General features: G+C 36.2%; 2 protein-coding genes across 2 annotated transcripts in view; both read right to left on the reverse strand.

Moving 5' to 3' along the window:
• Nucleotides 1-9,072: 9,072 nt before the first annotated feature.
• Nucleotides 9,073-44,386, reverse strand: LOC148948863 (uncharacterized). The gene is made up of 4 exons (XM_089094111.1): nucleotides 44,354-44,386; nucleotides 23,422-23,881; nucleotides 18,068-19,526; nucleotides 9,073-9,143 (listed from the first exon to the last, which is right to left on the reverse strand). Exons 2-4 carry the CDS (start codon nucleotides 23,870-23,872, stop codon nucleotides 9,134-9,136), a joined length of 1,920 nt encoding a protein of 639 aa, XP_088950237.1. The 5' UTR covers nucleotides 23,873-23,881; nucleotides 44,354-44,386; the 3' UTR covers nucleotides 9,073-9,133.
• A 27,110-nt stretch (nucleotides 44,387-71,496) lies between these two features.
• The window catches only part of LOC148948864 (acyl-CoA-binding domain-containing protein 6-like), a 958-nt gene continuing 365 nt past the window's right edge, over nucleotides 71,497-72,089 (reverse strand). The window contains exon 1 of the mRNA XM_089094112.1: nucleotides 71,497-72,089. This exon is cut by the window's right edge and continues 365 nt beyond it. Coding sequence (XP_088950238.1) covers nucleotides 71,750-72,089 — 340 coding nt within the window. The 3' untranslated portion in view covers nucleotides 71,497-71,749.

Below are 72,089 nucleotides of genomic sequence, written 5' to 3' on the forward strand. Positions count from 1 at the left end.
AAAAGCGGGGGGAGTCAGACATAGACACGCTCTATTGACCTATGACATGTATTTATTCTCCTAATGTATTTGACTTTTAGGTTTAAAATCTTCCAATATTTCTAGTTTTACATATCCTCTTTTATTCTAATATATTTACATTCATAGAAAAAAGGAAGCTTTTTGCTACTTTCAATAGGCGAGGCAAAATTATGTAGAAAAATATTGTTTTAAGGTAACACCCTTTTTTCTCAACATAAATTCGTTTGCGGCTTCTTTTAAATTTTACATTTTAGTTTTTCCTTCCTCCCATCACAGCTGTAATATCTTGAAGTCAGTTTTGAATCTATTCCTACACTCCGTTCGTCAATCTGAAATGGCACCGGAACTTCAAAATTGTTCTAAAAGAGATCTTTTTTCAAGAGTTTGGTAATGTTAAAGGTTCAGAAGAAGTTTTTTTTATATATGTTGATTCTATTTTGTTTGTTTTGTGCATGCCGTGTTCTAGAAGAATTATGTGGTGCTGTTTACGAAAAAGTAGGGGGAGGTTTTTTCTTCAATTTTTTATTGAAAATTCAAAAAAACATAACAACGCTTAGCAAATATACCTAAAACAGAGAGTAGCAGCAACTTCACTACTTGGAGAATCGTCAAGTAATCGATCAGAATTCAGTTCCTTACCTTCTCTTTTTTCAATGGCCATGAGCATGTAATCACGGAGCCTGTCATTTCTCATCCTCGATTACAGATAACCCTTATCATGTTCTAATACTGAGAAGAATCGTCCATCTTTGACAGTGATCACAGGCAAAGTAGCAACTAACTTAATCAGGTTTAGCATTGCAGAATAGGCAATTGGGAGGTCGGATAAAACTTTGATAGCTCGGAGAAAATCTATTGCTGAAATATCCCTTTTTAGAAATAAAATATTTAAAGAGAGGTTGGGATTCTATTGCATAGTCGTTGATGCTGATAATCTCTTGATAATAACAAAAAAACCCTTGCCACTGTAGAAAATTTGAGAATATTGGAGCTTAAGGGACCGAAGGCAGACAAAGTGACGATGAGAGGCATAAACATTTTGTATGGAACGTCTTTCCATCTCACTCGTCAAACGGTCTAATACTTCAAAGCACAAAATTTTAACTGAGTCTGATTAAACTAGCAGACTGATATTACGTTTACCGGTTGTTTGGTATGAAAGAAAGTTTTGGGTATGAACCAAAATGGCTGGCCATCTCTTGCTTCAAGCAATTTTTTTAGATTGTGGAGATTTTGATTCCTGACCGTGTAGATCCAAGAATACGGATATATCCAAGTTGTTCCATTCTATATTATTTCTCTCCTTTTGCATTGTGTCGTATATCCCCGAGACCAGTGCAATTGCTTTATAAATTGGCAAACATTCTGACTGAAATTACATTAATAAACAACTTACAATGACTGACACTTTTTCTGTTATGTGTGATGTTGAGACAAGAAAGGCTAAATTGATATTCTTCAGTAGTTTATTTACTTCACACACTCTCTCGACACTAGAACTATCAGAGACTGCTTCTAGCACAGCAATCAATGCAGTTTAATCAAGCCTTTATTCTTGAAAATAGGATGAACTGCCTAAAACCAGTGAATCTGGATGATACTCTCAAGCTCCTAGACTTTTTGTCCGCTGATAATCCTATTTGAAAAATTAACGCTCAAACGCCTTAGGAAGCACCAAAACCTGCAAATATGACCAATGGTCACTCTATAGCTCACTATATACCACACAAAATCAGTGTTGCCAGATAAAAAGGAGAAGATTATGTTTTCTTGATCCCAAATTATACTTTTTTTGACTGAATTATGCTACGTTTTTGTTCTTTTCCCCAGATTTCATGAACAAGTCAATCAGATGTATATTGGGATTCACGCTGTTGAAAGAGAAGTCAAATTCTGCCTTATCTTAATAAAAGCTCTGAATAGAGTATAATCTGATAATTATAATATTTTTATTTCTAGCTTACTAAGGGAGCAAAAGCATTGTATAAACAAATTAAATAAAAATACAAGTTTCGAAAACATATTGCCTTACCTCATCACCAAATTTTACTTCTTAAGCAAAAACAGAGAAAAAATACGGTTCAATCAAATGAACAATATATATTTAATATTTGCTTTCGGACAAGAGGCAAAGCTTTGCTTTGCAAGCTTTGCGTCTTGTTGACCAAGAGGCGAAGGGGCTACACAATTACGGAGTTGTGAAGCCTCATCTAATTCTTTGTAGGGACATGTTTACAGCAAACAGAGTCTTTTGTTCTTAGTCGCGATTTTATTACATGGAAAGCTTCAATACTTTTTTCTTCAGCCTATTCCGTTTTTTTTTTTTTGGCATCACTCATCCAAGAAATTTTTTTCTGAGTCTGTTCTCAAATGTGATGGGGAGAGCACCCTCTTAGTAATTTCTGCTAGATTTGGAAAAGCTCTTTCGTCAGGAAGTTTCTCGTTTCGAGTATTTTTCTCCATATAAAATGTGTCGTCATTTCGCTCAAATTTTTGTTTTCGGAATCTTCCTTCCTTCCTTCCCAATGGCAGCTTACGCCACTGGGAGTAAGTTTCGGTGAGTTTTGGCATAAGACTCGGAAATAAGCTCACTACAATTCCTAGTTACAGAATACTTGTTCTTCCAGTTCCTAGAGAGATCTAGGCATTTACAAACTGAAGGGACTTAAAAAAAGGATCACCGTGCAGGATTTGTTTCAGCGTCTTGTCGCTGCGGTAATATAGAAACTCAAATACCTTTTTCGGAAAGTGCTCACGTTCTCAGGTGTTATTTCACCTGTCTGTATTGAAGTCAAAAATTATTGCGAACACTCATTTCCTAAGAAGTCGTCTTTTAATAATCGGAAACACACTGGTTTGAAGAATTGATCTTTGGACAGTAGCTGAGAAACCTTTCTTGGGTGAAGTTGCGCCACAGATTTTGATGAACTTTTCACAAATTAATACTAGCTAAGACTATTTTCTAATAAAAAAGCAACACAACAAAAAGTTTTCACTGTTCATTAAAAACAACAATAATATGAACTCCCTCAATACAAAAATATGTAATCCTCATTCCGTGCCTTTGAATTCAAATATCTTGCGCGAGTTTTTCCCACATACCAAAGGATCATAATAACAAAAACTGACGGTCCGTAGACTATTGGTGCACCAATAATTTTACTTTAGAATGATCGATAAACTATCTTAGCTGCTTGTTTTATTTTTAGATTTGATGTTATAGGTTGTTCTACATGTTCTCAGATTATGCTATCTTAGGGAAGATTATATTTGGATGGTTTTGCTTCCCAGTTATGCTACATTCTTCATAATTACGCTATGCCTGGCAACATTGCATAGAATAGGAACGAGTCGAGAGGATATAAGATAAATGTTGAGACCATTATGTATACAATGGACCTCTTCAAGAATTTTAATTCAAGTTTTCAAATAAAATGATTCTTCATTTCAATGAAGACTAGTGGATTTCCAAATAAATTTTTCGGTAAATTTAATAGTTGCATCTAAATCTGATTTTGATACGGAAGTTTATGTTTGAAATTTTCAATAAAGTTCAAAAAATTTTTGTTATATATAACAAAAGATTTGTTAATAATTAACTTTAAGAAAAGTTAAAATCACAGTCAAAACAGGATTTCAAAAGCAAAAAAGTAGTTAAAATTTTGGTACAGACAGCCATGGCCATAAATTCCATCGTTGCGCAAATTGTCGAATCTCTTTTTTGGAGTTTATTTCATACTTCTTAAATTATTCTAATTTTTGACGTGCTGGTCATTTATCAAAAATGAAATATAGTTCACGATCATCTTTGACCAGCTTGATCATGATTACCCTGCTTGAATATATATTTTGTGCATTTTTTATTTGATGCTTTTTTTGTTCTCTTTCCATTTATTGCTCCGCTAGGGAAATAGAGTCGATTCATTCAAATTGAGGTGGATAAGCTTTCGGTATCTAGTTTTTGCATGTAATGGTAGCCGAATGGTTACTTCACTAATTTTCCATTAGAAATGTACCTGAATAGAATCGTTAACTGATTTTTTCTAGCAACATCTTTTGTCCCGTCGGCAAGCATAGCAAAGTAATTATTTTACATCTGAAATAATATATTGGCGCAAAGCATCTCCTATCAGTGTAACTGCGTTGTTTGGGTATTGATGATTGTAATACTGACTGTAACAACACTGTAACCTGGCCTTTGGCTTTTTATCGCCGTTTTCTTCCGCCAGTTCCACGAAATTACTTCAGTTTGTGGTTGTTTCTGATTCGTCATTACCCCTCAAGGTTAGACCCTGGTGGCCAAGAAACCAAATCGTACGAGAAATGTACCTCATGTGCAGAAGTAGTTTTAGGAGGGGGGGGGGCACTTGCCACAGGCTTAAAAATTTTAGGGCCGCAAAATTTCAAATAAATTTTGTTTTTATTAAAATAAAGTAGAGGGCTCAGTTGGCAAAATTTTGTTGAGGGATGAAAATTTGGTTACATTGGTTCTTTGGAACCGGGGGTGTCGCTAATCAAGATTGTGCCCCGGGCGTACGAGAAGCCAGAACCGCCACTGTTCCCAACCTTTACTTTCAGCAAACATTTAATAGCAGTATATTAAACACAGCAACTCCTCTCCCCGTCTCTTGAATTATCAATTTAGAATAAACTAATAATTAAGACTGATAATAACTATTTCTAAATATAATAACAATAATTAAACAAAAAATTTAATTATTGTCATTTAAATATTGATTTACTTTATATTTAAAGGAGCTGATTTTTTCTGTTGTTTTGGATATTTCTATCATTTTTTTTTCTTTATATTCCAGGGTTATTTTTGTTCAGTGGAGTATAGTGCCTCATCCAGCTCTGTAGTCAGTACTCGCAATTTATAAGGATGTTTCCATTAGCTTTTAGTTAGAGATGGCTAGAAGTGTATATAGTTAGAAATTTCGAGTAGCAAATACGCTCTCAAGACAGTTAAAAATTTCTATCTTTCCCTTAATAAATCCGTCGTCTGTTTTTATCAATTACTGGAAAAGTTGGAGAAAGGGCTTTTTCAATCTAAACTTATTTTTACCATACCTTAGATGCACCAAAATGGATTTTGCTAGCATAAGTACATATTTTTTAATAAAAATAAAAATCTTAAATTAAATTTCATCTTTTCAACTGTCATAAACTTTTTCCATTCTCACACAAGTAAAACGTTAGATGGCACTGTGGTTAAATTTTAGTCCAAATAACAAGAAATTATAGACCTAAAACACATAAATTATAAGCAAGTAAATTGTGATCAAAACATAAAAAGTTTAAAAACTGCAAAAAATTAGACATAGCCTTTAAAAATAGAGCCTTATCCTGTTCGGGGGTAAAAATGCATTTTTGTGAGATATAGAGATTGTGCCACAATAAAGTGCCATTTTCAAAAATTTTCTACCAAAAAAAGTGACAAAATGCCATAATACATACTTATTAAGACCCTGCTGCTAGAATTTAAAGCAGAAATATACAATAACAACTGGTTCTAAAAGATTTAGAACCAGTGAATTATATTTTAATTGAACCAGCTTCTAATACATTAATGCAATTAAGAATGAAAAAAAGAAAATCATTCGCAGTCCTATACAGAATTTGCAAAAGGCCATAATACATACTTATTATGGCCCTGCTGCTAGAATTTAAAACAGAAAAATACAATAACAACTGGTTCTAAAAGATTTACAAACAGTGAACTAGATTCTAATAGAACCAGCTTCTAATAGATTAATGCAATTAAGAATGAAAAAAAGAAAATAACTCGCAGTCCTATACAGAATTTACAGAAAGCTGAACTTACGGTTTACTTAATTTCATTAGATTCTAATGAAATTACCAACATTCTGTTGTTAATTGCAAGTATTATATTTAATTAATGATTTCCTGCACAATTGATTTAAATTTGATTTATTGAAATTAGGAATTACTTTAAGTCCAATGTGCTGCTTGAAATACATGTAACTAAGCCCGCTCAATCTCTCAGGATTTTATTTAAAAAAAAAAACACTTGTAAAATTGTGAATCAGCTCCTGTATACTGCTGGTTAAGTGCAGGTGTAAAGAGTGAAGCTGGTGCTGTAATGTGCTGCCTCAAGGCTGCCAGGGTAAGCACCATTATAAAGAGGAGCCGTCCCTATATTTAGTGCTTATTTTAAGTCTTAAGGCTTTTCTTTACGTCCATATAAATTTGATTTTTCCTTGTTGTTAGTTTCTTTACGCAAAGAAAACGTGGTGCTGTAATGCAAAGAAAACGTGGTGCTGAAGCTGGTGCTGTAATGTGCTGCCTCAAGGCTGCCAGGGTAAGCACCATTATAAAGAGGAGCCGTCCCTATATTTAGTGCTTATTTTAAGTCTTAAGGCTTTTCTTTACGTCCATATAAATTTGATTTTTCCTTGTTGTTAGTTTCTTTACGCAAAGAAAACGTGGTGCTGTAATGCAAAGAAAACGTGGTGCTGAAGCTGGTGCTGTAATGTGCTGCCTCAAGGCTGCCAGGGTAAGCACCATTATAAAGAGGAGCCGTCCCTATATTTAGTGCTTATTTTAAGTCTTAAGGCTTTTCTTTACGTCCATATAAATTTGATTTTTCCTTGTTGTTAGTTTCTTTACGCAAAGAAAACGTGGTGCTGTAATGCAAAGAAAACGTGGTGCTGAAGCTGGTGCTGTAATGTGCTGCCTCAAGGCTGCCAGGGTAAGCACCATTATAAAGAGGAGCCGTCCCTATATTTAGTGCTTATTTTAAGTCTTAAGGCTTTTCTTTACGTCCATATAAATTTGATTTTTCCTTGTTGTTAGTTTCTTTACGCAAAGAAAACGTAATGTTCCCTTTTGCTAGGGTGTTTGCGGTCTTCCTCTACCTTTAGAATTAAATTTAATATACCTCTAATACATAATATACCTTTGAGAGACAATAAACCTATGTTTTTAGAATGAACTTTAATATCATCTAAAATGATCAGTGCCAAAATGAGTTGTATTATTTTGGATTTGAAGTTTTGATTACAAATTAATTTGTTTATCATTTTATTTATGTAGAATTTTCTACAAAATAATTTTAACTTAAATTCTAAGGGGGAGGAGCTATCTTTTCCACTATTTATGTTGGAACACAGTAGATATTCAGCACTTTCACATTTAGTAAACGCTTTGAAATCCAACGGTCAATAGAACTAATATTACGTAAGGAGCTTTGGTTTGACTGATTAGCACATTCTTCTCCCGAAATGGGGGACATTACTATTCTCTTATATATCATGCCAACGTCTTATTTTTTCTTCAAGCTTAATAAAATGGCACAGTTTAAAATGTTGCAATGTCTTTCTTTTTTTTAACTTATTTCCGAATTTTATTTCATTTATGTTCTAGCTGAATCTATACATGTTACATTTTTTTTTTAATTGCTTGTCATCCTTTGAAATTCAGGTTTTTCCAGGAACTTATTTTTGCTGGGGGAGGTAGGAAGGGTTACCCGGCCAGAACCTTGATTGCCACTTTATTCCTTCTTTATGTGCGACAGGTTTATAGCCTAAAGTTTTGACGGCCGTTTCTTCTTAATTTGATTTAATTCCCCTCTCTTTCAAAATAAATATTGATACTACATATTCATTTTAGGTTTCTACTTTTTCAGCATAGCTCTGACAAGACCTCTTAGAATATTTTTTTTTTCGATTTTATTTTTGTTAACTTTATTTAATGTACATTCTAGTTGAACGTATTGTAAATTTTCATTCTTTTTTTAAAGTAAGTCAATCAGTATTTTCTGAGGGACGGCACCAGGAACGTTTGTTTCTGTGTGTCTGGGGGGAGGGAGGATTATCTACGTAAGAATTTCACAGCCTAATTTAGGCAAAAAAATCAGATATTGTTTTTTGAAAGCTTACCAGGCAAGGACGTTTTTTTTGTGGAAAAAAGAAATTATGTACCGTCTCGCATTGTTATATTCTAGGACTGGACTTGCCCAAACCATTCTTATCAATGAAAGAAGAGAAGATTGGATCTTGGTTGCTCTCAAGCATTTACTGCCCCCCCCCTCCATCTAAAAAAAAAATCGTCATCGAATAATATCAAAGTATTAAATGTATTAAATATTTTCATAAGAAAATATTACTTTCATGTGCCAGAAAATTACACAAAGCTGGGAACTTGCTTTGACCTTTCTTTTACGGCTTAGCATGCACGCAAGGCTGTCTTACCCAAAAGGCTGATAAAGACTGCAGAATAAGGGACCTCAAACGTGAGGGGCAAATTCATAGTCATAAAGTAATTTATTTTTAGATATGACTAAAATGTTTTCAAATTTTGTCTGCTATATACCGTATTTTGCATAAAATTAAAATCTTACTTTCAGCAGTAGAGCCCAGGAATTTAAAATTCAATAGAAAAAATGGCCTCAAGTTAAACCCCTTTTATAAGACATTTCAATCTTGAGCCCCTTATATATACTTAATTATTTTCGAAAATCCTACTGTATTTAAAGGGGTCCCAATCTGGAGTTCCTTTTATGTTTACCTTACTATATTTGAAAAACCTACTCTATTTACAGGGATTAATATTCATTAGCCCGGGGTCCCCACTTTGCCTTAATCTGGCCCTGCTTGGACGCACACCTCTTATGAACATATCAACCAAGGCCGTACCCAGGATTTTTTTCAGGGGATATAAGGATTTTTTTTGAGGGGGGGGGTTTCACAAAAAAAACAAGAAAATACCTAAAAAATTTGTTTATATCCATTTTTTATGTTTTTACAAGTCAAACAAAGACTTTGGGGGGGGGGTCAAAACCCCTTAACCCCCCCCCCCCCCTCCTGGGTATAGCCTTGATACCAGCGAAAATTGGGAGAAACAAAGACAAATTCTATCAAGGATTTTCTGTTACAAACTCCCCTGATACCAAATCCCGTGTTGCCTTGTAACCGCCTACTTATACTAGCCAGTAGCTTGGCCTACGGACTGAAAAAATATAGAACTAGTCACAAAATATTTAAATGATATAGAACTATATTATACTCTTGATTCAAATTATCAAAAAGCACAGTTTATATCCAACGCATTGACTGTCCAATTCTGGGTTGTTTCTCATTTCTTCTACCACCTATGAAATTCTGCCTGCAAAAAAAAGAAGAAAAATCAAATTTGGCAAGCAATCGCAAAGGCATAGTAACCATAGACGTAACAAAGAGTATTTCACAGGGGGTACAGAATATTTCTATGGGGATGGGGTACAGCATCTCAAGTTTCACTCCTAACAAGATTTGAATTCTGATCCTTGGGGGGGGGGGGGGTCCTCTTCAAAGCTTTGTCTCTGTTTTTCGCTGAATTAGGCAAGCCAGGATGCTTTATATCTCAAAATGTTCCTCTTTTTTTTAACTCTGAAAAGTTTTTATTCTAATATCAAAAACCAGGAATGCAAAATGCTTATTCTGATGGCCTAGGAAAACGAAAAAACTATGTTGATGGCATGAAATTAAATAATTCAGGTGGCCTAGGAAAGCTAAAAAGTAATTTTGATGGCACGACAGTAAATACATTTAAAGTGCTAAATGTGCCAGCAACGAAATAGCAAAATACTTTGTGGGAGGGATAGGGCGAAATTGATGCTCAATTCATCTCACCATGGGCACCATGAGCACCATGGGATCTATTATTATTTAAAATGTTTGAATCCTGAAGATTTTTGTTTTCAGTCTTGGGGTGGGGGGATCCCGCAATGAACTTTTTTTTAGTTAGACCAGCTTTGAAGACTGTATTGCTTGCTGGATTTGCGAAAATTAATGACTTCATTTCCTTACTATGGGGGGCATTGAGGGGCATTTAAAGAAAATTGCCCCTCTTTCTTCACTAGACTAGAAGAAACTTTGCAATCCGTATCGTAAATTATTTTTTTTCTGGCAAGTTTTGAAAATCTGAAGAAAAGATTCTACGGGAAACTGTGTCTCAACTTCTTTCCTGGGTTAGACCAACCCCATGTACTTAAGAATACAAATATTTTGGAGTTCTGATGACTTGTAGTTCTCGACCCTTGGGAAGGTGGGTGGAAGAAGTGCCTCCAGGACTCTTTGTCCTACATTCCGCCAATGTTACTAAATTCAGTTCTCCCAGCTGTTTTCATTTGATGTTTTACGGACATAACTGAAGAACGGTGTTCAATCGATGAATATGAGAGAAAACATTTTTTTTAGCGTAGCACGAAAAAAAAAGGTTTTCAATTGGCTGATTCCTTTGATGTTTTGTCAAATGAAAATAGGCTTTTCAAGAAGGTAACATTATGTCAGTTATATTACTGTACAGTTATTTGTATAACTAGTTATATTATATCATTTTATTTACTTTCCGAGGGTAGTAGAATTAACAAGCTGTATCCTTTTTATTTAAGTAAGCTCGAATTTTCTTTGATACCATAAGTAATAGGCTGCTTCCCAGGTTTTAAACCCCAAAGTGAAACGACCTTACAACGAAGATCTTTACTAGTTAAACGTGATGATTTTTTCCCCCTATTGAATACATTAGGACATGCTTGATACGTCATATCGGATATGGCCAAGCCTCACTGCAGGTGGAGCCACATTCTAGTAACAATAATTCATTTTCAAACCACGTCACATATAAAAATGTCACTTTTGGGGTAAAACAATGAAAATAGAGAGAATGTACTACAAACATACAACAATGAAAATAACTAAACAGATGGACTAAAGGATAATGAGGCGAAAATTGGTAAAAAGCTGAATCTGATAGCTGTTCATGCAGCACTGCCAGCTTTGCTGTTACGTCAGGTACTCTAAATTTACGTGCTATTTTACTATTACTATGCTAGGGGGGGGGGGAGGGATAAAAATTAACAAAAACTGAAATAAAATTACCGGGTTTGCAGTTTTTCGAGAAAGACCGATATCTTCCGTTACGAAAGCCAACATCAAAATCAAATATCAAAAACATCAGTTGTTATGGACATCAGTTGTATTTGTATTTCCTTTAGTAAGTCTTCAAACAAATAAAATCCATATATTAAATTTTTTACATGACAGCTATTGTTTGCTGGTAGATGGCATGCGTTTCTGTAACTAGACAGTGAATTTTCTGAAATTAAGTCACAGTTCGCTAGCGCGGCACGAATTAATTCCATTAAATGCTGATTTGTAAGATGTGAACAGTGCTCTGATTTTAATAACTTCGTTGTCAAAAGTGACTCACTGTAATACGCTGTGCCAAATATAAACAATTATCTGCAGGCAGCTTTTTTTAAACTGGGGTACTACTACTTTGATTGCGCCACTAGTTTCCAAAACTCATTTGCAGATTGTATTGATATATGATGCATTTTAAGGCTGTGATCCTCTGAAGCTCTAAAATTCCATTTCTGTTTCCCTCTTTGGCAATTGTCGCTTAGAATAACTTTTTATTTCAAAGATATTACGATAGTACAGTTGGATATGAACCGTACTCAATTTTTAATAATATTTTCCTTATTTTCATTTTAATGAAAGTAAATTCCATTTAAATCAGTTCTCATTAATTTTTTTCATTTCTTTTCAAGAACTGTATTCATTCTTTCAAATAGCTGCATGGAGCTCGCGAACAATAATCCGGCCATGTGCACATCATATATTAATTAAATAAAAAAAAACAAGTTTTTTTAACTGAAAGTAAGGAGTGACATTAAAACCTAAACGAACAGAAATTATTCCGTATAAGAAAGGGGCTGTCCCCTCCTCAACGCCTCGCTCTTTACGCTAAAGTTTTTTATTATTTTAAAAAATAAAGTTGTGAGACAGAGTCAAACTTTAGCGTAAAGAGCGAGGCATTGAGGAGGGGACAGCCCCTTTCATATACAGAATAATTTCTGTTCGTTTTAAGTTTTGATGTCGCTCCTTACTTTCAGTTAAAAAACTTGTTCAGGCACATACCCAAGAAGGCTTCTTTGGGGAAAGAGGTTAATGATAAAAAAAAATTCAGGCGGGAGGATAATAAAAACAGTTTTTATTTGATATTTCGAATAAGAAATTCTCAGAAATTCAAGAGGTTTAAAAGAGCTGAGATATTCTGTTGTTGTCTGTTGTTTTATTTTCTTCATAGTATCATAAATCCTCGCCTATTTGATCCTCAATACGTTCTAAAACTACACTGGCATTATATGAAGTTTGACCAGCCTGAAGTAATAGCCCATCGCCCATCACCCTGGTCATCGCCCTATGTTCAGTGTTGCCAATTTTTGAAGAAAACATCCTTCGGTGATCGCCCAATCTTTCAAATTGAGTACAGTGTTGTCATATTTTGTCTTCTATAACCTAAAGGACTATTAAAAATACTTTAACACAATTACTTCAGAGCAGAGGAAATTCTAAGGGTTCAGACACTATTTTTAGGGATTAAACAATATATGCTTGACTAGTGGCTCATTTTAAAGCCCTTTTTTCTCTGATTCATAATATATACGTCTTATCGCGTTTAAAAGTCTCAAATTCAATTTAGTTCCCAAATAAAGTTGTTCTAAGAAATTCAAAATCCTTGTCTTACAAAAAAGCTTTCGATAGCATTGCTTTGGCTTATTATGCCTTATACAGTGCTTTTATGAAGTGAAAAATAATAGCCCTTAGAATTGTCATAAAATTCAATATTTTTTTCACTATTAAAATCTTTCAGACTTTTTTATTTAACCAGGGCAATTTTCTTATCGCCCTAGTCTTAAAATTCCATCTGTAAGGTCAAAGAATGAGAAAAAGGTTCCTATTCTTGTCAAAACATGGAGTGCCATCATCAGAAAGATGATATGTTTCAAATGAGCTGTTATTCGCCACAAATCGGAGCACAATCACAATTGGCTCACAGCAGAGGAGATTCTAAGGGGTCAGACACTCTTTTTGAGACTAAACCATATCTGCTTGACTAGTAGCTCATTTTAAAGCCCTTTTTTCTCTGATTCATAATATATACATCTCAACGCGTTTAAAAGTCTCGAATTAAATTTGGTTCTCAAATAAAGTTTTTCTAAGAAATTGAAAATCCTTGTCTTACAAAAAAGCTTTCGATGGCATTGCTGAAAACTTTACTGAAAAAATATAAACTTTTCAGTAAAAACTTTACTGAAAAAATATAAATGTTTTCACTTTTATAACTTTAATAAATCAAATAATATTAACATTTCGATTATTAAATATCAGTATATGTATATTAAACTGACAATGCACATTCATTTGTATTTTTCCAGTAAAGTGCAAATTTTGTTCTGGCCTAAAGAAGGCATAGTGGTTTTGCGCCCAACTTATGTTAATTTTTGCTCGTTTTGAATTTGACTCGGCTATTTATTGTAATTTCTGTTCGTTTTGGGTTTCATTTATTTATCGATGCTGATTTGTGGTAGTTTCACGCTTGGTAGATTATTTGATTTTATGTTTGCTCATTTTTTGTTTAATGGAGTTCTTTACTTTTTTTTGAAAAACTTATTTTGAGGAAAAAGTTTTTTTAATTAATTTCTGTGCGTTTTGCATTGACATAGTCTTTTCAGAGAAAAACAAAATAATACTTTAAATCTTTTCGTTTTTTAAAACTTTATAGTTTGGCCTGCTATTTGTATGCTGGAGAAAAATTTTCAGCGATTTTTAAGAACATACACCCTTTTAAAAATCTGGACACAAATAGTACTGTTTACTTTAGTTTCATACCTCCTCTAGTTGACCTGAAATGGAAAACTTGATACCATTCGCAAAAAAAAACTTTAGTTTCTTTGATAGCTTAGATACACTGAAGCGATTTATATTTTGGTTAAGCTTTAAGAGCAGATATAGCCCCATATAACTAAACGTAGCGCTCTCAGTCGTTCTTGACATGCAGCTACATCACTTTATTCGGAATTAGAATTGTTACAATATATTTTCGTCTAATATTAAGGGAAAATTTGGTTTCTAACCATAATGAGCGATTGGAAGGATGGGCGTGAGAGGGTGGGAGTGGAAGGGGGAATAGTTACCCTCTAATCACTTTCGACTATTAAAAAGGGGATCAGCCCTTTCTATTTTCAATTGAATGAGCCCTATTCGAAATTCCCACGACAACTCTTTCGATACGAACTGTCCTGGTCTAAACAACAACGACAACAAAAAGTAATACATTATACCCACATCGATGTTTGGATGTGTTTGGTTTTGATTGGATGTGTTTGAGAAAATGACGGGCATGTGGGGGGGGGCTAGTTGCCCTCCAATCACTTTCGACTATTAAAAAGGCACTACCCAGTTGAATTTCAAATAGAATGAGCCTGTTTTGAAGTTTCTACGACAACGCCTTGTGTAAAAACCTTAAATGTCCCCTAGGCATAACTTAAAACCCTTGCCCTGAGGGTTGTGGGGGAGTTTCCTCCTCAAAAACATATTTTCTATCTGGAAATGAACTATGCTGAACAAAATGGCTATCTCAAAATTTTGATTGGATGTGTTTGGGGGATTGATGGGCACGTGGGGGGGGGGGGCTTGTTGCCCCCAATCACTTTTGACTATTAAAAAGGGTACTAGCCCTTCAAATTTCCAATCGAATGAGTCTGTTTTGAAGTTTCTACGACAACGCCTTCTATAAAAACCTTATATGCCCCCCGGGGCATAGCTTAAAACCCTTGCCCTGAGGGTTGTGGGGGTGTGTCCTCCTCAAAAACATACTTTCTATCTGGAAATCAACTACGCTGAAAAAAATGGCTATCAAAATTTTGATTAGATGTGTTTGGGGGAATGGGCGTGGGGGGGCTAGTTGCCCTCCAATCACTTTCGAGTAAGGCACTATCCCTTTGAATTTCCCATCGAGTGAGCCTGTTTTGAAGTTTCTACGACAACACCTTATATAAAACCTTATATACCCCCAGGGCATAATTCTAAACCCTTGCCCTGAGGGTTGTGGGGGAGTGTTCTTCTCAAAAACACATTTTCTATCTGGAAATCAACTACGCGGAACAAAATGGCTATCTCAAAATTTTGATTGGATATGTTTGGAGGAATGAATGGGCGTGGGGGGGGGGGCTAGTTGCCCTCCAATCACTTTAGACTATTAAAAAGGGTACTAGCCCTTCGAATTTCCAATCGAATCAGCTTGTTTTGAAGTTTCTACGACAACGCTTTCTATAAGAACCTTATATGCCCCCAGGGCATAACTTAAAACCCTTGCCCTGAGGGTTGTGGGGGAGTGTCCTCCTCAAAAACACATTTGCTATCTGGAAATCAACTACGCTGAACAAAATCGCTATATCAAAATTTTGATTTGATGTGTTTTGGGGAATGATGGGCGTGGGGGGGGGGCTAGTTGCCCTCCAATCACTTTCGACTATTAAGAAGGCCCTAGAACTCTCGATTTCCAATTGAATGAGCCCCTTTTGAAGTCTCTACGACGACCCCTTCCATATTAAATGCCCTGCTCTAAAGTAAAAATAATATATGGTACATTGTGCCAACATTGTCTCTTATATGCTCTCAGGGAATAACTTAAAACCCTTGCCCCGAGGGTTGTGGGGGAGTTTCCTCCTCAAAAAGATATTTTCTCTATTGAAATCAACTAAGTCTAACAAAAAGACTATATAACAATTTTGATGGGTTGGGTTTGGGGAATAAGGGGTGTGGGGGGGGGCTAGTTGCCCTCCCACCACTGTCGTTTATTAACAAGGTCACTAACCACTCCAATTTCCAATCGAATGAGCCCTTTTCGAAGTTTCTACGACAACTCCTTCGATACGATGTGCCTTTCGAAGAAAGAAGAAAAAAAAGAAAACACATTGTGGCCACATCGTTCTTTACTTAGGCAGCGCTAGCGCGCTGCCTAAGATTACTGGAAAAGTTGGAGAAATGACTTTTTCAATATAAACCTATTTCTAGCATATCTTTATGCGTCAAAAAGAACTTGGTTAGCATAAGCGAATACTTTTTGATAATACCAAAAATTTGAAATTAAATTTCCTCTGTTTTGCTCTGACGAAATTTTTTTCTATTCTTATATAACTCAAAATAATAGATGGCACTGTAATTCAAGTTTAGTCAAAATAACAAGAAATTACATAATCTAAAACACGAAAATTATGAACAAGTAAACTGTGAACAATTAAAACATAAGTAAAGAAAAATTACAACAAATTAAACGCGGGCTTTGAAATAGAGCTCTGTTTTGTTCGGGGTTAAAAATGTATTTTTGTGAAATACAGAGATTGTACCCAGGGAAGGATCCAGGATTTTTTTAGGGGGGGGGGGGGGTGCAAAATAGGTTGATCCGAAAAAAAAATTTAGGAAGGGGGGACAAAATAGGTTGATCCGATAAACTTGCGTTAGGAGAAAGTAAAATTAACGTAAACTTAAGTTAATTAAGTAAATTACAGTATTTTAGACTACCCTAGGGGGGGGGGGGGCTCCCCCCTCATCCTCTCTCTGGATCCGCCACTGATTGTACCACAATAAAGTGCCATTTTCAGAAATTTTCTACCCAAAAAGGGGCAGCTTAACCCTAGATAAAATAAAAGGCCGGAGGGTGCGAAATATCATGTAATTTGCAAAGAAATTCAAGAGAATTTAGGATCTTGGGAGGGGTATCGGGGTTAAAATTCCCAATCTGGGTATGTCCCTGACCCGGTTCTGCTCTTCTGACGTAAAAATTTCTTTGACTATCGATGTATATTCAGCTATAATAACTAAAAAACTAAATTATTAGCGGTTGGCAAAATCCTTTGGCGTCAGAAAGGACAAAGTCTAGTATCATAAATCCTCGCCTATTTGGTCCTCAATACGTTCTAAAACTATACTGGCATTATATGAAGTTTGAGAAAAACAAACAAACAAACACAAAAAAAAAAAAAAATATAACAGTTTAGTTTTAAAAAAAATTAAATAATTTTTTAAAAATAAATTTTAAGCAAGGTTTTTTTTTTAATTCAAAAAGAACAACAAGGAAACGAGGGTGATTTTCAGCCAGTGGAAAAAAAAACGAAGCGAAAAGACAAAAACAAATATTTCTGCTAGGACATCCGCCAAGCCTTCCTCGGTGCTCAAGAAAAAAAACGTTTGAAGCAAACATTAACAAAGCAGAAGAAACACTGAAACAAAACAAACAAAAACCGAGCCAAGAAGGAATGAAAGAATATTCACAAATTAGAATGGGCAAGAGATTTTTGTATTAAGCATTTTGAGATTCGATTTTTTTTGTGTATTTTTTATTCGTTTTTCTTTTCACTGACTGAAAAGACGGCTAGTTTTCTTGATTTTCCCTGTTTTTTTTTAATTCTATTTTATTATATTTTCTTGATTTTGATCACGGTTTTTGGTCATCATTGTAAACTTAACTTGTATATGGATAGACTATCTAAATATACTATTAAAATAAAATAAAAGTGCGAATTTTACAGTTTTTTTTTATTTCTGTGTTTAAGCACTGCACCATAAAACACAATTAATTTACACCAGTCAATGGGCCTTGATTTCTAAAATCGGATCCTCAGTACAAATATTAAAAAACACATTAATTTTGAATTGAAAATCAAGTATTTTGCAATAGGCATCAAGAAATGGCTAATTGTAGAAAAAGCCAAGACAGATAGTCCAAGTAATTGAGAGGCAGATGTTTAAATGGCTGCACGGGTAAATGGCGGGAGTAAGTATGACTCTCTTATGTCTAAAGATAGGAATATACGAAAGTAAATAATGAACAAAAATGGCTTGGGAAATTTAGTTTAGTTAACTTAGTCATAGTCAAGAAGTTACAATCGAGTCCCATAGATCCTTGTCTATTCAGCCATCACTATATATTTAATATATCTATAGATATAATATTTAAATATGCTATTAAAATAAAATAAAAGTGCAAATTTTACAGTTTTTGTTTATTTGTGTGTTTAAGCACTGCACCGTAAAGGACAATTAATTTACATCAGACAATGGGCTTTAATTTCTAGAATTGGATTCTCAGTACAAATATTGAAAAAAAAATTGTTTGACGTACTTTTTAGTCTAATCAAATAAATAAATACAAATAATTAATAAAAAAGACAAATACAAACACCTGGAAAATTCACTTGCCTTGCGATCGCCCTATGAAAAGTAATTGCATCTGAGGCTTTTTTGATTTTAGTTTTGAATTTTTCTTTATCTTGTTAATCTTCTTTAAAGTAATAGCTTCATAGCTTGATCTAGTATGAGGATTGTCACTATTTGATGATTTCTGATGATCAGAGTTGGTAGAATCTAAAGAATGATTATGCTCATCAAGCAAACCAGAATCGTTGTAACTGGTCTCTGAGCTTTCTTCTAAAACTCTTTTACTCAAGTCAGAAATATACAAATGCTTGCTGTTCTGGCGATCATAATCTTTGTAAGAACTAAGCGAGTTGATATAGTCTTGAAATAGTACCGTTTTATCCGTTCGTGTTTCATTTTCAGAATCAGACGATAAATTGGCCTGAATATACGGCAGTGTGGTGTTATGCATGACTGGAGAAATCTTATCATGGTTTATAGTATTTTTAAATCCTGGAATGTTTGAAAAGACATGCTTTGTAGCAAGGTTGCGTGTCTTCACATCTTCTGTTTCTTGTGCTTCGTCTTGGAAATCAGAACTGTCGGGATGTTTGGAATTGTACATATTAACTGTAGGTGGAGCCCCCTTTTGCGGTTTTGTATTCTCTGAAAAGGTAAAATAGTCCAACTCGCCAGACATGAGTGGTGGATGATGTGCATAAGATTTATTGGAGTGCGAGGAATATTCCTGTAAATTTTCTCTTAAATTCTGTTCTTCTTTTTCCCCCTTTGGCGAGGATGCAGAGTTTTGAGCTGAGAATTCCAGCAATTTTGAATAAGGAACAGAAATGTATGAATTTATATAATCTTTTTGTCTGTAATTCGAATCTATAAAGTCAAGTTTTTTATTCTGAGTCATCTTTTGATGATAAAGGTATTTTGGTAGTTCTGAGAGATTTTCAGTTGTTTGGCCCGCTCTGTTTTTATCAGAAAACAGCTCCAAATATTCATTTGCTTTAATGCGCTTCCTTATTGAGTCGAAATCCCTAACCCAGTCAATTTGTTGATTTGATTCTGGCTTCTGAATAATCTGAGCCTTGTCAAAAATTTTTGAATAAACACTGCTTGGAATTCTACCATCACCATTTGACTGTAAGAAAAATGGACTATCTTTTTCATCAGAGTTATATTTGGAAATTATTGGAGGTTTAGCTTCTAACTCGGAAGTTGTCCGTATAAAGCTCAAATTTTCTTCTTCAGACATTGTTTGTGGATGCTCATATTGGCCCAATGGGTACTGTACAAAAGACTTATCAGCGGTCTCATGTTCCCTGTAATCATGAAAGTTGAGAAATTTTTTGAGTTCTTCTTGTTTTTCTTTTGCAAGCTTGACCTTGATTGGTGGTAAATGGGATATTCTTTCTGCGTATGCGTCATGCAACTGAGAGATGGCTATAGGAGGTGCCACGGTTTTTGCTTCTATTGTAGAACCAGCGGTGCCGGATTTCTTTTTAGCGCCTGAAATAAAAGAAAGAGGAAAGTTAAGTTCTTAAGTGCTTAAGCGTGCTTTATTTTACATCTTAGATATGTAACTAAAGCTTAATAATTTGACTTTTACATCACACACGCTATTTGAAAATGATATCAGTTAAAAGAAGAAAAGATTGAGCTATTAATGCTAGGGGAACAGAGAGCTATCACGGAATGGCATAATTCTGGCTGTATACTGTGGTCACAACATGGTTACATTTTTAGGTACATAATTTTCGTAGGAAAAGGTCTAGTATTCAAAACTTAGTTTCAATAATTAATATTATTAGTAATGAACAAGCTTAGTTTCATGTCAGCAGTTACCATTAATTTTCATGTCACAACCCTCTATATCGGATACAAAGAATTGCCCCCCCACCCAACTAAAAAGTTAATTTAATCGTCAATTACTGGACCCAAATACCGTCCTACAGTACTGTAGAATAGGCCCAAATGATATACTTTCTACTTAGAAAGAGCGATCCCTAGTGCTCTGCAGACGGAAAAGGGAACCCATCGGTTAAATAAATCCTCACAGATTTATTTATATAATATATGAATTAATATTATTAGTAATGAACAAGCTTAGTTTCATGTCAGTAGTTCCCATCAATTTTCATGTTACAGCCCTCTATATCGGATAAAAAGACTTACCCCCCCCCAACTAAAAAGTTGATTTAATCATCAATTGCTGGACCTAAATACTGTCGTACAGTACTGTAGGATTGGTCCAAATGATATACTTTCTGCTTAGAAAAAGCCATCCCTAGTGCTCTGCCAACAGAGAAGGGGACCCATCGGTTAAATAAATCCTCACAGTACATCTATGTATACCCTATGTGCCATAAATGACCAACGAGGAACTGTTAAATTTCATATTTAACGTTTAAATTTGTTCCAGTGAGATGTTTTTTTTTTGTGTCTGAGAAGATTAGACGGGTCTAGCAAAAAAAAAAAAAAAAAAAATGCTATGGTTTTCACTGATTTCAAAGAATCTTCTCTGGTATTGCAATTCTGAAATAGGGCATTGGTGCCCGAAATTTAATAACTTTTTGTTTAATAAGTTTTTTTTTAAATAGCTTTTTAATTAACGTTTTTTGTTTAATAACTGTTTACCAACTTTATGTTAACTATACAAAGGGGCAAAATATTTTTTTTTTGGTTTTTGCGTTCATTGAAGACTAGTAAGAAGTTTTGCCAGAATTTGAATCTTTGAATTTTGTAGAACTTTGCCAGAATATGAGTGAATTGATTATCCCATAGACTTCCAAAAGAACTTGAATTCCATGTTAGAGTTCCAAATAAACTTGAATTCGATAACATTTTAATAAGTATTTTGCAGCAAATTAAAAACTATAGAACAAACACATTTTTTGTTAACTATACAAAGGGGCAAAATATTTTTTTTGGGGTTTTGCGTTCATTGAAGACTAGTAAGAAGTTTTGCCAGAATTTAGATCTTTGAATTTTGCAGAACTTTGCCAGAATATGAGTGAATTGATTATCCCATTGGCTTCCAAAAGAACTTGAATTCCATGTTAGAGTTCCAAATAAACTTGAATTCGATAACATTTTAACAAGTATTTTGCAGTAAATTAAAAACTATAGAACAAACACATTTTTTGGGTTACACATGGTTCGTGAAAATTTTTGCGTTCTTTGAGCACGCTACGTGATTGCTATTTTTTGTACTAGAATTTAAAGACATATCAAGACATATCAAGACAATATATTAAAGACAATGACATATCAAGAAGTATTTTACAAAAATCGGGTTTTGGGTTATGCCACATAGAGATTACAGTAAATTCACTTCGTGAAAATTGTTGTGTTCTTTGAGCACTTTACATGATTCCTATAGTTAAATAATAGATACACAGGGTTGCATCGTACCTTGAATATTATAAATTGTGCCGAAGTGTTTCCATAAGAACGTGGTTTTGATCACATGTCAACAAATATTTTGCAAGAAAAAGCAAGGGTTTTGGGTTGTACTAAATTTAGATTATAATAAATACACTTTGAGAAGGTTATTGTTCTCTTTGAGCACTTTACATGATTGCTGTTTTCGTTGTACAAGAATTTGGAGGTTAGATGCACAGTGGTACATGGTACCATGAATATTATGAATTGTGCTGAAGTTTTTCCAACAGAAATTGGTTTCTATGACATATCAAGAAGTATTTTGCAAAAATAGGGTTTTAGGTTGTAAATTCACTTCGTGAAAATTGTTGTGTTCTTTGAGCACTTTACATGATTCCTATAGTTAAATAATAGATACACAGGGTTGCATGGTACCTTGGATATTATAAATTGTGCCGAAGGGTTTCCATAAGAACGTGGTTTTGATGACATGTCAACAAATATTTTGCAAGAAAAAGCAAGGGTTTTGGGTTATACTAAATTTAGATTATAATAAATACACTTTGGGAAGGTTATTGTTCTCTTTGAGCACTTTACATGATTGCTGTTTTCATTGTACAAGAATTTGGAGGTTAGATGCACAGTGGTACATGGTACCATGAATATTATGAATTGTGCTGAAGTTTTTCCAACAGAACGTGGTTTCTATGACATATCAAGAAGTATTTTGCAAAAATAGGGTTTTGGGTTATGCCACATGTAGATTACAGTAAATTCACTTCGTGAAAATTGTTGTGTTCTTTGAGCACTTTACATGATTCCTATAGTTAAATAATAGATACACAGGGTTGCATGGTACCTTGAATATTATAAATTGTGCCGAAGTGTTTCCATAAGAACGTGGTTTTGATCACATGTCAATAAATATTTTGCAAGAAAACGGTTTTGGGTTATGCTACATGTATATAATATATATATATATATATATATATATATATATATATATATATATATATATATATATATATATATATATATATATATATATATATATATATATATATATATATATATATATATATATATATATATATATATATATATATATATATATATATATATATATATATATATATATATATATATAAATATATCGGCAAGTACAAACAGCTCCTCTCATTTGATCTGCCATCAGCGGTCCAAATACCCTGGAACACGTATTTTCACAGAAACTTTCTCAAGATGCCTTTGAAACCAACCAGATTTCGAAACCTACATCTAATTCCTAAAAACATCTAATAATAACATTGCACTACTAATTGCCGATTTTCGTATATGTATTGGAATAAATTAATTTAAAATTAGATTCTTTCAAATTTAGTGTTACAACGTTGAAGCCAAGTTTCGCGTTCAAGAGAAATCAGACTTGTCTACCCGAGAAAAAATCGAATGTCGCTTATGTTTATAGTTGTTTATATGTTCTCCGGAGCACTTACATCTCGGTCCGGGTTTTTATAATGGTTAAGATAGGGAAAAATCATATACAGTGGGTAGAATTAAGGTAGATAGCCATAGAACTAAGGGATGATCAAGATTTTTGGTTTGACTCATGATGGACAATGTTGACTGGACTTATTTGCAAAAGGGGGGAAAAGTCAGAAAAAACTCTACAGATATATTAAAGTTAAAAATTTGACTACTTATCATCAGCATCGTTTCTGTAAACCCAAACCATAGATGGCTGGCAGAGATCAAGATTAAGATAAATTTACTAATAGCTTATCTTTTAGGAGCGTCTTCTTTGGGAGTGCGTTTTTGAAGGACAAGTTTCATGGGGGTGAATTTTCAAGGGCCTTTTGGGAAATTTTCTGGTGTAAGTTTTCCTAGAAAGGTTTTCCTCTTCTTGCTATCTTGGTAAAACCCAAACACTTAAAAAACCCGTGTACCACAGGTCTCCTGTGAAAACAGAAATACAGAACATAGTGGGTGACGCAAGTAAATTTGAAACATAAACAAATACCTTTTAAGGTCCTTCTGGTTGATTTTCCAAAGCCTTTAGAAAAGAGAGTGAAAGCCAAATAAACTGAAATTCCAACGACAGCCAGAGAGTAAGCAGATGGTTTTTCACTCAGAGCAGTTAATCCATCCTGTCTCTTAGCTAGCGAAAATCCATTTCCATTACCCTCCAGAAAAAATGGTCTAGCACTGCTAATCGGCCTCTGCCTTTGACCTTGGTAAACATTACCACCTTTGTACGGTAATCGGCCTTTGTCTCTATAGTTTTCTTGGCTAGTGTACTTTCTTACGTCATGGCCTGGATCAAGCCTTTCTTTAAGCAGTCTTTCAAGATACTTTACGTCAAAGGGGTAGTCATCATCTTCGTCATCAAATGAATCTGACTTTGAAATATCGTCGTCCTCGTCAAGGGGAACAATGATAATTGGACGATTGCTGTATCTTATTTTCGGCATGATTTCAATCTAAAAAAGAATCAAGTAAAAATTAAAGAAAAAATATGAAAAAAAAAAAATACGCATGAACTTAATCAATACCATTTAAGCATGGGTATATGGAATATACATATGCTTATTCAGATAGAGTATAACGAGTGACATGTTATCGTCTTGGAAATGGTGCTTAACAATCAGTTTTTAGGCTAATCAAAATTTAAACTCAAAACAGTACACTGATGCACAAATAAAGCACAATGCAAAGCCTGTGCCACATTTTAAGCATTCATTCTGCAATCACCTTGGACCAATAATGTCCATTAGGGGGCAGGGAGCCTTTGCCCCTTAGATTTTTTGCCCACTCGCTCTTTTTCTGGATTTAAGATACACTTTTTTGGGAGTATTTCTATTGAGAAATGCTTTCTTTCCGTATTTTCGTTGAATAAAAGATAAATTCTCACCCCCCTACTTATTGAAAAATATATTTTCTCCATTTCTAAATTTTTGTAAATGGACGCTACTGCCTTTAACCTATTTAGTGAAGTGCCGGAGTAAAAATGTGGCAACAAAACTTGCTAACGACGGATTTTCGGCAATTGAAAACAGTGACCATATATTTGGCCACTTATAGTGCCACTATTTGGCAGTTTAGGGAACTTGTATTTCAAGCTCATTTTTATAAGTGACAACTAAACATTAGAGGGACTGAACGGACATTTAAATTTTCATACTTTCCCCATGATATTTAAAAATAATGCTAAATTTGATACTTGCCTTATCATTTTGTCCATTTTAAGATTTGCTATGTTTGGTGGGAGAATTGGAGAACAAGAAGAGTCCTGGATAAAAAAAAATTCCTGGAAATTTGAGCGGTTTCTTTTGTCTTTTTAAGATTTTCCAATAATAAAAAAATCCAGTAGCTAACAAATGCCGTTTTTACTATTGGAAGAATGAGAGCTTTTTAGGAGTTGCGGTTGTTGGAGTTGCTCTCATAAGATTATTTCGGGTCAAAATAATCGTGGCAGAAGAAGTACTTCTAGGAGTAGTCAGGGTTGCAGTAGTGGTAGTTATACTGCTACTGCAACTACTACTACCCCTAATACTCTTAATACTACTGCTAGTAATACAAAAACTACTACTATGGCTACTATTACACCTATGCCTAAGAGTATGAAGGTGAAATTTTCAAGGATTTTATTTTTTTTTTGGGGGGGGGGGAGAGATCAACGTAATTGAAACATGTATATGCATGTTGTCAAAAGAGCGTAACAATAATATCTTAGGAACAGTTCTGGAGTGAAGTTGAAACTAACAATGCTTGTGAGGGATGTTGAAAAAAAAAAAAAAAAAAAAAAAAAAAAAAAAAAAATGTATCCTATTTATACTCAAGAGCGAGGGGGGGGGGTTACCCGATTTTTTCCCGTGGACTTTGTCTCACATCCTGCGTAAGCTGATCAGAACCGTTTTTTCGACTAATTTTCGACTCGGTTAAACATTTCGGGGGGGAGGGGTTCAAACCGGGTAACCCCCTCCCCATGGATACGGCCTTGTTTATACTGCTTCTATTCATACTACTGTTTCTGCTACTATTATTTATACTTTTACTACTACTATTGCCAGTAAAGCTAAGGCTAATAATATTAATTCTACTGCTACTACTACTGCTGCTGCTACTAAAATTTGGAAATATTGAAATTGTATGGAACTAAATCGAAACAAACTATGCCCATGCAGGTTACTAAGAGGACATATCAGAAATGCTTCAGGAACGGTTTATGGTATTAAGTTTAAACTTTCAGGGTGTTTTGAAGGGGATATTGAAGAAACCAAAGGTACTATACGCATACTGCTACTGATGGTACTACAACTATTGTTACTACGCAAGCTTTCAAGGAATATGTAGTCGGATGTTGAACTAAAGCAAAAAGTTTTAGACTTACAAGAGATTGGAGGTCAAGAAGCCCTCCTCCAAAGGCAATTCATTTTCCAAATACTTCCCAGTCTAAAGTTTGTTCGGCATAGTAGAATGACTCAGTAACTTCGATACCCAATCGATACCCAAACTCCTGTTTGTAGTTATTTTTATTCGATTCAAACTTGATTTGCATATTCAATTTAAGTTTTACTCGTTTTAAGATTTATTTATTCATTTACATTAATATATATTGTATATTTGTTCGCATTGATTGTTTATTTAATTTCTGTTCGTTTTAAGTTAGATTTTCATATTCAATCTAAGCATTACTCGCTTTAAGATCTATTTATTCTTTTATATTATTACTTATTGTAAGTTTTTTGCTATGGTTGTTTATTCAGTTTTTGTTCGTTTTTGGTTTTACTTATTCTTTAATGGTAATATCTGGTCGTGTGTTTTTTGTATTTTAAAGGGTAATAGCATAAACAGATCATATGCTTTAAAATGCCTTTACATTTCTTTGAAAAACATATTTTTAGGACAGAAGTTTATAATTTAATTTTTTTCTTTTTTGTTTTAAAAAAGTTTAAAGTTTTTTTTGCATGGGGGGGGGGTGCTTACTGTCGGATTATTCTTGACCCTAAAAAACGGATCTAGAACTTTCAATTTAAATCGAATGAGGCTTTTATCAAAGTCTATACGATTACCTCTTTGATAAAAACCTTATATATGAACAATAGACAGCTTGCATAACTTGTGGACAGCGATTGACAACAATGAATGGATTGAAAAAATAGTTCCAATAAGGGGGTTTAGACCATTTCACTTGCTGACACAAAGGGATCATGACTGTTTGGAATTGACCTTATTAGGAATTTGTATGCCAAAGCAATTTTGCATCTATCACAGAGTATGTATTTTAACCTTATAATTGAGTAATTATAATAGATTTCCTATGTGTTCTTCCCATACAAAACCCCTTCCCATAAGTTATAAACCCCCCTTAATAAGTTATGCCCCAGAGTATAACTTACAACGCCTACCCCTGGGCCCTGGTGGGCTGTGTCGACACCGAAGTTTTTGTTATCAGAACTTTGAAATATTTTAACAGAATGCCTAGCTCAAAATCTTTATCTGATGCATTTAGGGCGTGAAGGAGGGAGAGGGGCTAGTTGCCCTTCAAACTCTTTTGTCTCTTAAAAATGGAACAAGAACTTTCAATTTCCAATCAAACGAGCCCTCTCTAAAGTTTATACGAGCATCCTTCCATAAAAAATAATATGAAGGATTCGGAGAATCGTTAAATTACAACCCTTACCCTGAGGGCTTTGGGGGAGTTGTAATCCTCAAAGACCTAATTTCCAGAACTTAAAACTACGTTTAATAAAATGGTTGTGTTAAAATTTTGATTGGATGTGCTTGGGGAAAAGGTGGGCGTAAGAGGGGGGTTAGTTGCCCTCAAATCACTTTTGATTATTACACAGGGCACTAGCCCTCGGAATTTCCAATCGAATTAGCCTTTTTTGAAGTTTCTACGACACCATCTTCAACAAAAACCTTAAATGCCCCCAGGGCATAACCTAAGACCCTTGCTCTGAGGGTTGTGGAGAAGTGTTCTTCTCTAAAACATATTTTCCATCTGGAAATCAACTACGCTGAACAAAATGACTATCTCAAAATTTTGATTGGATATGTTTTGGGGAATGATGGGCGTGGGGGCTAGTTGCCCTCAAATCACTTTAGACTATTAAGAGGGACACTAGCTCTTTGACTTTCAGATAGATTGTGTCTTCTTTGAAGTTTCTACGATAACATCTTCTATAAAAACCTTATATGTCTCCAGCGTCTCACTTAAAACTCTTGCCCTGAGGGTTGTGGGGGAGTGTCCTCCTCAAAAAAATTTTTTATATCTGAAAATCAGCTACGCAGAACAAAATGGCTAACTCAAAATTGTGATTGGATGTGTTTGGGGAAATGATGGGTGTAGGGAGGGGGGGGTAGTTGCCCACCAATCACTTTCGACTATTAAAAAGGGCACTAGCCCTTTAATTTCCAATCGAATGAGCCTGTTTTGAAGTTTCTATGACAACGCCTTTTATAAAAACCTTAAATGCCCCCAGGGCATAACTTAAAACCCTTGCCCTGAGGGTTGTGGGAGAGTGTCCTTCTCAAAAATATATTTTCAATCTGAAAATCAACTACGCTGAACAAAAATGGCTATCTCAAAATTTTGATTGGATGTGTTTAGGGGAATGATGGGCGTGGGGGGGGGGCTAGTTACCCTCCAATCACTTTTGACTATTGAAAACGACACTATCCCTTTGAATTTCCAATTGAATGAGCCTTTTTTGAAGTTTCTATGTCACCTTCTTCTATAGAAACCTTATACGCCCCCAAGACATATCTTAAAACCCTTGCCCTGAAGGTTCTAGGGAAGTGTCCTTCTCATAAATATATTTTCTATCAGTAAATCAGCTACACTGCACAAAATGGCTATCTCAAAATTTTGATTGGATGTGTTTGGGGAAATGATGGGCGTGGGGGGGCTAGTTGCACTCCAATCACTTTCGACTATTAAAAAGAGCACTAGCCCTTTAATTTCCAATCGATTGAGCCTGTTTTGAAGTTTCTACGACGACGCCTTCTATAAAAACCTTATATGCCCCCAGGGCATAACTTAAAACCCTTGCCCTGAGGGTTGTGGGGGGGCGTCCTCCTCAAAAGTATATTTTCTATCTTGAAATCAACTACGCTGAACAAAATGGCTATCTGAAAATTTTGATTGGATGTGTTTGGGGAAATGATGGGCGTGGGGGGGAAAGGGGCTAGTTACACTCCAATCACTTTCGCCTATTAAAAAGGCACTAGCCCTTTAATTTCCAGTCGAATGAGCATGTTTTGAAGTTTCTACGACAACGCCTTCTATAAAAACCTTATATGTCCCCAGGGCATAACTAAAACCCTTGCCCTGAGGGTTGTGGGGGAGTATCCTCCTCAAAAATATATTTTTTATCTTGTAATCAACTACGCTGAACAAAATGGATATCTCAAAATTTCGGTTGGATGTGTTTGGGGTAATGATGGGTGTGGGGAGGGCTAGTTGCCCTCCAATCATTTTGGACTATTAAAAAGGGCAATAGCCCTTTAATTTCCAATCGAATGATCCTGTTTCGAAGTTTCTACGACAACACCTTCTATAAAAACCTTATATGCCCCCCAGGGCATAACTTAAAACCCTTGCCCTGAGGGTTGTGGGGGAGTGTCCACCTCAAAAATATATTTTCTATCTGGAAATCAACTACGCTGAAAAAATGGCTATCTGAAAATTTTGATTGGATGTGTTTGGGGAAATGATGGGTGTGGGGGAGAGGGGAGTGGGGCTAGTTACACTCTAATCACTTTCGACTATTAAACAGGGCACTAGCTCTTTAATTTCCAATTGAATGAGGCTGTTTTAAAGTTTCTACGACAACGCCTTCTATAAAAACCTTATATGCCCCCAGGGCATAACTTAAAATCCTTGCCCTGAGGGTTGTGGGGGAGAATCCTCCTCAAAAATATATTTTCTGTACCCAAATCAACTACGCTGAACACAATGAATATCTCAGAATTCCGATTGGATGTGTTTGGGGGAATGATGGGCGTGGGGGGGGCTAGTTGCCCTCCAATCATTTTTGACTATTAAAAAGGGCACAAGAACTCTCGATTTCCAATAGAATGAGCCCCTTTTTAAGCTTCTACGACGACCCCTTCCATATGAAGTGCCTCTGGGAAAAAAAAATAAAAAATAATAAAACATTTGAGCCGTATGGTCTTTACTATAGGCAAAGCTACAGCGTTGCCTCTGAAATCTTTTTTAAGAGAAACTTAACTAAAAGCAACTCCCAAAGCTTCAATGTGCTCTTTGTATTCGTGTTTAATTGTGTTGAGGTAGCAACATCAATTAAATAAAAAAAAAAGTTTTTTCGAACTGAAAGTAAGGTGTAACATTAAAATTTAAAACGGACAGAAATTATTACGTATATCAGGCGGCTGACCCCCCCTCAACACCTCGATCTTCACGCTTAAGTCTTTTAGTACTTTAAAAAAAGCTTCCTATTGGTCTAATTAAACGAACCTTGTGTTTCAAGGGTAGTTCTTAAGGATCACATTCGAACAGGAAAAGATTCGATGCGATGTTGAACACAGTACTGAGACAGGTCCAGCAGGTGATTCCAGAAGATGAGAGAGAAGAGCTTAAGGATTGTACTGGATGGATAGAGGATGTCAAAGATTCATTCAAAATCTGCGATTACTGTGCTACTAAAATGATGAAAAGCCAGGAAAATGTCCGATCTGAAATTAATAATCTCCAAGTACAGAACACCCCAGAATGCATAAATCGTCTGAACAAGTTTGAATTGGCGATGATACGATTTGTGATGCCATGTCTTACTATTATTAGACTCGGGCAAGTAACTACGTTAAAGAGACCTAGAACGGAACTTACCGACGCTCTTAAAGGCGGAATAGTATACTCACCTGTTGATGTGCAAGCCAATGCAGACGGTGAACCCGAAAAACCATTAAACATCGACAGTTTTGTAATTCTTGTTAATGGTCAGCCAATTTACAGTAAGAATGTTTGGAAGGCATGAGTTCAGTATGAGTTTAGTATCTGAACTGAAAGGAACTAACTTATGAACCTAATCGGATTATCTTTGTACTGTACTGTGTTAGATTGCGCAATTAACTTGTGGATTTAATTGTGAGAGATTGTTCACTTCACACAAAGTGAGTTATTATTTATCATAGTGAATAAATTAGTTCCATAACTGAATATTTACTTTTGGTCAAGTAACCTTGAATTAAGACTGATTAACAGTTCGTGAATCTGTAGTGTCTCATCATAATAAATGTCGGGAAAAAAGCAGCCCCCACGGCTACCACCCGAGAAGGATACTCCCACTGAAATCCTTGGCCAGTCGCCCTTCCAACCTACTTTTATAACTCTTTCTAGAACCCCCCCCCCCCCAACTACGCGGTTGAAAAAAGTTAGCCACCTGTCAAGAATTCAGGCCTTAGCCACAACTAACTCTAATGAAAAAGGTGAGACGCCTGGCAAAAAGAGGAAAAAGGATGAAACTCGTTCTCCAGTGATAGTGCAACCCCTCCCTTCAAGTGTCCCAGAAACTAGTAGTACAGATTACCCTAATTATTATACTGTCTCAATCAAGAAAATCAATGGCCAACCCTTTTCAAAAGATCGAATAATGCAAATTAGGAAAGCTGTTTTCTGATCGCCAAGGTAAATTTTGAACTTGTTTTCAAGCAGGACGAGTCTATTGATATTTACTTTACGTCTTCTCAGGCGGCAGACCATGTTCTGTCAAAATCCAAAGAAATAATTCTTGATGGCTCGAAAATTTTAGCCACAAAAAAAAATGTGGAAAAGTTACACAAGTATGTGCTTTATGGTGTTGATACCAGTGTAAAAGTGGAGGAAATAAAAACTGAACTAATAGATTCTTCAGGCCTTCTCATAAATCCTTCAACTGCAATAAGGCTAAGTTTAAACAAAGAAGGAGTCCTTCACCCAAGCCGTTCAATCCTCATTTCCTGCAAAGTTGAGCTAAACAGAGAAATATTCTTGTACGGTATGTCCCTTTTTTTTTATAAGATTTATAAGCCTAAGCCCCTACAATGCTCTACTTGTCTGGCCCACGGCCACAGCAAAAAACTGCAAACAGTCCAATCCGTCTTGCCATAAGTGTGGGAAAACAGGCCACGCTATTAGTGAATGCCCTGAGTCAGACCCTTTCTGCAGAAATTGTAACCGTAAGGGACACACAGCCCTCCAAAAACAATCTTGCCCGGCTCACCAACAGCGAGTTGTAATCCTTAGAACATTGGATAAAATGAACCTACCCTACTCAGTTGTAGCTGCAAGAATCCCTCGGCAACCCACACCCCATCGACCCAGTAGAAGCCAAGCAACAGTTGTTTTAGAAGATGCACATACAGTATCATTTCCTAAAGAGGCAAACAATGTTCATACTCAAGGTATTAGTCAGTCCCCCCTGCCCGTACCTCTGTTTACTTCAACATCCTGCCCCCCAACAGAGTCATCCGAAAGTTACCATGAATGGCGAAGACTCGCAACTTATCTCACAGTCAGTCACTTAATTGAGGTTAGTAATGAACCTGAGGAAAACAAAAATATTCTCAAGAACAAAGCTATCACCAAACTCCTAGGTGATGACATCTTGCAAACTGATATAGCTCAACTATCTTGCATCAAAAAGGACATAGATTTCACATTTAAGCTATTTAAACCTTTTGACTCAACTGCAAATAAACTCACTGACACTGCCCTAGTAAAAAGAATGAAATCTAAGAAAAAACGGCTAACTTTCCATACCAGTCCAAAATTGCCACCAATGATGATTCGTCGGCTGAAGAAGAATTTCAATATTCAAATCAAGCAAATGTTGAAACTTTGACCACAATGGATATTTAAATGTATACTATGCAAGATTTTACGTTTCTCACAAAATTATCACTGTGCAATAATGTTGTTTTAACTATTACGATGACCAAAATAATTTGTGCAACAACCCCTTAGCTAGCCCTGATAGCCCTTTTAGCCATATAAACTGTGAATATCTCGACACTTTTGATTTTGTAAAAAATTTAAACCTAAGCTAATGGAAGAGACAAAACTTAATATAATCTGCTTTAACATCAGAATCATAAGAGATTAGTGGACTAATTTTAAAGATTTAATTTTAATTAACGGTTACTGCCCTTTCGACGTAATTGGAATAACGGAGACGTGGTTTTCAGAAATTGATGATACTAATGAATTTTCCCTCCCTGGCTTTTAAGCTATTCAAATCGAAAGAAGATTAACCGAGTCCTCTGTTGGTATTCCTCTTTCCATCCAGTCTAGTCGAAAATTCACCAGGCTATTACACTGTGAATCCTTATTCTCGCAACCTATAAATAATAGATGCATTTATTCAATAATTGTTGATATATATGAACCGGTTCACGAATCGTTTGAAATCCTTTGACTGGTCCAAGGTTTTGGATTGTCAGGATGTTAATTCAGCCACAAATGGTTTTACACAGGGAATGAGTGATCTTATCAGTTCAATCTTTCCAGTCTGTAAATCAAACCGAAAAAATACCTATATACAGCCCTGGATGTCCAATAGCCTGATAATCTCTTCATATTGTAAAAATGACCTATATAAGTTAGCATGCAAAACCAGTAGCGTTATTGACCTAACTAATTATAAAAAATACAAAAACTATATACCAAACTCATCCTTGAAGCAAAAAAAAAAATTATTATTCAAAAATCTCTCACTGCAAAGGGAACTTGCAAAAAATTTGGTCCACAATAAATTAAATACTTTAAAAAAAAAGGAATTCAAGATCTATACCTATTAACCTTAAGGACATCAGTGGAAGATTAATTGACCCAATTTCAGTACCGGATGCTTTTAATAATTATTTCACCAATATTCTAAATGCTAACTCCTGTTCCCCCTCCGAGTCAATAGACCCTAGCAAGAATCCCAGACCCATGTTTTTCTCTCCAACTGATAGTAATGAGGTGCTTGAAGTTATCGAATCTCTCTCTAATAGTAGTACACCTGACTTCCTTGGGATAAGTAATAAGCTTCTTAGAACTGCATCTTCCCTATGTTTGTGAACCCGTTGTGCATATAGCAAACCTGTCTATGATCAATGGATTCTTCACAGAAATATTTAAATCAGCAATTGTTATCCCGATTCATAAAAAAGGCGATCCATCTGAGATAAGTAATTATCGTCCAATCTCAATTCTCCCAGTTGTATCAAAAGTGCTCGAGAGAATTATCTTCCGACGTCTTTCTTCCTTTTTATTTGGGATTAATCCTTCAGATTCGTTGATTTCTTCTCATCAATATGGCTTCCGTTCCAAATTTTCAACTGCTCATGCACTAATCGACGCCAAACAGTTTATCCGTTCCCAACTTGACCTTAAAAATACTGTAATTGGCTTATTTCTGGATTTTTCTAAGGCCTTTGATATGGTTGATCACAGTGTTTTATTAAGTAAACTCAAGAACAAAAGGATTCATAGAACTTCTCTCTCATGGTTCAGGTCTTATCGCTCTGGTTGAGTACGCAGTGTGAGTCTGAGTGGCGTGACTTCGTGTCCCTTGTCTGTCCAGAGGGGCGTCCCGCAGTGCTCTGTTCTTGGTGCACTACTTTTCCTCCTTAATATTAACTATTTGGTTAAAGGACTGGGTCCATCAGTGCACCCAGTACTTTTTTCTGACGATAGCAACTTTTTCATCACCGGCCCGAATTTACCATCCGTCGTCACCTCTGCTCAAATCCTTCTGAATAAAGTACAGGAATGGTCTCTCGTTAACTGCATGACCATTAACAGCATGAAAAGTCAGGTTGTATTATTCCGAACCCCTTAGAAAAAAAATGAAGCTCAGCAAGCACTTGGCCTAAAATATACCACCAATCTCTTCCCGCAGGTAGAAGTTGCCAAGTTTCTTGGTGTCCACATAGACTCCTCCCAATCATTTGCAACTCAGTCACTCAGTCAAGAAATGATCAGTCACTGTCTTACAAAATAAAATCCATGATTGAGCAAGAAGGTCTACCGACTTTATTCTTGACAGTTTCCATTGCTGAGAGGTCATCTCCTGAATTTACTGATTTATTACAGACTATAAACAGGCATGTGCCAGATGTGGAAAAGATGACACCAGGAGAATTAACGTCTCTAGATCCAGTCTTGGTTTCTATACACTTTCACAAGAAATGGACAACCACGTTCAATGATCTGTTTGGTTCAAAATCAACACCTATATTTGGTAAAGGTAAAGATCATTTCTGGCGCATTGAGTATCAGGCGCAAGGTGCACCTCATGTACACCGCGTCTTGTGGATTGAAGATGCTCCTGTTATTGGGAAATCAACAGCACTGAAGAAGCTATTCAGCATATTGATGGGATTTTAACTTGTGAACTGCCGAATAAATTGACGAGCCCAACACTTTACAAACTAGTCAAAGACCATCAAGTGCACCGTTGTAATAACTACTGTCAAAGAAAGTAAAAAAGAAGAGGAAGATTGGTTACATACTGTAGATTTGGCTTACCTCGTCCCGCAAAGGACCGAACAGAACTGCATGACGTAATTGACTGCTTGGCTCATGGGACAAACTAAAAAAAGCCACGAAAAACAAAGTATGACCTTCTTCGAAGAGATGATGAGCAAAACATAAATGACTACAATCCAGCATTGTTGATGGCTAATCAAGCAAATTTTGATGTTCAGTATATTGTCCACTTAGGTTCCAAATTGCCATATTACATCACCGATTACACGATAAAAGCGGAAAGTGCCGGTGCATGCAAGAGTCTTGGGCAAAGAGCCATGTCTTATTTGTTGGAGTCTGTGAAAACCCGTCAAGTCGGAGCTGTTGAAGCTGCAGACAGGCTTCTAGGCACAAAGCTGTACAGTGTTTCCAGGCAATCTAGATATGTTGATCCTGAAAAAATAACGAAGTTAAGAGGACGCTAAAGAAATATCAAGAGCTTGAAAAGCTACCCAAATAGGATCCTCAAAGTTGTGACTTGTATGTTTCCCACTGGGTTGCTGATGTCTGCCCCAAAAGACCTGAACATATGAAGAACGTTGGTCTTTATCACCTGCTTTCTTGGTATGAGCGAGAACGTAAAAGTGCTGATGAGAACATGCTTTGGAATGACGGCTCTTTTTATCTCAGAAAAAGAAGTGTTAAACCATACATCATTCAGCATAAGAAGATAAACCCCCTCGAGTGTGATGAGAAGAAAGAGATTTTTATGGAATGCTTTTAACGATGTTTAAACCATGGTGAAATAAAAAGATATAGTGATCAGTGGAATGAACAATTACGAGACGTTCTATGTTGAAAGCGCAAGCCATCCAGATATGGTCGCTTACCATGAGAAATTTGTTGCTAAAGCAAAAAGTGATGAAGAATGTGAGAAAAGAATTCGAGAACGGGCGACAGAAATTCACAACATTGAAAAAATTGAAGAAGACATAGCGGACAATGAAGATGACAACCCAGAAAATGCAATTCCGGGAGGAGCTATTGACAGAGCTGCTGATGCTATGGATGATTTGGTAAACGCAAATAGAAAGATATTGGATGGTGACACAGAATATAGATTAAACAATGGCTATGAGTCACTGAACACTGATCAAAAGAGAGTTGTTGACAAAATGGTGGAATCAGTTTTCAAAAAAGATGGTGTTAAATCAATGAAAATGGTTGTATCAGGCTTTGGTGGTATAGGAAAATCTAGGGTCATTAGTGTCTTTAGAAGACTACTTTCTAAACAGTTCAGGAAAGAGGACTGTCCAGTTGTAGTATTATCCCCTACAGGTCTTGCTGCTCATAGTATAAATGGTGTAACAATTCATCGCTGCTTCAGTTTACCTGTTGATCAGTGAACAACGGCAAAATACACACCTCTCTCCACTGAACAGCTTCTAACTTTGAGAAAGACACTTGCAAAAACCCGACTTTTCATTATTGATGAAGTTAGCATGGTTTCGTCACTTTTGTTGATGTATGACTGAAATTGAGGCTGACTGAAATTTTGTCAGCTGATTTACCAATGGATAATGCCAACTGCCCGCTGTTTGGAGAATTTCTTCAGTTGCGACCAGTATCTGCTAATCCCCCGCGTATGCCTGTGACTCGTCTTGAAATCAAAAGTAGAATTGGATCAATGGCTGCATTCAGCCTATGGCAAGAGTTTGAATACGATGAACTAATTATAAATAAGAGACAGAAGATCAATATGAGTTATGCTGATACACTTTCTGATATTCGACTTGGTGTTTGCACAAGTGAAAATCTGAATTATCTCAACAAGAGAAAGATAAGAAACTCTTGCAGAGCTACATCTGACAAAATTGTAGATCTCTAGGCTATATAAACTTAGCTACAGAGGGAAACACTCCTGTTATATTGATGCCAACCCACGAAAATTGTATGATCGTTAACGAGCTGCTTCTTCAGAAAACCAGCTCAGACTACGTTAATCTTGTTGCTATTGACCGAATGTCATCAGTAGTTAAAGACATACGAATTGAACAAGAAGCAGCAAAGAGCGTGGCAAACTTTGCCAACGACAAGAAAAGAACTGCAGGTGCTTTGACGAACCTGATACTCGGAAAAAATTTGTTTTTTTAAATTAATAACTATTAACGATCATGCGACAGGGATAATACTCAACACAAGCACGTTCATATAGCTCTATAAGAAAACATTTATGGCAGCAGTGCATTTGAGAAACCTTGAAAATTGTTACCAAACATTCAATAGGGATCTTATTAAACTCAAACATGTTCATAAAGCTCCATAGGGAAACCGTTGTGGCATCAGTTAATTGGAGTAACCGTAAATACTGTTTATAAAATAAGGATCTTATTAAGCCCAAATACGTTCATAAAGCTCCATAGGGAAACCGTTGTTGCAGCAGTGCATCGGAATGACCATGAAAATTATTTATACAATAGGGATCCCATTAAGCCCAAATAGCCTACGCTAGTAAAACTCTATAGGGAAACTATTGTGGTAGCGGTGCATTCGAGTGACCTTATAAGTTTGACCAATGTCATAATTATTACCGATCATTTGACATGTATTTTACTCAACGCACACACGTCCATACGACCTCATAGGGAAACCTTAACGGCAGTAGTTCATTTGAGAGACCTTGAAAACTGTTACCAAACATGCAATAGGGATCTTATTAAACTCAAACACGTTCATAAGACTGCATAGGGAAACCGTTGTGGCAGCAGTGCATTGGAGTGACCATGAAAACTATTTATAAAATAGAGATCTCATTAAGCCCAAATATGTTCGCTTAACATGGAAACCATATTCAACGCACACACGTTCATACAACCCCACAGGGAAACCTTAGCGGCAGTAGTTCATTTGAGAGACTTTGAAAACTGTTACCAAACATACAGTAGGGATCTTATTGAACTGTAAGGAGACCTTAATTTTGTAACTTAATTTTAGTAAAGCTTGGAATTCCCTTTCGCTTCAATAGATCAGAAATATAGCGACAATTTCAAAATAGTTTGAATTTGAAAATAACTTCACTGTACGTAACTAGTCATGAATCTAGTAGTGACATTCATTTGTCCAAGAATTGAACGACCTTTGAAGCCGTGATAAATATTTGAAGACATGATTTAGACCTGTTATGGGTATAAAACAAAAGGAATGCAAGGCCTTGAAACACTGGAAAAAAAACTACTTTTTAACAAAAATTTGTTGATTGGCTAAAAGAGCAGGGGAGGCCGCTAAACGGATCAAGTAGTAAAATAAATAGAACTTACGGATGAGAGACAAATCGGAGTAGTTTTGCCTCTGAACCAAGGAATAGGAATAAGTTTTTTATTTATAAATTAGGATAAATAGATACTACTAACCTGCATAAATTTCCTTTGAGAACCACTGAAATAAGATAATAAGCTTCAAAGAGATTTCTGTCGCCTGTGCTGAACTCAGGTCTTATGCTGAGTTGAGTTAATAAATTTAATACTTATATAGGAGATATAAACTAGTGTTGGAGTTAAAGTACGACATTTTATTATATTTTGGTGATTTGGGTTCGGTTAGAAAGACTTGGGGACCCTAGATGAAATACAGCATTTTTTAAGGATTGATATAGAAATAAAATTAGTTTCGTCTTAGAAACTAGAACTTGGGAATAACCTAAGGTTTAAGTACAAGATAAACCCCTTAACCTTACAGAATAAATTCAAGACCTTTTGCCTCCTCCTTCCAGCTTAGTGACCTTTGGAATTTACCTAGCGTTTATTAAACACTTATATATACATATAAGAAGATTGGAACTAGAGAACAATTCAATATTCCTCCCCTAGCGAATTCTCTGACGTTATACGAAAGAAGAACCTATTCCTCTTTTTCGCCACCTTTGCATTTCTCAACCCGTATAGAGGCAGTCCTGATGTTTTACAGAAGGGTTCGGGAGGAAAGAGAAATTAAATTGCTAGATTAAGATTTCCAATCTCTTCCGTCCAAAGATCCAATTTTCTCTAGAAAATTGTAGTTTATCAAAGTTCCAAAGAACACTAACTTCCTTTTCAGGGTATAAACCTGAAACTTTGTTTAATTTATACAACCATTGAGATTTGATAAAAAGGTTATTCTTAGGAACAATAATTTGATGCAAAGAATTTTAATTACACCGGTACCCAAGTCTGTCTGATTATTCAAGTGTAGTTATTCCAACTAAAAGGATTCGATAGCCTAGAATTAACTAAATCCTTTTTTTTTCGGCAAACATTTGTGGATTGAACAAGTAGACCCATAGAATATTAGACAACAGACCTAGAAAAGGATTAGAAGTATTCAAAATAATTAGAGTTAGAATATTTTCCTTTTATTTCCTTATAAAATAAATATCAGTTGTCACTGGATTCTGAGTACCGATCCTTACACAAGCCTCAGTCATAACACGCTACCAAATTTTAGCCCTGATAAGTAGTGGCAATCTTAGAAAAATCAAACACGTTCATAAGACTGCATAGGGAAACCGTTGTAGCAGCAGTGCATTGGAGTGACCATGGAAACTATGCAATAGAGATCTCGTTAAGCCCAAATATGTTCATAAAACTCTATAGGGAAAACATTGTGACAGCATGTGACAGTGCATTTGAGTGACCTTATAAGTTTGATCAATGTCTCATAACTATGAGCAATTATGCAACAGGGATAATACTCCGCACGCAACTTCATACAGCTCTGTAAGAAATCCTTTATGGCAGCAGTGTATTTAAGAAACCTTGAAAACTGTTACCAAACAATCAATAGAGATCTTATTACACTCAAACATATTCATAATGCTCCATAGGGAAACCGTTGTGGCATCAGTGCATTGGAGTGACCATAAATACTATTTTTACAAAAGGGATCTTATTAAACCCAAATAAGTTCATGAAGCTCTATAGGGAAGCCATTGTGACAGCAGTCCATTCGAGTGACCCTATAAATTTGATCAATGTCTCATAACTATTACCGATCAGGCGACAGGGATAACACTCAACGCACGCACATTCATACAGCTCTATAAGAAAACCTTTATGGCGGCAATGCATTTAAGAGACCTTGAAAACTGTTACCAAACATACAATAGGGATTTTATTAAACTCAAACACGTTCATAAGGCCGCATATCGAAACCGTTGTGGCAGTAGTGCATTGGAGTGACCATGAAAACTGTTTATAAAATAGAGATCTCATTAAGCCTAAATACGTTCATAAAGCTTAAAAGGGAAACCATTGTGGCAGCAGTGCATTGAAGTGACCATGAAAACTATTTATAAAATAGAGATCTCATTAAGCCCAAATATTCGTAACCATTGTGGCATAGGTAAACCATTGTGGCAGCAGTGCATTGGGGTGACAATGAAAACTATTTATAAAATAGAGATCTCATTAAGCCTAAATATGTTCATAAAGCTTAAAAGGGAGACCATTGTGGCAGCAGTGCATTGAAGTGACCATGAAAACTATTTATAAAATAGAGATCTCATTAAGCCCAAATATGTTCATAAAGCTTCATAGGGAAACCATTGTGGCAGCAGTGCATTGGAGTGACAATGAAAACTATATACAACAGGGATCTCATTAAGCCCAAATATGTTCATAAAGCTCAATGGGGAAACCATTTTTGACAGTAGTGTATTTGAGTGACGATAGTTTTACCAATGCCCTTATTTCCCCAATGCCTTATAACTATTGCCAATCATTCGATATGGGTTCTAATCAAAGCACACACGTTCACACAACTCTGTAGGGTAATCGTTATGGCAGTAGTACGTTTGAGGGACTTGTTAGTTTAATCAATGGTCTATTTCTGCTACCAAATTTTTGACAGAGATCCTGGGAAGCAAAATGACGTTCATTGAACTCCACAGGGAAATTGTTATGGTAGCAGTGCATTTGAGAGACCTTATAAATTTCATCAGGGAAGAATTTTGTACTATATGTCAAAGAGGACTCCTAGGTTCTGAAAGGTAGACATGTTACGTCTTGTTAAAGATAAAATGAAGCAAGGATTGTCTACCTGTATACATTATAGAGACATAAAATCACTGACAGCTGCCTTGTGGCCCCTTACCAGGTTTATCTCCACCCACCAATTTTTTTTATAGAAAGTAGGTATGTTACACATTGTTTTAACCAGAATCTCACAAGAATTTTAAATTGGTATGGTTTGAGAGCCAATGGCAAGATACCCTCCTATTTTCTCTCATTTGTTCTGCCACCAGCTTTTATAGCTCAAAGGTAGGCATGTTGCATCTTGTTTGAGTTGGAAACTCGCAAGCCTTTTTAATACAGGTGTTTAGAGGACCAAACCTCACCTTTTCTGTCTTCATATTTTTGCAAAGAAGCAAGCATGCCAACCTTCTTAAAGTCGGAAACGTGCAACTACTTTCAATCTGGGTCCATGCCCAGTTTGAGGCTCAAAATGGGCTTATGTCCCATGCAATACGTCCCACTAATTTGACCGCAAACTTTTAGTAGAAACGGGGACATATTGCACGTTATTTGAAGTAGAATAGCCTAACACATGAATTTCAATGGTTATGGTTGCGGGCATAAAAAGGGTTCATGACCCGTCTAATACCATCCCTCTCAAGGAACATTCTTCACCATATTTTTCTACCTATTTTTTCGCCCTAAAATTTCTGGGGCAAGTATTTTGGCCAAATATTGCATGATAATGGTAATTTTCGGAGGCTCCCCTTTTTCTAAGACTCCCATACTCCCATTTCCTGAGGCTTCCATACTCCCCTTTTCAGCTTTTGCACAAAAGTGATCAGACCCGCTTGAAGCCTCAGCATTGCCGTTGACCTGAACAAGATTATCTAACAATGGTCAGTTTTAAAGGAAAGACGAATTCGAAATTAAGCTATACTAAGTTAATCATTTCCCCATGTAGCATTCTATCGTTTCTTGCTTATTTCCCTAGTTCAGTATATGTGATAGAGGATTATTATCTATTAACTTTTTAGGTGACAAAAAATTGTATAATATTATCGAGAAGTCGTTCCAACAGAAGAACCCCAGCCCTCCCCATGACTTTAATGCTTTAAGCCATTCCTGTTGGATTTTTCTTATGGATGGCTGATGCATAGAATATTTGTGTTGCGTCCTTCTCAGCACAATTTTTATAGACTAATATGATAATATAAACTAAGGATATGAAAGGGATAACACCAAACTAGACGAATTGTACTAAACAGCACACAAAGGGACAAGACACACAAAATTAGGCTCAAATGAAGCTGAAGATGCCACAGAATCTTCGGGAATCCGTATTAGTAGCATTAGACTCTTTCATATCTTTGATATGAACGGCAGAAAAGTCCGTCTTTAACGAAAGTAGAAAAGTCATCTATAGCGAAAGGGAACAAGTAAATGCTCCCTCATCCCCTATGCACATACCTTTGACTAAGCCCCTGTTTGTCTTGAGCGTACGTCAGTGTTGCCAGATATTTGGTTTAAAGTAGCCCCATAATAAAAGAGAAAATGAGCCGAAAGATTCATTTTTGTAATGAAAATACGCCGAAGGAACGACCCCCCCGAAAACAAATGCGCCGATTAAAAAAAATAAATAAATGCAAAAGCGCCTCATAAAGTGCCAAAATGGCGCAAATCCCCATCTGGCGTACAGTATAGAAATGTTTACAATTCGTCTAAACAGCTGAAATTGTGTGCTGAAAATCAATTAAAGCAACAGAGTACTGTATAAATTATATAGTCCAGCTAACAGTATAGCATATGTCTATAATGCTGAAATCATTGTTGCCTCTGCAATAAGCAGTTCAGTATATTTACAATTTATGATTCAAATTTAATAAGCAATTATATCAAATGTACATAAACTATAATATGCTTTGCCTCATGTGGCTTAGTTTGCGGGTAATACCCGCGGATGGTTCTCCTTTCATCAAAGAATCGCCTATTAATTACTATGAATATTTAATTGTTAGATGGGGGCTTTGAAACTTTTTTAAATGTTTAGAATTTTAAATGCAAGCGATAACTTATAGCTGTGGAAATTCTCCGTCTTTAAAAACAAAGGCTAAGGAAAAAGGAGAAAAGATAAAAAAAAGGACAATGCACCAAAATCAGGCAACTTTGCGATAACTCTCGTTCTGTAGATTTTGGTCTGTGCGCTCCTTCTGCTCTACCCCTTCTACCCCTTTTCCGTTAGCTGTGTCAATTTTTACGAAATTGGGACTTTTTTGGAAATTTTTCGTCGATTTAGAACTTTCAATAAAACAATTAAAATGTTAACATACTATTTTTTATACACCTTTAAAAATGTCACAGTTAATTCTTCATCGAGAACTGGAGATGTGTCGATTCCTTTGGTATGGGCAATACAGGGAACTTTGTTGGAAAAGAAAAATTTTTACCCTAGGCATGTCTTCTGGGGATCAAGAGCTGATCCGAGGCCTATGTGATAAGAAGGTAAGGGGAAGGTACCACAAGAATACTAACCGGACGAGCTTGCTAGATCTAAAAAAAACTTGGCTCGCTGCAAAAATTTCCGCGGGGGAGAGGACTGAATTTTTATTGTTAGGGCATCTTTCGGAAAGAACGCTTAGATCTTAACCAAACTCAGCGGTTGGTAAGAGCTAGTTCATAATTGTACCTCTTAGGGGTCTGTATCTGTTATTACCTTCGTATGTCTGTGCGCGGGAGGGGGAGAGTATGAAAATGTTCGTATCCAGCATTTCTAACCGAAAGGGACATCTGATCCCAACCAGACTTGTTGGAAATAAGAGTTAATTTCCAAGTTGTGATTAAGCGTAATTTGATCTCTACAGAGGAAACGGGTCGCTAAACTCTTATAATCGTCGTATCCCACATTTAGGGATTGTTAAATATGAATTTACATGTGGTGAAAACAATGAATTAGCTGATTGTCCTAGTTTCCAGTAGGCTACAAGAAAATTGTTCTAGGTACTCGATGAAAACTTTGTGGCGGGGGAGGGGGAAGTATTCCTTTCCTTGTCATTATGTTGTCTAACAGTTTGGTGGGAAATAAGAGCTAAAGTTCTGTTGTGCTTTTTTTAGCGTCCTGAGACAATCCCGCTTCTCTGGGAAATAGTAGAGAAGGGGGGGGGGTCATCGTAATCAGGATATTCGCCCGAACAGGTTGTCAGGATTCAATTTTAAAAGGTGAAAGAACTATTCCGTATATGAAAGGGGCTATCTCCTCCTTAACGCCTCGCTCTTTACGCTAAAGTTTGACTTTCTCACAAATTTTTTTTAAACAATAAAAAAATTTAGCGTAAAGAGCGAGGCGTTAAGGAGGGGATAGGCCCTTTCATATACGGAATAATTTCTGTTCGTTTTAAGTTTTAACGTCTTTCCTTACTTTCAGTTAAAAAAACTTGTTTTTTTTATTTAATTCTCATGAAGGGCGGTTGCAGACGTGTGTTTATAATAATAGTAATTCATTTTCTTACCCATTGGGTACAAGAAACTAGTGGAACACAAAATGAAAAAGCAAAAACAAATGCCAATATACAAAGGCAACATTAACTACTGAGGAACAAAACTAAGCACAAAGTAGACGGGTCAGCAGATTAAAAGTTTCTCCCCTAGGGGTGATCGTGTTGAACCAGTGGTGTAGAATATCAGAGGGGTAAGTTTAAATTTCGAACAAATTTATGTTCTAAAATTTATTTCACTATAAATTTGGTGTTCTAGTGCCCACTTTAATTAACAAAAGAGATAGCGCCAGAGCAAAGTACCGTTTTCAGCAATTTTGGCAATTTTGGAATTTTCAGCAAAATTCAGAATTTATTCAGAATTCTGGACCTTTTTTCCAGCCAAATGGTTGATGCTGTAAAATTAAAACCGGCAAAGGATCCTTTTGAGTTTCCTCTGCTAGTTGCTGGATGGGCTTGGTCAAACTGGCCTTGGAGCGATTCATTATAATGTAAAATATAGCTTCTTTACAAACTTTCTTAACTTTTTTTTTAGTCAATGAAGCTTTCCTAGATGAGCACCAACATCAATTCCAGAAAATTTCTGCAAGTTTACCTCGAAGGTTTACAATAGTATTTTAAGCAATTTTACCTGGAATTTAAGTATTCATCCTTATCCTTAAAACTAGTGTTTCATCTAGACTTTAAGTCAATGTTGAAAATCTCAACCAAGAAAAATACTAAAGAGTCATTCTTGAACATAAATAGTATAATAATCTGATTTGTGAAAAAAGAAGAGTCACTCAGCAGGTGAGGAAGTTGCTGATGCATACACATTAATTAATCACAATGAGCGAGTACCATTTCTAGGATTATGATTCAGAAGCCAAGAAATAAATTACCCTTTGAAGATCAAACATGACTAAAATTACAAAGACTAACCGTAATAACCTATCTATTCACGATCCATATATTGGCTTAATGTAACGTAACGCTATTTAATATATTATGGGTATTTCGTTTCTTTTCTTAATTGTGTGGCTTATAGCAATGCCTTTAGGTTCCCAGCGATAGTAGTTCTACAGCTACAAATCCGTTGTCTATCGTTATGTGGTTGTTAAGTTGTCAGGTAAGACCCATATGGCGTATTTGCAAATATATTTTGCAATAATTCCTGCAACTCGCAAAAATAAAAAATTCAAAACTAAATTTAAGCTTTTAGGTTTAAACATTAACTATTCAAGGACAATTTATCATCGAATGACCACCCCACCCTTTATTTCCAGTCTCTAAAATTTTAATATTTCGGGCAGTTGGAAAAAAGTTCTCTATTTTTTTGTACACCTATAGATGAAAATTTTAACATTCTATATTTATTTTTATACACCTTGGTCACCTTCTTCCCCATTCAAACACTGTATTCTTGCAATAAACGTAGTTTGTTAGTTTCAGTCACCATGGAACAGATACAAGGATAATCTTCTCGTTGATTCATAAAAACCTTTCACATCAACATTACTTAAAACTACGTTACATTCTTCAATCCTACGAAGGAAATTTTGTCCGTAATGAAGGCAGTGCCAAGTAGGCGAAGCAATCGAGCTCTGCATAAAACTTTACGTTGCGTATGCTTATCATACGTTACAGAAATTCAATATAGCAAAACAAATGAATTATTAGTAAATACATTCTTATAAATAAATTAATACATTTTCCCTAAAAAGCCTTATATACTTGATCAGAGCTTGAACCTCCATGTCCGCTGCAAATTTTAATTTTTGACCAGTTTGCATATGATGATTTTAGACTATGATTACAATGGTTTTATAATTTTTTGCGTTAGACTAGTGTTTAGGGCTTGACTAAGTTTGAAAGGTTATGCTTAACCTAACGTAACTTAATGACTCAGTATGGAAAATTACATACTCAGTGTAAAACCCGCTTAATTCCGTTGGTTACGGTGTAACGGTTCTCATTGATTGGGCAAAGACATGAAACGAAAACGCGAGTTCTGCTGAGTAGATGAGATTCTCGCAACAGAAGGTATGCTATATCGTTCTTAAACAGTTCGTGGTAACGAACTGTAAGTAAGGAGCGATGCAGCTCGATAGTAACCGAAACTCTAAGAAGCAGAGTATTGATAACAGTAGATGCATCAAAAGTATCGAGTTTTGATTCTATTTCAAAATATGTAAAATTCATCAAATTTAATGGTACCCATCAAAGGTTACAAGCCTGAAAAAATTTCGTTTCGAGAATGGAATAGTTCATTTACGCATATTTTTGCTAAATAAATATTTCAACTCAGATTGTTTAAAAGACAAGGTGAATAAAACACTCGCAGTTAAAAAAAAGCTATATTTATTGTCTTCTGATGAGTTTTCAGTTAACCATTAGTTAAATTATAGCGTAGGATTCGCACCACCTCGTATGTAGAAGTGTTTCTGAATGTTTCATGTTTTTCGTTATAATGTTAATATCAAAAGACATTCTTATTACCTTCATTTTTTCTGTTTTAATTGTTTAAATTAAAACTGTTTTTTGTTTTGTTTTACTAGAAAAACAGAAAAAACAAACAAACAAACAAATAAAACAAATAAAAATAAAACAAACAAACAAAATAAAACAAACAAACAAACAAATAAAACAAATATAGACTGCACAATAAAAAGCTTAAGAGCCAAATCCATTAACGTTTAAGACTTTGCTAGGCAGGTGCATGGACATACAGATGTTTATTTAGATTTGCGAGGAGAGGGGGGGGCGCATTTCAATAGGCATATTTTCCAAGAATTTACAAAAGCAGGCGAATAAAATGGATAATATAGGAAGTTAGAGAAAAAAGAGGTTAGAGGTTAGAGAAAATGGTAAGAGAAAACCATATAATTGCGGAAATTTTAGAGGACCTAAGTATTTTCGAAGACCACAATGCCTTTCCATGACGTACAAATAAAATTCAAATAGGGATAAATCCTTTTGTTAAATATTGAAGACAATGACAAAATCTCTGGATATTTCGATCACATACACAGTCATAATATACATCGGAAAACAAAATCGTTGTTTTTTTGAAATACTTAAGTTTAACTGCTGATTACGATCGATGTGTATTTCGGTTACGATCTGATATTTCGGATATTTCGCTATATACGATACATTACTGATATTTTGGATATATACTGGATATTCCGATTACGATCGAAATATCCAGAGATATAGTCATTGTTTTCCTGCTGACGTCTCTGAAGCGTTTTCACGAAACTGATCGATATGGCAATTGCTCCAACTGGGGCTGCATTTTTTACTTTATAGTATAAAATGAAAAAAATATTAAATTACTGAGGCGCACTTTTTTTTTATTTAAAAACGCACTATAATTGAAGATTTTCTTTGAATGGGCGTTCTCTCGATTTTTAATGATCATTAGTTTGAGATCAATCTAACACTCAAATTATTTTCCGACGGCAGGAATTATCCCCCCCATCCAGCAGCAATCCTCAACACCAATTCAATGTTTTCTGTCAGATGAAAGTTAATTAGCAAGTAAAGCACACCCCTCTTTAGACGGATCTAAAAGACAAGAATATATTCTTTCGCTTAAAACATCTTAAATATGAAGCAGTTTTTAGATGATCACTCTTTCAATTTCTCAAGGGGGCGAGGGTTCATCTGGAAAATCTGGACGTGGGGGGATGCCCCTGCCTCCTATCTCTTTGGATAAGAGACTATGAACACATGTCTTCCAGTTTATACCCCCAGCCAAGGATCCATTCTTAACAATTAGTATCACATATTCTTTCAGATGAAAGGAGGTAAGGTGGGTGAAAGTACCTTCTTGGACCCTAGTTTGGGCACAAGAAGGTAGACCCCTGGCAGTTTCATTATTGTAGCACAATACTTTTCCAAGTTGGGAAGAAGTCACTTCTTCCCAACTCATATGTAAAAGTGTAGGGCTATATATATATATATATATATATAGCCCTACACTTTTACATATGGGATGTTTTCAACGGAAAAATAGATACGGGGATGTTTTCAATCAGGCTTTCGGGAGCTAGATTTCTTTAGGGACAAGTTTTCTAGTGGCAAAATTTCTAGCACTGTCTGATAATCAGTCGGTCAATAGCAGAACAGAAACAATAATTGCCAACACCACCGTCATTTCGCTATCTAGGATAGACTCTAGGCCTGTTTTTTAACAATAAGACATTTGCTAAGATCTTACGTCTTTCGACAAATTAGAGGACCAAGATGTTAGGAGAAATAATTTTAAAGGTAAAGTTTTTCTGATAAAAGTAAAGAGCGAAGTCGAAACTTAAAATTAGCAATAATTACTGCTTCGCAGTTTGTGAACATATTTCTGAAAACTGTTTCAAATAAATTGGCTCCTGATATTTCCTTGTTTTTGTAGAATTCTGAAAAACTAAGACTTTATTAAAAAAACAAAATCAGCGTAACAAAACCGGATTATGAGCAGAAAAATGCTTCAGCCTGCAGCCTGCAGAAATAAAGGACTTATTTACGAAGGTCTTAATTGTCTTTTACTGGCCTTGAAATCAATAAATTTTACTATGCAATCTAAATTCTCTTAAAAACCCAGGCAAGCTTAGTTTTCAGTAAAATACTAGTTTTTCAGGATTCTATAAATACAAGGAAATATCACTAGCCAATTTATTTGAAACAGTTTTTCAAAAATATGTGGCAAAAACTGCGAAGTAGTAATTTTTGCTTGTTTTTAGTTTTGACTTCGCTCTTCATCATTAGAAAAATTTGTTTCTTAAAAAATAATTTCTTTTCGCTTTTAGAAATATATTAAATGTATTAAATATACTTTAAACGAAGTTCTTTGTCCAACTTAGGCGAAGAAACATAGAAGTCGACATGACTTTTGGTTAAAATTGAGCATTAATTAGGTTTTAGTTGGTATCGCTCTTAAACTTTCCTTTAAAAAATTAAAATTTCCTTTAAAAAATATCTCCAATTATGTCACATATAGATTGTATGGGGTATATTATCCTAGGCACCTTTGCAGAATCGTAGATAAAAATTCAATTATTTGTAAAATATTATCCTTTATGAAATATAAACTGATTTTAGAAACAAAATAAGACATTAAAAAAAGTTAAAGATGTGTAGGTAATTTAATTTATGAAAATTCATGTCATTATTATTGCAATTTTTCTATCACAATGCAGCAAAGAATTATGGAAATCTCATAAGAAAGTTTATTTTCATTATTTTGGCTTCTTGGACTACAGCAGTTTTGCAGAACTGATCATTAGAAACGAAAATTTTACCATTGAAATCACCATGGTCGAAAACCTTATGAAGGATGTCCACAGTCCCCCATCTTGAACAATATGGAAAACCACTTTTTTTGTCCATGGGAAGCACTGAGTGTCTTGGTTTTCTTTTCTTCATCACCAGAAGCGAGGGGCTACAAAATGAATAACTATTAAAACAATTTGTCCTTTAAAGGATTCGAACTTGGGTTATCAGCAGCACCAGAGGGTCCTGCCCACTGGACAATCATTTTTTATATAGCAGTGTTTGTATTATACTTGTTGCTGTTTCCCATCAATCATTTATTGCGTGCTAGAAGTTTGTCCAACAGATAGCAACCGAAGCTCTAAAAAAGAGATTTCGATAACAACTAATACTACTATTACTCATAACAACTCACCGCAGAACCAAGCCGCCTGAGACCAACACAGCTACGAACGCTCCTCCTCTATCCCAATCTATTCAAAGCCTCCCTCTTTAAAGCCTCCCAGGAATTTCAGATTTCCCTCAAAACTTTCTTTATGACATCCTTTCACCACATCCGCGGACGACCTGCTTTCTGTTTAGCCCTTGATGGTTGGCCGAAAAGGACAATCTTCGGCAATATGTTATCCTTCATCCACAGAACGTGCCCAGGCCATCTCACACTTTCTCTTATGATAGCCCTAGAAAGTAAAATTTAATCGCACTTTTCGTACAGCCTACTGTTTAAAATACGGTCAGAAAGCCGGGTACCCAGAACAATCCGTAGACAGTTTCTCTGGAAAACATTAGCAATTTCTCAGGAAAATATCTAACAAATCTTCATCCGCTTTTCGGAGCGCCCATATCTCAATACCAGAACAATCCGTAGGCAATTTCTCTGGAAAACATCTAGGAATTTCTCTGGAAAACATCTAGCAAATCTTTATCCGCTTTTCGGAACGCCCATGCTTCAGAACCATATTTGAACACTGTCATCACTGTAGTTTCCAATATTCTAATCTTGGTTTACAGACTTATCTTCCTATTCTTCCAACCTTTTTTCAACTATGAAAAAACACCCCAAGCCTTGGTTATTCTACTTTAAACATCTTCACTGCTCCCACCGTCTTCGCTAAAGCTCTTCTATCAAAAGAATCGACCCTTGCCCTGATGGCTGTAGGGGGGGGGGTGTCATCCTCAAAGACATGATTTCCAGACCTTTGAACTACATTGAGCGAAATGGCTATATCAAAATTTTGATTCGAAATGTTTGAGGAAATGATGCCACGGGTGGGGGGCATTTGCCTTCCGATCCCTTTCGACTATTAAAAAGGGCACCAGCCAAGGCCGTATCCAGGGGGGGGGGGGGTTACCCGGTTTGACCCCCCCCCCCCGAAATTTTTGACCGAGTCGAAAATAAGTAGAAAATTAGTAAAACCTAGGTAAAAATCAGTAAAATTAGTCGAAAACTGAGTCAAAAATTAGTAACCCCTCCCGAAAAAGTCAAAAATTAGTAACCCCCCCCCCTGAAAAAAAATCCTGGATCCACCCTTGGCACCAGCCTTCTCAATTTCCAAACGAATGAGCCCTTTTTGAAGTTTCTCCGACAACGCTTTCTATAAAAAACCTTTTATGTCCCCAGGGCATTACCCTTCCCCTGAGGGCTGTGAGGGGTTGCCATCCTCAAAGACATAATTTTCGGACCTTTCAACTACGTTGAACAAAATGGCTATCTCGATATATCATTGGATGTGTTTGGGGAAATGGTGGGCGTGGAAGGGGGGTTAGTTGCCCTCCAATCCCTTTTGACTATTCAAAAGGGCACTAGCTCTTTTAATTTCCAATCGAATGAGCCCTTTTTGAAGTTTCTACGACCAACTCCTTCGATACGAAGTGCCCTGGTCTAAAACATACCAAAAAAGAAATAAATAAGCAATACATTGCGCCAACATCGTTCTTTACCACAGTTTATAGAATTAGCAGTATGATCATGCCCTATCCCATCCATTATAAAAATCTAGGTCAAGGTGCGAGTGCCCCAGAGAATGTTTTTGCCGATATAAATATACACGGCTTTAGATATTTTCACGGGTAGATAAGTCAGATTTATCTAGGATATGAAACAACTGGAAACCCCCTATTGCGAATAATTCACATTGTAACAATTTCTCATTGATTGACGGAAACAGACTAACCTGCTAATGTAGAAATAAGTGGGAGGAGCTTTTTGTTCGTACCGAGAATGAAGACCAGAAATGATCTGCGATAAACTTACTGGATAATTCTATAAACTGTGTTCTTTACTGAGGAAGCGTTATTGCGCTGCCTATTATAACAATAACTTTGAACTCGAAATGCTACCACCACTCGATGCAGCTTAATCAAAGTCGTTTCATTCACGACGAAAAGCACCTTTTTGTGATGCTGCAATAGCTCGCTAGCTCTGTTAGTCAGCAGACGATTGTCTGCAGACAGCAGACAATCGTCTGCTGTCAGCAGTCAGCCTGCTGACTCAGCCTGCTGTCGTCTGCTTGTCTGCAGTCAGCAGACATTAGTCAGCAGACTAATGAAATTTATTAAGAAGGCAGGAGAAGGAAAGTATACAAAGTGGGGATAGTGAAGGTTTAGGGTTTTCGACTATGGAGCTTAAAATACTATCCTTTTCATGTTTCCCAGCCTTTTCGTTCCAGAAATGGAACCCGAAGTGCCATTTTGGCACTTTGAAGTGGTTCTAGACGTTTACCCCCACGGCCACCCCCCACGGAAAATACACCCCCCAAAAAATATCATCCCCCGTGGAAAATCCCCCGTGGAAAATACTCCCCCGGAAAATACCCCCCCCCCCGTAGAAAATATCCCCCCCCCCTCTTTGAAAATAAGGCTTTCCAAATTTGAGAATTTTATTTGAGTTTTGTTTCTATTTTCCGTAGGGGGCAGGAATTTTGGTACTTGTGTATTATACGCCAATCACTCAAGTTTACGCTGTGTAACATTCGAGAACAAACCGGTTTCTTTGTTAGTTCTTTCCAGCTTAGAACGAGACAAGACGAAGACAAGTGACAGAATAGATGGAAAATATATAATTTGGGCTAAATATTTGCAGATAAGGGGGGGGGGTAAAGTATTTGGACAGTTTGAAGTCAGAAAACAATTCTTACTTCGTAATACGTATGCAGACTAATTGTACCTAACACATTTTGCATGCAGACCAGCTATACTTTACACTCTCCCCTCCTAATGTGCAAATATATAGCTCAAATTTGTTTCTAAAGTAACGAAGAAACTAACGAAGAAACCGGTTTGTTCTCTTGCTTTACCTAGCGTAAACTTGAGTGAGTGGCGTATAATACACAAGAACTGAAATTTTTCATGGAGAGAGAGCCGGATTTCCCGGTATTATTTAAAAACGATTAGAAATTAAACTTAAAAAAACAAGTTTTTTCAACACGCTAAAGTTTTGACTTTTTGTCCTTATTCCTTAAGAACGATTCCTGAAAGACAATGGCCATTTAATTAGAACAATAAGCTTTGTTCTAAAATTATATAAAAGAACTTTAGCGTAAAGAGCGAGGTCTTGCGGAGGAGGCAGCCTCTTTCACAAACGTAATAATTTCTGTTCATTTTAAAGTTTGAGGTTGCTCCTTACTTTCAGTTGAACAGCTTGTTGTTTTTTTATTTTTACTTACAGATAGTATTTGCTAATGGGAAACACACGGAACAGGTTTTTTAAAGAAAAGTAAAGAGCCTTATTAAACCAAAAATGAGCAGAAATAAAGTCAAATGATCTTCTAAGTAAAAACTATGGAGTGTAATAGAAAACAAAAAACAAAAAGATATAAAATATTTTTTCTATGAAAAAGACTATGTCAATAAAACATGAACAGAAATTAATTTAAAAAACTTTTTTACAAAACAAGTTTGTAAAAGAATAGTAAAGAGCCTCGTTAATCCAAAAATGAGTAGAAATGAATCCAAATAGTTTTCCAAGCGTAAAACTACCTCAAATCACCATCAATAAAAGAATTAAACCCAAAACGAACAAAAATTACAATAAACAACTGATTCAAACTGAACACAAGCAACAATTAACATGAGTAGGGCTGACAACCCCCACACCTCCTGAAAACCAGAACATAATTTACACTTTACTGAAAACAAAATACATTTTAAATGTATTTTTCGGGGGGGGAGGGAGGGTATTTTCTGCTGGGGTTATTTTACAGGATATTTTCCGGCAGGGGGGGGGGGTTAACACTTAGAACCCTTCCTTAGTTAGTTATTTTTTTTGGTAGATCTCCTATAGCACAAGGGTTTATTTTCCCTTACTCAAATTTTTTTTTTTTTTTTTTTTTTGTAAAGTGCAAATTATGTTCTGGTCTTGAGAAGATATGGGTGTTGTCAGCCATACTCCTTTTTCTCCATTCTTCTTTTTCCTGTTCCTTAGCACTTTTCAAAGAAACTAAAAAAATTCAAATAAAGTTCTCAAATTTGGAAACCTTATTTTCAACGGGAGGGGGGGGGTATTTTTCGGGGGTATTTTCTGCTGGGGTTATTTTACAGGAGGATATTTTCCGGGAGGGGGGGGGGCTTAACACTTAGAACCCTTCCTTAGTTAGTTATTTTTTTTGGTAGCTCTCCTATAGCACAAGGGTTTATTTTCCCTTACTCAAATTTTTTTTTTTTTTTTTTTTTTGTAAAGTGCAAATTATGTTCTGGTATTGAGAAGATATGGGTGTTGTCAGCCATACTCCTTTTAATTTTTGCTCGTTTTGAGTTTGACTGGGTTATCTACTGTAATTTCTGTTAGTTTTGGGCTTCACTTATTTATAAATAGTTATTCGTGGTATTTTTACACTTGGAAGATAAGAAAAACAAACTCGTAGAATTCGACAACGCTTTCGTCCGTAATGTTGGTTCCCAAAGCCAACTATTCTTTCAAAGGATAGCTAAACCTTCTTAAACTTTTTGGTGCCATATGTTTTAGCTTAATTTGGAGGATTTTTTTTTCTTCTTCAATTTTATTTTTAATTTGGCACCCGCTACTGCCAAAAATTGCAGAAGTTCATATGGAAGTCTTTTTAACAAAAATGGATTTTTTTTTTCTGAGTTTTTAAGATACTCTTGGTGTGTAAATTCTTCTTTTTCCCGTTCCTTAGCACTTTTCAAAGAAACTAAAAAAATTCAAATAAAGTTCTCAAATTTGGAAACCTTATTTTCAACGGGAGGGGGAGGGGGTATTTTTCGGGGAGGGGGGAGGGTATTTTCTGCTGGGGTTATTTTACAGGAGGATATTTTCCGGGAGGGGGGGGGGTTAACACTTAGAACCCTTCCTTAGTTAGTTATTTTGTTTGGTAGCTCTCCTAGAGCACAAGGGTTTATTTTCCCTTACTCAAATGAGCAAAGCCTGGATTAGTTTATAAGGAGTATTTTCGGCGGGGTATATTTCCCAGGGGGTACTTTCAGGGGGGGGGGTAAAACTTAGAAATCTTCCTTAGTTAGCTACTTTTTTTGTAGCTCTACTACACCAGAAGGTTTTTTTTCCCTTACTCAAAGGAGCAAAACCTAGATTAGTTTATAAGGCTTCGATCCAATTTGGCCGTCTCCCTCTGGCTGGGCTCCCCCCTTTCTTGGGATTTATTATTAAATGGATAATTCCAGAAAATAATTTTGTCCCCTATCTTGTTGCCTTGACCCTTGTCCTGTCTTCTTGGCTCTCAGTTTATTTTTATTTTAAGATTGCTATAAGCTTTCTAGTGTTCCCCTCAGAAATAAAATTGAAGGGTCTGGATTCCCTAGGAATGCTATCAATAGCATTTAATATCATTCTTCCTGTATTTTTATCATAAAGCTTCACGTTAACCAGGCAACCAGCCTTCAAAGCTGAAAATAGAAGATTCTAAAGCTTTGCTACCTGATTGTTTGCTATAGACGGGCTTTATATCTACATAATAACAGTACCAACGTAACTTTTTTCATCTATTAAACATTATTAAATATGAAAAAACGACTGTTTTCAACGTAAAGTAATGAGTTAAAATAAGTAAAGTTCTTAGTACTGTTGAAACAGCTTAGTTTTTAGTACTGTTGAAAAAGCTTCTTGTTCTAATTAAACAACTTTTGTGTTTCAGGAGTTTTTTTTTTATGTACAAACGGGTTACAATAAATAAATAAACAAACATCTCATTTAAGAAACACTATCCAATGCATTACTGCATGCCGGACAAAAAGCCGAAATAAAAACCCTTAAAGAGAAAAAAAATATATAATAGCTATTTTCCTTTTATTTTCTCGGACCCTAACAAAACCCAACCAAAAAACAAATAAAAATCTTCTCTCGCTTCACTCTCCCACCCCTCCAGTAAACTTATAAAAAAGTGGGAACTTGAGGATCATCTACACTAACAACCCAAAACACCTCACAACACTCACAAAAAAAACACAACAATCATCTCATCAACAACATTCAACCAATCACTCTCTACACACAACCACTATATTCTTACATATTGAGAAAAACAACTAACCCTGAGGGAATTTCGAAATTCAACCAGAACTGTCTTGTTTTTTACCTCCCCGGGAAGTTGTTCCAGACAGCCGGGCCAGAAAAACGGATAGAAAATGTGGAACTTGTTGTTATAGGGAACGGGGCTCTTAATGAATGGGCATTCCTTGTCTCATAACCATGTTGAGCTTCAGTAAATCCAATCGAGAAACATGCAGGTACCAGATTATTAAAGCTGTTAAACATGAATGGTACCGCATAAAAGTTAACTAGGCCGAACAGTGGCAGAATCTTAATACCGTCGTAATGCGTTCGGACCGAACCAGAGTCTCGCATTGCAGATAAAACACGGACAGCTTTATTTTGTAGACTTTATTTTGTAGAACTCTGAGGCAGTAGATAAGTATTAAATGTCGCTGACTACACACTTACACAATATAACAAATACGGATGAACTCTTGAGAAATACAGCATTCTTAAAACTTTCGGAGGGAAAAAATGTTTTAGTTTACGCAGCATTCCAACATTCCTGGTGATTTTAGAACACAGTGATTCAATATGAGGTTTAAACGCAAGTTACTCATCGACTTGGACACCAAGATATTGGACATATCTATGTCTCTGGAGATATCGACTTTCTTGTTGAATACCGTGGATCCAAGGATAATAATTAGCACCTTATCCATATAGAATAAATTTACTTTTACTATGATTCAAACATAATTTATTTACACACATTCATCTTTCAATACAAATCATTCTTGTATTTAACAGCAGACATAAATCTGCCTCAGTCACAGCTGCCACTGAATATTGTGCGTCATCAGCGAAGCTAGGCGATATTATCTTTGACTGTCTAGATGCAGGTCCAACAGGACTAAATATCCTTTTAAGTCAGGCATTCAGATCATTGATATAGATTAAAAACAACAAGGGGCCAAGAACAGAACCCTGTGGGACTCCACATCTCGCATTCATATAATCAGAATGAACACTTCCAACCCCAACATACTGTTTCCTTCCACTCAAAAAAGACAAAATCAAACTATGAAAATTACCACGAATACCGGTATGTTCTAATTTTGATAATAACACAGGATGGTCGACAGAGTCGAATGCTTTCATAATATCAAGAAATATAGACGCAACTTTCAACCCAGCATCCAACGAATCATTGACAAATGTTGTTAAGAAAAGCAACGCTTGCTCTGTTGACATCCCATGTCAAAAATCGAACTGAGTAGGTTGAAAATAAAAATTTTTATTTAAAAAATCCACCATTCTTACATAAATCAATTGCCCTAAAGATTTGGGACAACTAGTCAAACTTTAAAGTAATGGGCAAGGTAATGAAGAGGGGACCATCCTCCAACACGTGCGGAACGATTTCTGTTCGTTTTATGTTTTATAGTTGCTCCTTACTTTCAGCTGAAAAAATATAAATTTCTTTTTTTTTTAATTACAAATGGTTTTTCAAATAATGCCGGGAAACCTGGTCCACTCTATGAAACACTACCCCAAGCAAAAAAAATCTCAGTTGAAGTATTTTTCCATGTAAATACCCACCTCGCCAAAAAATCTATCCGAAAAATTCTATTCTCGCTGAAAATTCCCCCCGTAAAATTTTTTGCGGACGAATCCGTCTGAAAAATTCTCCTTAATATACTTTCCTTTGAAAAAGACATTCATTTCTAATTGCTTTCAAAACAAAATGGAAATCTCCTCCCGTGTAAAAGTAGTATGGCTGACAACACCCATGTTTTTTCAAGACCAGAACATAATTTGCACTTGACAAAAAAAAAAACGGCGTGTCGTCAGATTGATATACATATTCTAATATTTATTCCTTATAGTCTTAGTACTTCTTTATTTGTTAATGTCAAAAAAGTAAAACATTTAAAATGTATTTTGTTTTCAGTAAAGTGCAAATTATGTTCTGGTCTTGAGGAGGTGTGGGGGTTGTAAGCCCTACTCATGCTAATTGTTGCTTTGTTTTGAGTCTGAATCAGTTATTTATTGTAATTTCTGTTCATTTTGGGTTTAATTCTTTTATTGATCGGGATTTGTGGAAGTTTTACGCTTGGAAAATTATTTGAATTTATTTCTATTAATTTTTGACGTAACGAGGCTCTTTACTATTCTTTGACAAACTTGTTTTGCAGAAAAAGTTTTTTAAATTAATTTCTGTTCTTTTTTCATTGACATAGTCTTTTTGTTTTCCATTAGACTCTATAGTTTTTACTTTGAAGATTATTTGCCTTTATTTCTGCTCATCTTTGGTTTAATGAGGCTCTTTACTTTTCTTTAAAAAACTTGTTCCGTATCATTACTATCAAAAAAATACTATCTGTAAGTAATTAAATAAAAAAAAACAACAACAACAAGTATTTCAACTGAAAGTAAGGAGAAACCTCAAACCTTAAAACGAACAGAAATTATTACTTATGTGAAAGGGGTTGCCTCTTCCTCAAATCCTCTTTACGCTAAAGTTGTTTTTTTTTATAGAATTTTAAAACAAAGCTTATTGTTTTAATTAAACGGCCATTGTGTTTCAAGAATCGTTCTTAAAGAACTAGGACAAAAATTCAAAACTTTAGCGTTAAGAGCAAGGTCTTGTGGAAGGGGAACTCCATTCATATACGCAATAACTTCTGTTCGTTTTAAATTTTGAGTTTTGATGTTGCTCCTTACTTCCAGTTGAAAAAAACTTTTAAAATCTAATTTCTGATCGTTTTAAATAATACCGGGAAATCCGGCTCTCTGTCTATGAAAAATTCCGGTACTTGTGTATTATACGCCATTCACTCAAGTTTACGATCCGTAAAACTCGAGAACAAACCGGTTTCTTCGTTACTTTAGAAACAAACTTGGGCTATATATTTGCACATTAGGGGGGGGGGGGTGATAAAGTATAGCGGTCTGCATGCAAAATATGCTAGGTACAATTATTTTGCATACGTATTGTGAAGTAAGAATTGTTGTCTGGCGTCAAACTGCCCAAATACTTGACCTCCCCCCCCATATGTGCAAATATATAGCCCAAATTACACATTTCTCATCTATTCTTTCAATTGTTTTTGTCTTGTCTCGCGCTAAGCTGAAAGAATCTAACGAAGAAACCAGTTTGTTCTCAAGTGTCACACAGCGTAAACTTGAGTGAGTGGCGTATAATTCACAAGTACCAAAATTCCTTCCACCTACGGAAAATAAAAAAAAACAAAAGTCAATCAAAATCCTCAAATTTGGAAAGCCTTATTTTCCACGGGGAGGGGGATTTTCCTCGGGGGTGGGGGTAAACGCCAGCCACCCTTTGAAGTACCACTTTATCAAGTCGAACTTACAGAAAGTATATATATAAAAAGTTATCTTTCAAAAAAGCTCTCTAACAGCTCTCTATTCTCTCTACGATGTTCCAGTGCCCCACTAGCGGCGAAAAAGAAAGAAAAAGACATAAGTTGATCCCATGAGAAAATGTAATTTAATTTTTTGTCCAAGGTAAGGGGCTGTAATTATCTCGTGATTTTTCTTTCTTTTTTTTGATATGTAATAATATGTAATAACACATTTAATAACATTTTTCATTAATATTCATCGAGACAATAGTTATAATTCCAGAAGAAGCTATATATGACAATTTTATCCTCTGAGAAAGTATCTTTCAAAACTTTCGGCTACTATGGGCAGTCGTTCGCTCTTTACTAGCCATCGCTGCAACCATAAAAAAAGGGTGTTGTTTTGTAATTTTTAATGCAATAAAAACAACTTGTAAAAGTAAAAGTAGTTCAATCTTGTAAAAGTAAAAGGGATTAAGGCTGCTTGAAAATCCACACTTTTACCGTGACTTAGCTCTTTGTAATTGACAGATGACACACTTGAACAGCTCATGATTGAGGTTAGGTGAATGATAGCTCATGACTTTATCAAAGCAGCAAAACACCATGAATATGTTGAGTCACAGATTCAAAGTGATTAATTCGTATAGACGTCCTACATCGATCACTCAATATTCCGTGGCGATATTTACAGTTTCTGAGACGATCAAATGGAAAAACTTGGAGAGATGACCCCGTGTGGCACTGCCCAATGGCAGCATTTCTGGCAAAGCATATACTTTTAAACAAGACAGCAACATGACATGGAAGCAAACATAATAAAAAGATATATTAAGGTATGTATGTTTTAAATTGTAAGAAATTTAGGGAATTTCTGATTTCTACTAATTCATTTCACACAAGTCAAAAAAAAAAAAAAAAAAAAAAAAAAAAAAAAAAAAAAAAATATTGATCATCCTAAATTTCAAATAAAGTCAATTTATTAGAAATTTCGTTACTAGAAATATTATTAAAAGTTGTTACAAAGATATTATAAATTTTAAGCTTATCAAATAATATTTGTACAACCCGGACAACTATACAATTATACTTGTTGGGTCAGTGCCAACTATGGAATGAAATAATATAAACCAAATTTCAAAAATGCTCCAATTTTCTGATGAACTGAAACTCACATTAAAAAAACGTTCTTCTTCTTCTGATTCCCAACTTTTCTACTCTACTCCCCTCACTCCCCTCTTGCTAAGAAAATAAACACCAGAATTATAATTAATATACCCAAACCGAGCCAAAACATCAAGAAGGGCGCCCAAATGAGAAAACAGAAAGGGCATAAGACAAACATTTCATACAGAGGTAGAAGAAGTATGATATATCTTGAAAAATAGAGACAATTTAGCCTATCACGGTTGCAGCGTTAGCTGCAATACTACGGCCCATAGCGACCAAAAGTTTAAAACCGCTGTTTTAAACAAAACTGTCTAGTGAGTAAGATAGCCGTTTGTAGCTGATTCAGGAATGGTAATTATTATTTTGATTCATCATAATAGTAAAACGATATTTTGAATTTTTTTTAGACAAATTTTGAAAGATCCGGAAACCCTTCGAAAATATCGTCGGATCAACCCCGATTTGCCCCCCCCCCCAGCTGAAATTTAATGTTTCAAAAATCTTGTCAAAACTAAGACAGGGGTAAATAATTCAAGCATCCACAAAACTAAATCTCTTTTCTTTAGTATACCTTTGCCTTTATGGTACTATATGGCTCATTCTTCACTTGGCCGATTTCATTTGACTTGGGAAAATTGGCTCCTACTTTGCTCCCCCCCCCAGGATTTTGACAATATTATGTCCCTGCTCCCAAGCTTCTTTTCACCTTCTAAACTTTCTCAATTAAGGAGAAATTGCATCGGTATTTATATTTTTTTTCATCTATCGTCCTAATTATTTTGTTTTTCCTTTCATGGAGGCCAAGCGTAGCTAAATCGGAGCTTCATAACTCATTTTAAAATATTGTTTATTTCCTTTGCGGTGGAATCGCCATGAGGATCGTTACCGTATAAATGTAAGTTATTGCTTAAAAAAAGAAAGAAAAAAAGTTGGGTTTGGATGAAGTTCAAATCTCTAAATTATGTTTGACATGGGCAAAACATTAATTAACAAGCATAAAACGACCCCAATGATATTGCTACAAAATTAATTGATTGTAAGACTTACACTCCTGATGCAAGGAAATCCGCGGGCGAGGACAAGAGACAGCTACCTCTGCAAGAAAAAAAACAACTTTTTATACGAAACAGCTAATTAATGGTTTACCGGGAAATCTATGCCAGATTACCCATCCTTTCAAAAACTTTGTGTATGTATCCTTGGTGCTGTGCTAAGGGGATTTTCGATCTAGGGTTATATTTATTTATTAAGATATCTTCGACTTTTAGATGCTTTGATTTGCAGAAGTTGCAGTTAAAATAATTAATGCTACAGCATAGATTCTTGTTTTGGTGAAAATATTTAGCAGTAGATAGATTAACTGAACACAATCTGTGCTTCCTCATCAGATCACAAACTCGTAAAGTCAAACTAGACCAACGGTACCAAGGCCCAATGGAATGTCGCTCCAAAAGTGTGAGCCATCGGTCAAGGTCACTGAGCAACACTTGCGATTGTGTCTCCTGGACAAAAACTGTCACGTTCCGTTTCAAGTTTGCCGTTTAACACAGAATTATACAAATTCAAGAAAATTTTTTGAGCACGAGGCAAAGAAAAAACGATAGCACTGAAGACTGCTTTTTACAGTCTTTTGCATCTAGAAAGCTTCTATTTTGATACATAGGCCTCGAATAATTTACTCCAGTTATGGAGCGACTGCATTCAGTCGGTTCACGAACCTTATGACCCAATTTCACCAAGAACCTAACAAGACGTCAAACCTCACATGGCACTTTCCCTTGAAGCAGATGCTCTGTAAGCGATCAGACTTGAAACCCCCTAAATACTAAGCTTAAACCCTTGCTGCTAATCCCTACAGCAATTAAATTACCTTTAATGGATGCAAACAATGCTGCCTTTTCATTACCGGTCAGATCAGATATAGAAACTATGATTTTTTACCAGGTTGGCTGAACTTCAAAAGCTCACCTAGTAATTAGGCTATGGACGAAGACTTTGAAAGCCCTATCCTCATCCTTCAATCAGAGGTCGCTTTAGGCACAGACCTCGAGAGCTAAGGTACAACTTACTAATAATCTTACTTCATATTATATGACGCTGACCATGTGAATACTGATCACTTATTGAAACGAAATTCACCTACAAGAAGAGAAGGTAAACATATCATCTGTTCTTGCTGATCACAGTAGAGAGAATATACAGTATCGACAAAGGTTATACTCTCCGTTAAAAAACGTGAAACAGATTTAAAACCACACAAGATTCATACTCCGCGTTCGCGGTTCTGATATACACATCACGGTATGCCCAGAGAAAACCTGTTTTTTTGCCGAGTAGCAACTGAACTAGGCTGTGACGACATGGCTCAGTCTAGACGCGGTATCAATTGTGTTTCATGTTTGGGAAAAGAAGACGCTACAGTCTACAGGGTTGCTGATCCACGTTTCTGCTTAGTTTTTCCATTATACCGATACATAATACACTTTAACGATTGCATCCACGTATTTTCATGTTTGCCTTAACTTCCTCAGAAAGCTTATTGAAGACACGGCTAACGGTCAAGGAAATTGTTCTTAGGGAACTGGACAAGCCTGTGGATAATTTTCTAGGGGTCTGACGCAAGCCTGCAGATATTTTTTGCTTAAAACAAACAGAGTTGTGAGAAAGTCAAACTTTAGCGTAAAGAGCGAGGCGTTGAGGAGGGGACAACCCCTTTCATATACGGAATAATTTCTGTTCGTTTTAAGTTTCAACGTCGTTCCTTACTTTCAGTTAAAAAAACTTGTTTTTTTTTATTTAATTTTTGAACGTTTTGAATTAATACGGATTTTGATTTTGGCTCACCGAACATGAATAATTAAAACAAAATTTGAATATAAATTTTACTTTTGTTTGTTTAAATTGCTTTCTCGAAACTTGTTTAATTTTATTTACGAACATTTTTATTAGTAATAAATATATGTAACTTACGAATTAACTTACGTAACGAACTCCTATATTCATATATTTTTTTAATACGTATATTAGAGGGTTCGCCCCCTAGTCAATACCTTGCTCTTTAAGCTGAAGTTCAAATTTTGTTCCAATTCTTTAAAAATGACCCCTTAATCACAAATTCCGTTAATTAGAATAAATAGCTCTTATGAAAGTACTAAAAAATCTTTGGCTTAAAGATCGAGGTATTGACTAGGGGGTGAACCTAATCATGTAAGTAATGTCTTCTGTCGTTTTAAGTATTGATGTTGCTCCTTACTTCCAGTTGAAAAACTTGTTTTTGTTTTTTCATATATAATTTCTGATCTTTTTTTTAAATAATATTGAGAAATCCGGCGCCCCCTTCATAGCAATGTCCCTTCCCCCATGAAAACTTCCTTCATGGAAAGATCCTCCCGCATAACCCCCGACCCCCCCCCCCCACCAGAAAAAATCCCCCCTGAAAATGTCTGTATACTTCCCAATAACCAATACTATATGATAACATTGGGTAAAGTTCATAACTTTCAGCCCTCCCCCTGGGGACTTCGGGGGATTAAGTCATCCTAAAAGACATAGTTATTATATTTTCGACCATGCTGAACAAAATGGCTATCTCAAAATTTTGATCGAGTGACTTTGGGAAACAAATGAGCGTCGGAGGGGGCCTAGTTGTCCTAATTTTTTTTTTGGTCACTTAAAAAGGGCACTAGAACTTTTAATTTCCGTTCCAATGAGCCCTCCCACGATATTCTAGGACCACTGGGTCGATAAGATCACCCCTAGGGTAAAAAAAAACAAAAAACAAATAAATACGCATCCGTGATCTTTCTTCTGGCAAAAAATGCAAAATTCCACATTTTTGTAGATAGGGGCAAGAAACCTCTGCAGTGGGGTTCTCTGATACGCTGAACATGATGGTGTGATTTTCATTAAGGTTCTATAGCTTTTAGGGGGTCTTTCCCCCTTTTTTCGAAAACATATTTGAAATCAACATTAAAATCTGATTCTTTTGATGTATCTATTGGTATCAAAATTCCGTTTTCTAGGGTTTCGGTTACCATTGAGCCGGGTCGCTCCTTACTTACAGTTCTTTACCACGAACTGTTAGATTTAACTCACAGTTAGAGTCGAGCGGGTCTTTGCACGGTACTGAATAAACTAAAGAAACCTCAGCTTTATGGTTTTACCCATTAATACTAGAAGGCATTAGTTACTTTTCCCAAGGAGGCTAACTTAAGCTTCTAGTAGCATTAATCTCCAGTAATCTTTAATTTAAGCTTTTATAGATTTCAGTCATTAAGGCAGGGGTCAGCTACCTTCATTATCAATTCATGCGGCCTCCATCTAATAACACTACTGCTAAAACTTACTGCAGCACCAAGCCGCCTGAGGCCAACACAGCTAGACGTGATTCTCCTCCATCCCAATGGGGGGGGGAGGGGGGGGTTACTCAAAGATATTTTTTCGGGGGGGGGGGTTACACAAAACAAACTAAAAAAACGCATAAAACATTTGTTTATATCCATTCTTGTTACGTTTTTACGAGTCAGACAAACATTTCGGGGGGGGGGGGTCAAACCCCTCTACCCCCCGGGCCAGGCCTTGCTTTGCACACTCACTAGAGGTTCTTATTTCCCTTAAATCCTTTCTCATGACATTCACCCAACCCATTTAGGAACGACCTGCTTTTCGTTTGGCCCCAGACGGTGAGCCGACAAGGACGATCTTTGGCAACCTGTCATCCTTCATCCGCAAATAGTGTCTTAGCCACTTCAATCTTTCTCTCATTATACCCCTAGACAGTGGGATTGAATCACATTTTCGTACAGCTTACTGTTTGAGATACAGTCAGTCAGTCGGGTACCCAAAACAAAATGTAGGCAATTTCTCTGGAATACATCTAATAATCCACCTAAAATCCCATCTAATAATACATCTAAAATCCTTCTCTAGTTTTTCAGAGCACCCACGCTTCAGAACCATATTTGACCACTGTCATCAATGCAGCTTCCAATAACCTAATCTTGGTTTGCAGACTTATATTCGTATTCTTCCAAACTTTTTTCAACTGTGAAAAAACACCCTGGCCTTGCCCATTCTACTTTTAATATCTTCACTGCACCAAACGTCTTTACTAATAATACTCCCTGGGTAAGTGAAGATGTCCACTTGATTGATTTTCTCATTACTCAACATCACCTCTTCACCTTCACTTATTTCTAGTCTTAGCGACTTAGTCTTAATAAAGTTAATTTTCAAACCTATTCTTGTCCACTAAACTCGCGAAATCTCTTTTGATCTAGGATGCTTAAATAATCAGCATAAACTAAGTCTAGGAGAGTTTTACTTCCCCAATTGATTCTATGTTCTCCCATTATCTTTGCTGTGCTCCTTAGAACAAAGTCCATCAAAATGATTCAAATAAAAGAGGATGGGACGCAATCCTGCTTAAGTCCTGATTTACTACAAAACCAGCTGCTAACCTCATTTTTAACTTAACGGCAGCAGTGTTATTCTCGTACATAGCACTAAGCACTTTAATGAATTTATCTGGTATACCATACTTGGAAGGGACCTTCGCCAAAGCTCTCTTATCAGCTGAATCAAAAGCTTGCTCGTAATTTATAAAACTGAGGACTAAAGGGGTTTCATGACTCAGGCACTTGTCAGTTTTTAATCTAAGAGTGAAAATTTGGTCAACGTATCCTCTCCCCTTCCTAAAACCCCACTGTTTTTCTCTTAAAACTGCATCTACAGAATCTCTAAGCCTAAAAAGTATCATCATACTAAGTAATTTGCCTCCTACAAAAACCTAGCTAATGTCTCTATAATTACCACACTCACCCTTATCACCTTTCTTATGGAGGGATTTAATTAGAGTTTTCCTAAAATCACTAGATACTTCCAGTTTCAAAAATCATATTCATAATCTTCAGTAATTTATCTCTAGCTTCATAGCCACTAATAGCCACTATATATATAATAATATATATATATATATATATATATAATATATAATAAAAAACTCATTTACCACACAATCAGCACCTGGGCCTTATTATTTTTGAATCTTTTTAGTTCTGTCACTAATTCTTCCTCACAAAACAAATCTTCCTTCACATCCAATATGCACAAACTTCTTCATTCTTTTCTATAGCTTTTCCTGAAACTATATCCCGGTTTAACACATTCTCAAAATGTTCTGCCCGTCTCACTTTAATTCTTTCCTTATCATTAATTGTGGCCACGTTCCTACCTTTAACTGGGACAAGTTCAGATTGACTATTCTCTCTCATTATATTAATACGCCAGTATAATATTTTACTATTATGCCGTCTGGCTATAAATTATATTTTATTTTTTTACTTCATACTAAATAGACCAAAAAAAACAAAAATCAGATGAAAGCAAAAGAATTCAGTGAAACTAAAAGAAAATAATTTCTATTCATTCCCTAATCAGAAGTAGCCCTTTACTGTCACTTGAAAAAAACGAGTATTTCAAATAAAAAAAAAAACAAAAAAATAAAAGTTCAGCCCAGTGCAGATGAAAAAATATTGAACGATTTTGTTGGGCTACCAGACTACTAAGGTCTTACTTACCTGATTCCATCTTTACAATTAAACCTAGGATCGCAGACTGGCGTATTCGCTACCAAAGGGCCGTCAAATTCGTGTTACCCCGAAATATCAAGATTTTTGCGATTGTTCCTGTTAATTTAATAGGCCATTTTTTTAGAATCTCTGCCCCGTCGTAATGTATAGTACAGTCAATATAAGGTTTGACCGCAAACAAATTGCAACAGAAATGATTTTTACACCATCTTGTAGAGAAAAAAAAAACAACTGTACAACATAACAAAAGTTGAGAAACCTAGCGGGGTGCAAAATTAGTGTTTTTTAGCGTTTTGTGTTTTATTTTTCGTTTTTAAGCCTAAATTTTCGATTTTCTCAAGGCTTAGAGTTTACTTCATGGGAAACACATTTCTGGTGTAGTTTTATGTGCTGAACTCGAATATTACATCAGATTTAAGATACGGTGAACCAAAAGTGTTTCACATTCATCACTATTCACGAAGTTCACGATTCTATTATAACATAGTCGTTTGACCACATTTCTTGAGTAGTTTTATGCGATGAACTCGAATATCACATCAGATCAAGGATATGTTCAACCAACAGCGTTTCACATTCATCACCAAAAGGTTTCTTCAAAATAATCAATCATCTCTTAATATATTAACTGACTAAAATCACAGGTAACAAAAATCACATTGGTAAAAGGCAGGCAACTTTTCAAATGACTTGCGACATTAACCACTGGCAGTGTAGTTTGAAACTTCGTCGTCGAGATCGTCGATGAGATCTTCTGATTTGGGAGAATTATCACATTCTGCTCCCTGACAAGTTTTGCACGCCAGAGTGCAAGACATGCCGTTTCTGACACAAGTGCACCGAGCAGAGGTGCAGTTTGAACGGCAGGAACACTTAACAATCTTAAGAAGTTGGGGAGATGCTGGGGGTAGGTCCGTCATCACAGGGTATAATGTACCATTTCGGTCCTTCCAGCCCCACTCTTGAGGGTTCAATTCTAGATTACGGTCGTCATTCCAGGCGTGTACCTGAAAGTAAACTCTATAGCTATGAAATGCTGCAGAGTTGGATGTGGGAGGTAGCTGCTCTGGGTGAACAAAAGCTGTTGCTGTGACGAGCTTTCTTTCGAAGAGCTGCTTTCGAAGCTCGTTCAGATTTCCCCCCTTCTTTCCACCATATATTATAAGAAGTGCGTCTTCTCCGGCTTCCTTGACTTCGATTTTTGTTGCTGCCTTCTTCATAAAGACCTTGGCAGATTCTCGAAAACTTTCGTCTTCTATCACTTTTTTCAGGGTAAGACCTTTTCCGATGTTGTGGACACGTGATGTAGAATCACACCCAAGGAATGCATGGGCAAAGAGGATCAGACCACATACTTCTTGGCCTAATATTTTTCTCATTTCATGAACATCCCAGCACCTTTACCCTTTATTTTCTTTGGCTCTGGGGCGAAGTACACCTTGTTAGTGGAGACACTACAGTGGTAGCAGAGAACGACCAGAAGATGCTTCTCTTCTCAAATAACGGCAGTTACCTTCTGTTTAACTGATTCGATATCAGCTTTTACAATAGGCACGTCTGCATCACAGGGGGCTTGGACTACAAAATAGCCTTTTTGCCGGAGATGAACTGCAAGCGCACTAATGAATCTTGACTTAAGAAAACCTCGCGACCAATCGTTCGATTACGATACGAATGGGCCATATCTTTGATGGAAGGTCCACTATCATACCCATCGAAAACAACAGTTGCGCCAGGGTACTTCCGCGAAATATACAGAGAGTAGCTCTGTATGATACCCGCATACGAGTCATTTTTTATCCATGGGACTCGGTGCAATAGAGATCCGCCGTCAAGTACGTAGTGTGTCCCGTCGTTCAGCACACACGGAATTTCTTCGAGTTTGCATGCAAGTGCAATGGCCTTGGCAAATTCGGCCTTGTTCTGCACTCTCGGCATAAATGAACTGTCAAACAGAGCAGCGGGATACGAACAAAGTTCATACCGGAAGCACTCTGATTCAGGAAGTCTTGTCCTTTTGGCTAACGCAATGAAGCGTTGGAATAGCAAAGATGGATCCAGTCGCTTGCAATCTCCTCTAGCTGTTTGCTTTGTTGTTATCTGGACTGCCTGTTCCTTTCTTCGGAAGACAAAATCCGTCGCCACTTTTCCAGTCATAGCATCAAGGATTTTTAGCCCGACAGCCTTCGCACAGTCAACGTTTGCAGATGCATATGCAGTCAAACCGGTAGCAATGCTTCTAAGCTGGGTATCCCCTCCGAATGGTGAGCCATTTTCAAAGTACGTGACCATCGCCTGCGTATCCTTGAAGTCTCGTTCTTGTCTGGGACCTGCGTTCTCCTTGTGCTGCTCGCTTGTCCCATAGAGAATTTGCGTCAGATCTTCCATTAGGAGGTTAACAGCAGAGCAGGTTGGGCGTGCTAAAACCCACAGCAACCTCTGGGTTTCGGTCATGCCCGTACCCCTAGTCAGTCCGCCTGCTGTTTTCAACGAGCGCATAAGCTCTTGTTCAATAACTGGATCTGTCGACAAGCCAGCCCAATAGCGATCAGATCGTCTGACGACGTGCATTCCTTGTTGGAATGAACTATGAACAGTAGGATGGGTTTCTTCAAGCTTCAACATCTTCTGAAGGTATATTCGGCACGATTTGGTATAGTTGTTGTGACCACAGGCCGCAAGAAAAGGTAGCATTTCAGACACAGACTTTAGGTGTAAGTCCCAAAGCCCCATCCGCTCAGCTTTGATGAAAGAACGAAGTATCCCAACCATATTCATAAGCTGAAACCATAGCTTTGAAGTTCTGTGCTGAGACAGATCAAGTATCTTCTGGTTGACGAAACCTTTGATCCGCTTGAGCGCAGGATTTTCTTCAACCTCCGTCATTGTTGCCTCTCCATTCATTAGCTTGCTGTATAGTGTTTTAAGGTCTGCAACTTCTTTGGTGCCTAACTTTGTTTCAGGTTCTGAACATGGATCATCGTCAAATAACTCGGAGAGCAGCACGGCATGTAAAGCACTATCAACTAGCAAGAGACCTCGAACAGCTCGTGAAATAGCCTTTCCACTTAGGAGATGGGGAACAGTGTTTGGGGCATATGCAAGTTCCAGGACTTCGCGGAGACCGGATCCTTCCATTGTGTATCCTATGCATCCAATAAAGCTCATGGTTGTGTGAAACCCACCGAGTTTCAGAACTACCACTGAGAGCTCACTTCCTGGTTCAGAAGCCTCAACCATTTTCATAGCTTTCCACCACAATGGCTGATCGAAGGTCACGACTGGGGCGAATCCATGGCGTTTAGCTTGGTCTGCGATGAACATCAAGGTAGAGTACACACAGGTGTCATCACTGGCAGACAGATCAATCATCGAGAGAAATATTACAGACGCTTTCCCCGGATGGTTTCCAACCATGACAGTCTGATGTGTCCCATTCCATCCCGGCCTTGGAGTCTTCAGATACCACAACGAAAGCCAGAAAACCGACCTTAGCGAAATAGGCTACGAAATTTTCCGCTAGATGGCCGTATATGCTGTTAAACCTTAATGACGACAATCTTAGAATGTACGGAACTTTCCATAAATATAGTATTCAGTCGATAGGGCGACGTTATTCCTGACTTCATTCGCCCCAAAGGACGAAAAAAGGGAAATATGGCCACGAAATACGAATTTCTTGTTTGGTGATGAATGTGAAACAGTAACGGTGGGACATAACTTGAATCTGATGTGATATTCGAATTCAGCACACAAAACTAGTTCAGAAACATGTCTCCCATGAAGTAAATGCTAAGCTCTAGGATAACGGAAAATTTCCGCTAAAAACAACAAAAGAAAAAAAACGGAAAACGCTAAAAAACACTTATTTTGCACCCCGCTGGGTTTCTCAACTGTTGATTTGTTGTACAGTTTTTTTTTCTCTACAAGATGGTGTAAAAATCATTTCTGTTGCAATTTGTTTGCGGTCGAGTCCTATTTGACGCTAGATTGACTGTACTAGTAGGACATATTATAAATAAATCCATGTCATTTAAGATTAGATATAAAAAATCCTAGCGATATGCTAGGATTTCCGGATAAAAAAAATCCGGAATCTAGGATTTCCGGAAAGTCCTTCCTTTCCGGATAAAAAACCTTACTTCTCTGATTTTTTTTTTAGGCGGATTTTGGTCACCCAACTACGGAGACATTACCCCTCTGATGAAACAAATCAAATAAATGAAAAGACTGATCACCATTTAGAATTATGCAAGAAGTCGGATTTCGACCTTCCGTTTTTTTCAAATTTAGTTCTTAAATAAAAAAAAAAAAAAAAATTCATCAAGCAATCGAATATGGAGGAAAAGGACCTTCTTTATTATCAAAAGAATTAAGCGGCACTTTATTCTCACAAAACCAGTGGCTACTCTGCAGGCACTCGTTTTTCCTAATCATTATCAACCAGTTTTTTCACCTTCCTAAAATAGGTGCAATAAAACTGGCAAAAATCCAAAAGATTCACAACATAATTTGGTCAAAATCCCAGTTTGGTGTTGAAAGAAAAGAAGAGCAAGAGAAATCAAACTGCAAACACTTGAACAGAATTATTTCAAAACAAAGTTGCCCTTTTTATCCTTTCAGCAGCAACATCTCTGGGAGTTAGCCCTTCACTGTCTTTCACATTAACATCAGCCCCGAATTCCAATAAAATTTTCACACATTCAAAATTGTCACATGACGCAGCATAATGGAGAGGCGATTGACCATCTTCATCCCTTTCGTCTACGTTAGCTCCTCTTTCAAGCAAAAAGCGGAGGACTTCAATTGAATTTCGATCTGATGCCCAGTGAATCAATGACAATCCACTTTCGTCTGTCATATTTGCATCCACAGTTGTCAATGCTTCCTTAAGGGCAGCGAGATTATTTTCTTTACAAAAATCGAAAATA

Source organism: Artemia sp. Qi Xiang Cuo, chromosome 9 (genome assembly GCF_049724085.1).
Source record: "Artemia sp. Qi Xiang Cuo chromosome 9, ASM4972408v1, whole genome shotgun sequence".
In the NCBI taxonomy this organism is placed as follows: domain Eukaryota; kingdom Metazoa; phylum Arthropoda; class Branchiopoda; order Anostraca; family Artemiidae; genus Artemia; species Artemia sp. Qi Xiang Cuo.

Coding starts and splice junctions, on each gene's coding strand:
- LOC148948863 (XM_089094111.1), bottom strand. CDS start 23,872: ATGCCGAAAATAAGATACAGCAATCGTCCAATTATCATTGTTCCCCTT. Junction 19,527..23,421: donor AACCAGAAGGACCTTAAAAG/GTATTTGTTTAT, acceptor CTTTTATTTCAG/GCGCTAAAAAGAAATCCGGC.